This window comes from Talpa europaea (assembly GCF_964194135.1).
Source record: "Talpa europaea genome assembly, chromosome: 15".
In the NCBI taxonomy this organism is placed as follows: Eukaryota; Metazoa; Chordata; class Mammalia; order Eulipotyphla; family Talpidae; genus Talpa; species Talpa europaea.
In genome coordinates this window covers 76,469,553-76,538,735 of record NC_140083.1, presented here as the reverse complement: position 1 = coordinate 76,538,735, position 69,183 = coordinate 76,469,553, and the positions used below count along the sequence as shown (strand labels likewise).

At 50.0% G+C, this 69,183-nt stretch overlaps 5 protein-coding genes across 12 annotated transcripts in view; 3 read left to right on the top strand and 2 right to left on the bottom strand.

Moving 5' to 3' along the window:
• Positions 1-2,243: 2,243 nt before the first annotated feature.
• FKBP11 (FKBP prolyl isomerase 11) lies at positions 2,244-5,523 on the top strand (the record flags this gene model as incomplete). Its single annotated transcript, XM_084254847.1, has 6 exons — positions 2,244-2,372; positions 2,544-2,609; positions 2,993-3,080; positions 3,323-3,356; positions 3,718-3,788; positions 5,008-5,523. 6 exons carry the CDS (start codon positions 2,244-2,246, stop codon positions 5,223-5,225), a joined length of 606 nt encoding a protein of 201 aa, XP_084110973.1. The 3' UTR covers positions 5,226-5,523.
• A 176-nt stretch (positions 5,524-5,699) lies between these two features.
• On the bottom strand, positions 5,700-13,735 carry DRC2 (dynein regulatory complex subunit 2; the record flags this gene model as incomplete). Its single annotated transcript, XM_084256521.1, has 8 exons — positions 5,700-6,011; positions 6,114-6,266; positions 6,920-7,138; positions 7,621-7,818; positions 8,579-8,717; positions 9,830-9,999; positions 13,007-13,174; positions 13,604-13,735. The coding sequence occupies 8 exons, from the start codon at positions 13,733-13,735 to the stop codon at positions 5,700-5,702; spliced, it is 1,491 nt and encodes a 496-aa protein (XP_084112647.1).
• A 21,639-nt stretch (positions 13,736-35,374) lies between these two features.
• RND1 (Rho family GTPase 1) lies at positions 35,375-41,053 on the top strand (the record flags this gene model as incomplete). The annotated part of the gene is made up of 5 exons (XM_084256532.1): positions 35,375-35,494; positions 36,298-36,385; positions 38,978-39,087; positions 39,955-40,089; positions 40,808-41,053. 5 exons carry the CDS (start codon positions 35,375-35,377, stop codon positions 41,051-41,053), a joined length of 699 nt encoding a protein of 232 aa, XP_084112658.1.
• Positions 41,054-50,177: 9,124 nt separating this feature from the next.
• DDX23 (DEAD-box helicase 23) lies at positions 50,178-59,093 on the top strand (the record flags this gene model as incomplete). The annotated part of the gene is made up of 16 exons (XM_084256520.1): positions 50,178-50,386; positions 51,276-51,380; positions 52,272-52,365; positions 52,462-52,527; positions 53,044-53,182; positions 53,436-53,569; positions 53,682-53,794; positions 54,049-54,192; positions 54,295-54,520; positions 54,816-54,961; positions 55,318-55,495; positions 56,202-56,444; positions 56,823-56,974; positions 57,182-57,290; positions 58,290-58,464; positions 58,870-59,093. The coding sequence occupies 16 exons, from the start codon at positions 50,178-50,180 to the stop codon at positions 59,091-59,093; spliced, it is 2,457 nt and encodes an 818-aa protein (XP_084112646.1).
• A 2,539-nt stretch (positions 59,094-61,632) lies between these two features.
• The window catches only part of CACNB3 (calcium voltage-gated channel auxiliary subunit beta 3), a gene marked incomplete at both ends in the record, with an annotated part of 10,861 nt that continues 3,310 nt past the window's right edge, over positions 61,633-69,183 (bottom strand). For 2 of the 8 annotated variants that reach the window (XM_084256525.1, XM_084256524.1), the window contains 12 exons: positions 61,633-61,947; positions 62,401-62,550; positions 62,681-62,776; positions 63,006-63,157; positions 63,446-63,555; positions 63,709-63,767; positions 63,962-64,042; positions 64,240-64,259; positions 64,470-64,534; positions 64,804-64,919; positions 65,399-65,521; positions 65,731-65,853. In XM_084256525.1, the coding sequence (XP_084112651.1) occupies positions 61,633-61,947; positions 62,401-62,550; positions 62,681-62,776; positions 63,006-63,157; positions 63,446-63,555; positions 63,709-63,767; positions 63,962-64,042; positions 64,240-64,259; positions 64,470-64,534; positions 64,804-64,919; positions 65,399-65,521; positions 65,731-65,853 (1,410 nt within the window). Of the gene's footprint in view, positions 61,966-62,400; positions 62,551-62,680; positions 62,777-63,005; positions 63,158-63,445; positions 63,556-63,708; positions 63,768-63,961; positions 64,043-64,239; positions 64,260-64,469; positions 64,535-64,803; positions 64,920-65,398; positions 65,522-65,730; positions 65,854-69,183 lie in introns of all 8 variants that reach the window. The other 6 variants (XM_084256527.1, XM_084256526.1, XM_084256522.1 and 3 more) reach the window with 5 other exon arrangements.

The following is a 69,183-nucleotide window of genomic DNA, read 5'->3' as shown; positions in this document are numbered from 1 at the left end:
TCAAGGACGTAGGCTTCTGTCTTTCATTTTACCATCCTACCACATGCCTTCCTCCAGCCTACCACATGCCTTCCATCTTCTTGGCCACCTCATGGCCAGAGCTTAATTCATCTCATCTGCATTCCAGGCAACGAGGAAGGAAATTATGGGGAGGAGCACACAATGATACACCTCTTAGCTAAATCAACTGCCTTTAGGAGTATTTCTGGAAGTCTAGGACAATATTTACAACAATTCTGTTTCTGTCTTATTGGCCAGAACTTAGTTATATGATTGTATCTAGCTTTACGGGAGATCTGAAAATGTAGTTTTCTGTTTAAAAAATGTCTTATTTTAGAAAGTTTGATACTTAATTTTCATGCCGTGCCATACACAGATCAGAAGAATACCGTTTAATTAGTTCTGACAAATGCATAGACCCATGTAACCTATATCCCCATCAAGATACGTTGAGCATTCCATCACTCCCAGAAATTCTCTCCTGTTGAGTGACCTTTTTTCCCCCCAAAGATTTACCTATGCATAGAAGAACTGGGGGGTAGGTCAGAGGGGGTAAGTAACTGGGGGTAAGAGGACTCACCAGAAACAGAGTGGGAATCAGAACAGGCAGCTCTATGAAGCACACTGCTGAGGGGAGCAGTGGGGGAGAGGAGAGGTCTGTTCTGCCACATGCAGATTAGCTCCCTGGTGGGGATGGAACTCAGGCTGTAGCGGTGACAGCTCTGACACTTAGCCCCTAGGCCACCAGGGAGGCCTCCCTTTTTTTTAAACAACCCAAAAGATGAGGGCTTACTAGGGTGGTAGCCATGGGAAGAGAAAGAAAACAAGTAGCTGTAGAGGGAGAATTCAAAAGACTAGACCTAGGAGATGAGAGAAGCATCAGAGAATGCTGACAGCAGATTCACAGGCAAAATCAGGAGATTGGAGGGACATCTAGATTGCTGCCGATGGGACGGAAGGAGAAAGAAATGAGCACAGAATTGGGTATATTGAATTTGAGGTGCTGGCTGAACATCCAGGGGTCTATACCCCACAGGCAGTTGTCTAGAGCTTAGGAGGGCAGTCAAGAGCTCAGTGGTGTCAAATACCAGAGAGATTCTAAACAGCACAAAGGACCAAGAAATGACTCAAGATTTAGGTGACTAAGCTCCCCAGTGACTTGACAGCGGAACCCAGAAGCCAAGACCTACGTGGGCAGTGAGGACTTAAAAACCCGAGTCCTTGCACAAGCATGAAAGGGTTACCCAGGTAGCTGCTGTTTTGAGGAATTTTTTTTAAATATTTATTTATGCATACAAGAGCTGGGGTACAGGCCAGAGGTGTGTGGGGTGTGTGTGTGTCCTGCGTGCGCGGGAGAGAGAGAGGATTCGCCAGAGACAGAGTGGGGAACAGAACAGGCGGATCTACCAAAACACACTGCTGAGGGGCGCAGCGGGCGAGACAGGAGAGGTCTGCTGTGCCATGTGGGTAGCTCCCTGGCCTGCTGGGGCTCGAGGCTGCGGATTGCTTCATAGTGCGGTGCTTCACCTCTTGCGCCACCTGGGAGGCCTGTTTTGAGGAGTTTGTTGAAAGGAAGTAGTGTCAGAAGAAAAGTGTCAAAAGAAAAGAATGGGGATTCACCGCATTCTTCAGGAAGAAGCCCCTTGCTCTTTTCAGTTAGTTTCGTCAGGTGGGCGCCCGGCAGCTCGCTCTCCTCTTTGCTCCGTGGACCTCCAGGAAAAGAAACTGCAGGGGCGGGGTGGGCTGGCTCGCGAGCCAGGGCGGGGCTAGGGGCGAGGACCCCCGTCCTCAGGGAGGGAAAAAGGCCGACCCTGGAGTCACCCCGTCGTGGGTTTGAAACCTGGCGAGCTCGGGCGAGTCACTTAGCCTGCGCCTCCAGTTGCGCATCTGTAAAATGGAAGCAATCAGGCCGCCCTCTCAGGGTGCCCGTGAGGATCACAGGCGCGTGCCCGGCGCCCATGGGTAACCGTCCCGGGGGCTGGCATGCGGCCCCTTCCCTGGCTACGGGAGAGGACAAGTCGGCGTCTGCGACCCCCTGATCCTCGAGGATTCGGCGGGCTCCCCGCGCCTCCCCCCTCCGGAAGGCGGGGACGGGGGGGGGAGGAGGGGCGCGGGGGAGGAGCCGCCGCCGGGCCCCGCCCCCCCGCCCCGTCCAGTCGGGCCCGGGCGCCAGGGGACGGCCGAGCGCCCGCCGCCAGCGCAGCCTGCCCGGGAGAGCCCGCGCCTGCCCGCCGCGTCCAGTCATGCCCCCGGGCGCCTCGCCTCTCGCGCCGCGCCTGCTGCTGCTGCTGCTGCTCGCCAGGGCGGTGCGCGGGGCTGAGGCCGGGTCCGAAACGGAAAGTCCCGTCCGGACCCTCCAAGTGGAGACGCTGGTGAGGAGACGGGCTGGGCGCCGGGGCCCCGCGGCCGGGCCTGCGGGGGGCCTGGGGGAGCCGCTGCGGGGCGGGGAGGCGAGGCGAGGGCGGGCGGCGCCGAGCGGGGTGCGGGGTCTGCAGCGCGAGCAGCCCCGGCGGGACTCCGTGACTTGTGGAGTTCGCTCGTAGGTGGAGCCCCCCGAGCCCTGCGCGGAGGCCGCCGCTCTCGGAGACACGCTGCACATCCACTACACGGTGAGGGGCCGCGCGGGGGGCAGGGCGGAGCCGGGAGGGGGCGGCTCCCCGCTGGAACACGTCAGCGCTGCCCTGGACACGTGGCAGGCGGTGCGGGAGGAGCTCGGCCTCTGGGGTCCTCCAGCACGTGGCGCGGAGGGGGAGGGGCGCCCCCTCTCCCGGCTGCCTCCCCTTCCTGCCTCCCCGCCAGCTTCTTCCCTGGGGCGCGCAGGGTGGCGAGCGCCCCGAGGAGAGCAGCCCTTGGGCTTCCTGTTCCTCTCTGCCCCGAGGCGCCCTGGGGCTGTGGCAGCCACGGGGATGCCGCCGCCCAGCGGCCCAGGTGTGTGTGGCCGGGCTGCCCGCGGGAGGTGACCCGAGCTGCTCTCGGTGCTCTCTCCCCCCAGGGCAGCTTGATAGATGGGCGCATTATTGACACCTCCCTGACCAGAGATCCTCTGGTTATAGAGCTTGGCCAAAGGCAGGTGATCCCAGGTATGTGACCTGCACCTCTCACTCACTTCAGCCTCCACACCACCCTGGGAATGCCCCCTAGAATGAGTTGAGACCCCAGGGCTCCATTGGCCGCCTCCTGAGGCTCAAACCCCACCTCCTGTACTGCTCTTGCTCCATCCCCCACTGAAAACCAGGGAGAGAAGTGGGGAGTCTTCCATGCTGGCTCCTGGGATTTGGGGGTGGTAGGTAGCTTCGCATTCAGTTGTGTTTTCTTCCTCAAGGTTTGGAGCAGAGCCTTCTAGACATGTGTGTGGGGTGAGTATCTGGGCAGGGGTGGAGTTGGGTTTCCCTTTTGTGTGGCTAGAGGCTTTCTCTGCCATCCCTGCTCCTGGAGGAGGCAGGAGAATGCTGGGTAAAGGGTCCTGGCTTCACCCAGAGTAGGTGAGCTTGTTGGGACTCTGAAAGCATCCACAGCCTCTCTGGCTGTGGGTTTTGTTGGACTTGAGGCATATGGGGGATGAGCATCTTTGCTCGTCAACCCATTTGGTGCTCAGGTGGGAAAGTTCATGTTTTGGGTGTAAACATCCAGAAGACTTTGCAGGTGGGGCTTCCGATGCACTGAGATTGTGGGCCCACCTAGTCCCTCCTCTGTCTGTGACTCACATTCCTTCCCCAGAGAGAAGCGAAGGGCAATCATTCCTTCTCACCTGGCCTATGGAAAAAGGGGATTCCCACCATCTATCCCAGGTAATCTTTCGAGGCCTCTCTTAGGCCACCACAATATCCGGTCCCCGTGAACTACCAGGAGCTTCATACTCTGTTTCTAGTTTGAAGTCTTGTTCCAGTTCGCTGGAAGGCTCAGGAGTGACTGGGAGCTTTTTGAAAAGAGTCGCTCTTCCCCTCCAGTTGTCAACAGGGATTCGAGATCTATAACCTGTTTAGGGCACCTGGCTTGCCTTCTGGCAGCCAGTGACGTTTTAGGGAGGAGACACTTGCTTGAGTCACATGGGTCTGCCCCCTATGCCACTGCTGCCAGAACTGCGCACTTCTATCCTGCCAGAATTCTAGTCTTTCCTGTAACCCAAACTGTGCCATTTGTACAGTTATAGCTTCTCCCTACTCTTTTACCCCACCCCTCAGCCTCCACCTGGGAAGAGGTACCAAAAATGATCATAGTTAAGTAATTCAAAATGCAATGAAACAAAAATCTTTTAAAATCCAAGCCCACGCCATAACTTTAAAAGCCTTCACAGGCCTGGGACTAGACAGATTTCCCAAAATGCATCTCTTTTGCTTTGGGTTGTAACAGTGTTCTGTTAGCCAAAATGTGCTATACTTCAGGATATAGGGATAACTGCTCTTTTTCTAGTTTCCCCTGGAGGGTCACCCACAACGAGGTGTAGGGGGACAAAAGACAAACTCTTTTACCCAAAGGTCTGTTCCCATTTCCAATGCTGCTTTGGTTTTTATTTCCCCTCCAACTCACTTCTGTTCCTTCCCCAACCCCTTGCATCTTAACCCTCCGTCTCGCCAACTCTTATGTTCAAACTTCTGTCGATTCTGATAATCACAGTGAGTGTGCTTATTGTTGGTTGGTGGCATTTAAAAAAAAATCTAGTTTAAATCCAACTAATTTCAGCCCTGCAAGATTCTATCCATGTGGCTGTTCGGAAGTGCAGTACAGTTAGTACTCAACTTTTAAATGTAGAATAGCCTGTATGTTTTAGATTCACAGGAAGTTTCCATGCACTGAGACTTGTCACTGAATATAAATCACATTAATCTACTGGAGACCAGCTTGTCACTAGTCTCTTAACCCTTTTCTGACTTTGTCTAAGGGAACGCAACTCCACATTTAAATCTTGCATCGCAGTTGTTGCTTTGGTGTGGCCTTCCTCCCTGTTGTCATTCAGAATCTAAGCATTTTGCACAGAGATTCTAACCCTCACCTCCTCTCTGCCTCCAGCGGATGCAGTGCTGAAGTTTGACGTGGAGCTGATTGCACTGATCCGAGCCAACTACTGGCAAAAGCTGATGAAGGACGTTTTGCCTCTGGTAGGCATGGCCATGGTACCAGCCCTCCTGGGCCTCATTGGGTATCATCTATACAAAAAGGCCAGCAGACCCAAGGTCTCCAAAAAGAAGCTCAAGGAAGAGAAACGAAACAAGAGCAAAAAGAAATAATAAATAATATAATTAAAAAAAAAAAAACTCCCTTGCATTCTTCACCTAATAACTTCTGAGGCTACTTTTGCAAGTGGGGCTGAGATAAAGGGCTGGGAAGAAGGCATTCTGAGTTGGGTCTTGCCTAGAGTGGAGGTGATTGGTGGCTGGTGGCTTTGGATCACCTCTTCCCCTGGCCACCTCCTCCTGTCTTACCTTAACCCAACGTCCTAGTCTGGACTCTTCCCATAGGACCTCTAGGTCCTGAAAGTGTGGGTTTGGAATCCCACGGTGGCTTGACTCTTAAGGCTCCCGGAAGGTGCTAGCTATTTTCTCCCCTCCCTGGACCTGCAGTATCCTAGTGTCTTCAAAGTAGAGGCTCTGTCCTATAAGGCAAAGATACAAGGAGTTCATAAATTCCATGGAAATTTTTAATAGTTGAGTCCTAAGGTCTCAAAAAATTCTGTGGGGGTTGAAAAGATATTTTTTTTTGTATCACAAGATGTGGGAGATCACATGGGCTGCTTCAATGACATTGTGAGTGGTTGGTTTTTCAGCAGGCTGGATGGTAGGTGTGGGTATGGGCTGGGGTAAGTTGCTTCGATGGTTGACGATGAAGAGTGGGTTGAGCTGGTTCAGCACTTCATCGCTCACTGAGATGCCATCCAAATACTGCTTGAGCATCTCCCGTAGTTTCCTGTTGATTTCTAATAACTGGCCACGTCTGTGTTGCAGGCTTAGTTGCTCCAGTCTCACTTTATTGTACCTTTTCCAGAAATTTTCCATCCCACTGTAGTCCACTATCACCTGCGAGTTGAGTTAAAGGAAGAAGGTCTGTGTTGGGGCCCACTAGCAGTGCCCTGTCGTCCCCAATCTTGAGCAATGGCACCCCAGCCCTGGGAACTTTACCTTTGCAAGCTCCTCAGTCAGCTCTTCTGGGTTAATTTCCTCCAGCGACATCTGCTCCTCAGGAGTCAATATAGACGAATAGAAAGGCAGCACTTTTTCTTCCTCTGTTTCAAATTTCCTACATATTTCAGCAAGCTTAAGGATCTTTTCACCCTATTAGAAGTAGGAAAAGACATTCTATTAGGGGGCTGGAGGTTGATACCCCTGCTTGAACCCAGGGAAGTTACTCATCCAAATGGGAGGCAAGAGTAATAAATACATCTAACCCAGACTGCTTCTAAGATGCTAATCACTATCCCAAGTATTTTCTATTCTTATAAAATTCATTCATTCAGTATTCATTTAATGTGAGAGGGGAGGGCCTCCTTGGTGGCCTAGGGGTTAAGTCTCAGCTCTATCACCACTATGGCCTGAGTTTGATCCCTGGCCAGGGAGCTGACCCACATGGCGCAGCAGACCTCTCCTGTCTTGCCCACTGCTCCCCTCAGCAGTGTATTTCACTCCATTCGCCTGTTCTGTTCCCCACTCTGTCTCTGGTGAATCCTCTTGCCCCCTGCACCTCTGGCCTACACCCTGGCTCTTCTATACCAAAAAAAAAAAAAAGTAAACTAGGATGGGCTTTGGTGGAACTCCACTTAAAAAAATAATAGTAATGTGAGGGAGGAGGGCACAAGAAGGTATGGTATTTCAAGTCCTATTCAGGCAGGAAGTAAGAGGGATTCCTCTTCTACTTTTCCTGAACATCTTTTACCTTGCAAGGGACCAGATCCCTTGGTTTTGGTCAACTGCCCTATCCCCATCATTACCTTATTAACAATCTTTTTCAGGGCCTTAAGAGTAGCGTTACTTTCCATGGTGAGCTTCACTAAGTTTTCCTGCGATATTCCCCGGATCTGAGTCCTTTGGGCCTTAAGTTTTCGCAGTTGTACAAGGACCACTTCCTTGTCATTACGAATGTACTGATTCTGATCTTCACTCTCATGGCTGTGCATCATGATTTTGCTCTTTAAAGTGAATATGGAGTCCTGGAGGAACAGAGCAGATGAGAGAAAACACTTGTCTAGCTGAGGATCTTCAGTGAAACAAATAAAAGGACTGTCTGGGAAAGAAGTCAAATTATGTCATCTTTTCAACCAGTTAATGAGGCCCAGTAGAAACTGGGGGAAGATTAAAGGGGAGCAGATGGGCCTCCCTGGTGGCGCAAGGGATTAAGCACCGCACTATGGAGCAATCCACAGCCTCTGCAGCACAAGTTCTATCCCCAGCCTGCCAGGGAGCTACCCACATGGCGCAGCAGACCTCTTCTGACTCGCCCGCTTCTCCCCTCAGCAGTGTACTTCAGTCAATCCGCCTGTTCTTCTCCCCACTCTGTCTCTGGTGGATCCTCTCACCTCCCGCATCTCTGGCCTGTACCCAGCTCTTGTATGCATAAATAAATAAACCTTTAAAAAAATTTAAAAAATGAAGGGGAGCAGATAAAGCAGTATTTCTGGTTGGCTGCACTAACCTGTAGTTTCTGTATTTTTTTCATCTGTGCCTCAATCTCTTTGGAACTCTTTTCATCCTTCACCTTCAGGGCCTCAAAGGCCACCTTGCGGTCCTCGGTGGCATCGGTGTAATTCTTGAGTGCTTCCTGGAACCTTCTCCACAGATCTTCTACTGTATTCTCCAGCTGCAGTCTTAGAAAGTGCTTCTCTTCTAAATTCTAGGAAGTGACCCCAAGATAGCCAGGGCGTAGAGTTACCCTATTTGTGCCCTTTCACCCCTTCCAGCAACCCCACCCTCTCACATTTTCTGTAGAATAATACAGTGCAGGGGTCACCCATGAACAGGGTCAGGCAGATGATACAAATAAGTAGTGTGGCCAGAGGGGCCTACAGTGAGCCAGAAGGGAAATGCTCCAGGTGGTGGGGCACAGTGCTTGGCTCCACAGGAAGGTTCCCACTTGGAAATGTGGCTGAGTGTTACCAGACCCTTACATTTTTCAAGGGGAGCTGAAAATTTATATATCTCTTGATTTTTAAATATAGGGAACTTATTAGACGGTTTTATAAAATACTGTGATGCAAAATAAAAACAGAGAGCCCCATGCCCCGTCTTGCAGGCTGGCTAAGTCTGCTAGCTCCGGGATGGTGGAAAGCATTTTGGGCCAAGGGCCAGATGACCTGGATTCTCTTCCTGGCTCTATAGCAAATGAGTAGCGTGACTTTGGCAGGTCATTTTACTTCTTTGGGATGAAGCCAGCTGATTTTCTTAGTGTGTTTTAGTTCTAAAATACATTTCCTAGACATTCGAGAATGGCCCCCCACTTCTGAGCAATTTTTGCAAAGTTACAAAAGCAGTAGGGTACCTGCTGAGATGTTTTACTGACTGTGTTGGTTAAGGGATCACATCTAGCTCTAGAAGCCATAAGCATTTTTCTCTCTCTCATCTCCCAGCTCTTGCCCACTCTTCCCCTTCTGTACCTTGTTTTTGAGATCATCCCACATGCTCTGGAACTCCAGCTTGCTTTCATACTCGGAATCGATATAGTTCTGTTCCATGGCCATGAAGACATCTTGTAGGTAGTGAATCTCTTTTTCATGTTGGTCAATTATTGTCTTCCTGTAAGATATAAGATATTGTCCCTGCTGAGGGGAAAGCATATGGACTAATAATGACAACTCAAAGCAGTATGTAATAAAACTATATAGAATGTTACAAACTTAGGAACTGAAGGAGCACAGAAGGAGGGAGGCTTTATCGATTTTTTTTTTAAAGATTTATTTATTTATTTATACAAGCACTGGGTATAATCAGAAGTGCAGGAGGGTGAGAGAATTCACCAGAGCCAGAGCGGGGAGCAGAGCAGGCAGAAGGACCGAAGTACACTGCTGAGGGGAGCAGCGGGCGGCAGGAGAGGTCTGCGCGCCATGTGGGACCCTCCTCCGGTGGCCGGGGAGCAGCCGGGGATCGAACCGGCGCTGCAGAGGCTGCGGGCAGCTTCGCAACCCAGCGCTCAACCGCTGCGCCACCGGGGAGGCCCTTTATTGATTTTTTTAAAAGAATATGAAATGAAAGAATGAAAGAATAAATAAGATTATTTCATTTTGATTTTTGCATAATATAATGACATGATAATACATATGAAATAAAAATACAACAGGTAAGAAGTCTTCCTCCCTATCCCCTGCCCCCTGCCAGAAGGGTAGGATTTTTTTGGTGTTTATTATTTATTTGTTTATTTTGCATAAAAGAACTGTGGTACAGGCCAGAGGTGCAGGGGGGGCAGGTGAGAGGATTCACCAGAGACAGTGGGGAGCAAAACAGGTGGATCTACTGAAATACGCTGTTAAGCGTAGCAGCGGGCGAGACAGGAGAGGTCTGCTGTGCTATATGTGGGTCAGCTCCCTGGCCGGGGATCGAACTCAGGTCATAGAGGTGATAGCGCTGAGACTTGACCCCTAGGCCACCAGGGAGGCCCAGAAGGGTAGGTTTCTGATTGCTGATAATGGATGATAAGGACATCATAGATATAGGGATCTGACATGGGCAAAAGAGGCTAAGGCCAAAAGCTTAAATCCAAGTTAGACTTGGGATCTTCTCTGCTGGGAGTTATGCCATCAAGGGGGATGCTGCAGAGTACTGGCCACCTACTACATGAGCTCCTTGACACAGGCTCTGGATTCTTCACCGCACTCAAACTCAAGCCCCCATCTTCTGGTAGGTCTCCGTACCTTTCTGTCTCAAACTCTTTGGTTAGGGCCTCCAGCTCCATGTTGTAACTTTCTTCGAGGAGGCTGAGTCGGCCCCTCTGCAGGGCCAAGAGCTGGTCAACATTGTGCAGGTGGCTGCGCAGAGCATGGGCATACTGCTCCTCGGCTTCAGACAGGTCCTTGGCTAAAGACTGAGTAGGAAATTGAGAGTTACCATTTTGCTTAGTGGAATCTGTGTAAGAAAATTTAAATGTATTCAGCTGGCTAGAGGGATAACACGAATGACATTTCCCAAGTTTCTAATGGCAGTTATTAGGCTCTAGGAGTGCTGATGCTTCCTCTCTGAAATTTGGGTAATATCAGGGAACCCCATGGAGCCAGCCAGTGTCTTAATAACACGTTGAGTGATGGGGCTTCTACTAAAAGGAACCAGAGATTGGAGAAATGGCAGCTTCAGGTCTGGGGCAGAAAAAAATAAGTTGAACCTAGGGTAGCTTGTAAAAGTTAGCAAAGAAGCTAGCAAAGGCCAATAGAATCATGCCAAAAGGACTCAGGAATCAACTAAAAATGGATCACTAGAGCAGACTTATGATAATATGATAATATATATGAAATAAAAATATAACAGGTGAGATGTCTTCTTCCCTATCCCCTGCCCCCTGCCAGAAGGGTAGGATTTTTTTTATGTTCACTTAATTTATTTTCCATGAAAGAACTGTGGTACAGGCCAGAGGTGTAGGGGGGCAGGTGAGAGGATTGTGCCCATCCAAAGATGGGCACAAGCATCTTTTCATCTGCAATGTAACTTTGCCACTCCTCAGGGAGGTAGTGTCTCCCTCCATCTCCTTGAATTTGGGCAGACCTATGACCACCTGGGCCATTAAAATATGGTGGAAGTGACACTTGCCCTTCCAGGTACGGCTCTATCTGACCTGGCAGCTTCTGTTGTCCCTTGCAATGCATGTCCTGGGGCGGGGGGGGTGCTCCCTCCATTAATCCAGCCATCATGTTTTGAGAAACCAGTGCACAAGGAGGAGCCACTAAAAGCATGCCAGTCAACAGCCCAACTGAGTTCCCTGCCAACAGTCAGAATTGCTACCAGCCATCTCAGACACTCAGCCCAGCCAAGCCTTCAGATGATGGCAGTCCCAAATGGCTTCTGACTGAAAGCTGGATGAGAGATCCCAAGCAAGAATCACCCTGCTGAGGTCCTCCCTGTGGCCCAAGGGGTTAAGCACAGCACTATGAAGCTATCTGTAGCTACTGCTGCACAAGTTCGATCCCCGGCCAGGGAGCTACCCACATGGTGCAGCAGACCTCTTCTGTCTCGCCCACTGCTCCCCTCAGCAGTGTATTTCTGTCAATCTGCCTGTTCTGTTCCCCACTCTGCCTCTGGTGAATCTTCTCACCCCCCCCCCACATTCTGGACTGTACCCCAGTTCTTCTATGCATAAATAAATATTTTTTAAAGATTTGTTTTATTTATGCATACAAGAACTGGGGTACAAGCCAGAGGTGTGGGGGGTGAGTGGATTCACCGGAGGCAGAGCGGGGAACAGAACAGGCAGACTGACGAAATACACTGCTGCGGGGAACAGCGGGCGAGTCAGGAGAGGTCTGCTGCACCATGTGGGTAGCTCCCTGGTCAGGAATCGAACTCATGCTGCAGTGGCTGCAGATAGTGTCATAGTGCTGTGCTTAACCCCTTGTGCAACCAGGGAGGCCATGCATAAATAAATATTTTTTTAAAAAAGAAAATTTCAGGCTAGTGTTATAGTCCTGTAAGTCATCAATATGTAAATGACATTTAAAGCTGGGATAATAAGATTGTCTAGGTGTCAGTCACCTGCGGAAAGGGTGAGATGGCCAGACCCAGAAGCCAGGGAAATGTTTATAAGTTTAAAGAATGGAGAAAGGAAGAGGAACTCCCAAAGGAGACTGGATATCCATATCCCAGAGGCAGGAGAAAAGCCAGAAAAGAAAGGTGTCATGAAAACCAAAGGGAAATTTCAGTAAGTGACCAGGAGTAACAGTGCCATGGAGGAGTCAGGTTAAATGAAGACGAATGATGAAAAGCAGCATGACTCAGAACTGGTGGTATTTACAAAAACAGTTTCATAAAGAAGGGCAGGAATCAGATGTGTGATGCAGAATAAATGGGAAGTGAAGGCATGAAGATAGCAGGTGGGATCACTAACGTTTGCACATTTAATGGTAGTTTCACCTTATCAGGAATGATGCTGAAGGTGCTTAATATAAGCAATGTGTGATTTACCTAAGGCAGGGACTGTAAGCTACAAAGCCATTGAATAGTAAGAAGCTAATTGGCTTGGGGGCCTCTCTGGTGGCACAAGGGGGTAAGTCTCAGCACTATGAAGCTATCACCAGCCACTGGGCATGAATTCCATCCCCGGCCAGGGAGCTGACCCACATATGGCGCAGCAGACCTCTCCTGTCTCGCCCACTGCTCCCCTCCAGAAGATCCACCTGTTCTGCTCCCCACTCTGGTGAATCCTCTCACCCCCTGCACCTCTGGCCTGTACCCCAGCTCTTGTGTGCATAAATAAATAAATCTTTAAAAAAAAATAGGATGAAAGAAGGGATACAGCAAAACCCCTTAGGAAAAAAGATGGTACAGACTCAACTCAAGAACTCCCAAGAGCATAGGGGTGTCTGACTGGGTTGCTTAGAGATCCAGAACTGCTCTTACTCACGGAAATCTTTTCAGCCTCATCCAGGGCTACTGAGGTTGACGCAAAGAAGCCAAACAAAATTTGGTTGACTGAGGCACTGAAATGGCACTGAAATGAAAGCCATGCTCCAGTCTCACTGACAGCTGTGTCAGTAGGCAAACAGGTCTCCCTCAGGATCTGAGCCTCTTCACATTGAACTGAAGGTATGGGACGAAGTTAAGTGATCGGGTGATGCCTCCTGGGCCTTGGCTACTCTCATTTGTTTGGTACTGGCTGGGGGCAGCAGTGACCACGGAGAGTGGCTCCTCTCGGTGATGGACGGGAATGACAGCCCCATATTCTACTTTTCATTTTAGAGAAAGCTCTGATTACCAATAGCCTGGCTTTGTCATAGCCTACATCTTGAGAGGGCTTGAGGACTGCTTTATTGATTCGCTAGATTCTTTCTGTTAAAAGGTAAAATCAAGGCAGTCATACCTAAGTGTTTCCTTGAAAAAGCACCTACCTTGATGACATTATCCTTGCAGTCCACCACTCGCTCGAATGTCTGACTGAGGATCTCGATGTCCTTATGAAGCTCTCTCATCTTGACCTCCCGAAGGACAGTTCTCCACTGTGTGTTAATCTTATTAAGGTTCAGAGCACTGTTTTGTTCCTCCTTGGCCAGCTTGTCCTGTGTGAAGGAACAAATGTCGTGCCCCACAGGTCAAAATCCCTCATACGGTAACACAAACAAGATCAGTTTGTTAACAGACACCTTATCCTTTGTTTTTTTTCTGAGAAACCAAAGCTCCAGGGGGCTAATGCTTAGAGTTCCTGTTCTTGTTCTGGGAGGATCTGAAGTAAGCCAGGAATGGTCCCAGTGGCATTCTAGGGTGTGGAGACATCAGAGCAGGATGCTGCCTGTAATAACCCATCTCCAGGGGGATTACCAGAATTTCAGGAGGCTCATATAGTTGATGGCACCTACAGCGATGTGCCACATAAGGACCTTCCAGTCAACAAAAGACCAGCATGACAATGAGGCTGCCACAATTAAGGTGACAGGGTCAGTGCAGGGAGTGGGTGGGGCAGGGGACAGAGCAAGAAAGCAAGCCATCACCTTCAAGAACTGGCTCAAAAGCCTCTCTTTCTTCTTGGCCATCTCCTCCTCTGCCAGCAACTTCTGCTGAAACAGAAGCAGCTGCTCCTCGTCAGACAGGGGTACCTTGGCTTTCTTCCCTTTCTTAGACATCGCTGCCTAGGAGACTAGATCTGGCCAAGGATCCTGGCTCAGTCTCAGCCAGCATTAGAGGAGGTACACTCTATGAGGAAAACGCCCCCGAAAAGGTCTTCTGGAACACCTGCTGGACGGGAAACCTTAGATCTCTGACCGCAGGGCAAGCGAGCCCGGCAGAGGGTGAGGCTGAGCTCCCCGGACGCATTTGCGTCTCCTAGCAACAGGGATCTCGCTAAGATGGCGCGGAGAAGCGAGGAGAAGAGGCCCTGGCTTGGACCGCCCTCTGCAGGCTGGAAGACCTCTGCTGCTCGGAGTTTCAGATTTCCAGATGTCCCTTTTGCCTATCAAAAGTCCTAGCTGTCATGGAATCTTTAAAAAAAAAAAAAAAATGTTTTTTTTACTTGCTTTTCCTGTTAAGAAATACAGATAACACATCTTGGAGACGATATGGACAAGCCCGAGCCCTCATACTTTGCTGGCGAGATTGTAAAATGGTGCACTTTGGAAAACAGTTTAAGCAATGACTTAGAATGCTAAAAACAAATTTACCATGTGATACAACAGTTTCACTCTTTGATATCAATGTAAGAGAAATGAAACCTATCCACACAAAGTCTTGGCCAGGAATGTTCTTCGCATTACTCTCATGAAAGCCCGTTTGGAAGTAGCCTAAATGGCCATCAACGTGTAGAATGCGTAGACCAAGTATGTACTTTCCATACAATGGAACATTAACAATAAAAAGGAACACATTATGAGTGCATGTCACTATAGGAATGAACCTCAAAAAACATGCTCAAGGAAAAGAAACCAGACACAAGTCTTCCTGGTAGTGCAAGAGGTTAAGCAATTCACAGCCTCTGCAGCATGAGTTCGATCCCCGGCTGGCCAGGGAGAAATCCACATGGTGCAGCAGACCTCTCCTGTCTCCCCGCTGCTCCCCTCAGCAGTGTATTTCGTCAGTCTGCCTGTTCTGTTCCCCACTCTGTCTCTGGTGAATCCTCTCACCCCCAAGAGACTATATATTGTAAGGTTCTGTTGTTATGAAGTGTTCAGAAAAGACAATTATAAAGACAGAATAAAGTAGACTTGTGATTGGTTGGAGGACAGGGTGGGAGATTAATATTAAGAATGCATGATTTTATGTTCAATGACCTGATGAATTGGGTTTAAAAATCATTGAATTGTACACTTGAGAAGAGTTATTATCTAATATGAAAAATGTGCATCAATAAGTTTGTTTGGGGGCATAGGGATTGGGTTTTATTTGGAAGGGGCAACTATGAGGGTCTCATAAGTGCAAGGCCTGCCATTTGTCCAGGGGACCACGGCTCAGGATGAATTTAACCCCATAGACATCTTGAACGAGCCATTTTTCAGCTTCCATAGGTTCAAATTCATCTGCATTAAAGTTGAAGTCCCATTTCTTGGAGATAGGGATTTTGTGGTGGCCAGGAAACTTGAACTTGGTACTGCCTAGTGCCTCAATCACACGCTCCTTGTTCTGCAACTTGGTGCAGATTGGCACAATAATCTGGCCAATGTGGGCTCTGGCCACGGTGCCCTGGGCTTTCCAAAGGCGACCCACATGTCTGGAGCCAAGTAACCCCAGCATAGCACAACACCTGGCTGATGTGGGTGATGTGGAAAGGGTAGAGCCGCACTGAGATGTGAAAGCATGTTTCCCCCGCTTTTCACCCTGTTCTTGCTGTCACAAACATGAGCAGATTCCAGGGCTTCAGAAAGGGCCTGCTCATATTCACCTGATACCATGTGGACTCAGTGGCGGGAACTCATCCACCTTTGCCACCTTCTGCCCCATGTCAAAGCATAAAAGCGCTTTGAAAATTGTGAAGTATTGGGCCTCCCTGGTGGCGCAGCGGTTGAGCGCTGGGTTGCGAAGCTGCCCGTAGCTGCCTGTCAGCCTCTGTAGCGCCGGTTCGGTCCCCAGCTGTTCCCCGGCCACCAGAGGAGGGCCGCCTGCTGCTCCCCTCAGCGGTGTACTTCGGTCCTTCTGCCTGCTCTGCTCCCCGCTCTGGCTCTGGTGAATTCTCTCACCCTCCCTCGCTTCTGACTGTACCCAGTGCTTGCATAAATAAATAAATAAATCTTTAAAAAAAATTGTAAAGTATTATGAAGATATTATTATTGAAGGGTTGGCAATTTTGCCAAGGAGAGAGAAATAATAAATACAGATACATAAGCATGTAACATTGAAACAGGGACCCCGCTGTTAGGGTGGTGGGGCACAGCAGTTTTGTTGGGGCCACCCTGCCCTACATGCTGCCTCAGCACTCCCATGACGGCTGCGGTTGCCTCAGTCCACAGCCCTAGCATGAGCTGCCCCGCTGGGGCTCCTGCAGCTAGGCTTGGCAGGTGGCCCCAGCACACACGGCCTGCAAGGCAGAGTCCCGACAGCATCAGGTGGTGTGCTTCCTCTTCTCCCCCCACACACATCCCAGAGCAAGCTCTCCCCAGGGCTGTGGCAGTGAGGTCTACCCTGGCCTGGCCTGAGCGCTGGGAGGGAGGCCAAAGGGCTCTGTTCTGGGCCAAAAGCACAGGTTCCAAGCAGCAGCAGCCACTTGGACCAGCCCTGCAGCCACTTGGGCCCGTGATCCAACCCTGCCGCGGGGCCCCTGCATTGCTACACCTGGCAGGCTGAAGCATGTGGGGAACAGGAACCCTCAAGCCCCACTGAGGCTGGCTCTGGGGATGGCTCCCCTGAGCCCTCTGACGTGACCTCAGTGCAGGCCAAGTGTGGAGGAGGTCGCTGGGGTTTCCCTTTGGATTGTGACACCAGAGTCGTGAACGGATCAATGAGGTTCAAGCTCTCCATTTCCATTCAAGATTTTGAGTTCACCGAGGAATTGAAAATGGAGCAACCTGATTGGTTCCTAACTGGCACCAATCAGACAACTAGGATTGAAAAATGGTCCAATCAGGCTTGAAAGGCAGGGACCCTGAAGAGGATTTGAGCAGGGCAGCAGCCAGCTTGATTCATTCAGGAGATGGCTTCAGAGGAAGATTCAGCAGACCCAAGCCCCCCTGCAGACTTCCACACCCCGGTGCACCTTTGCAGAGGCCTGGCCACTGCGCCTGCCTGCTTCTGGCACCGCTTGAAAAGAGCGCTGTCGGCAAGGGCGTGTGTCTCTTAAAAAAGAACCGTTTGCTCTTAGTTTCTGTCAGCAGCTCACAAAGAGCTGTAACAGTGATGTCTCTGGCATTGCATCCTGGTGACTGGTAGTGACCAGTATGACTGACCAATATTGACCAGCACTGCTAGCTGGTGACCAGTACTGCTGACCTGTGTCAAGTCATCTCTGAGCTCTGTCTACTGCTGTTATTGACTCCAGTGCTGTCCAGCCAGCAGCGCCACCCGTGATGTCCTCCATCTGCCTCTCTGAGTTGGATCCTTACCCACTGCTTACTTGTGTGCCACCAGCCCAGGCTCTCATTGAAGGGACACCACTATCTTGCACGAGCAGCCTTTGATCTGAAATACTGGACACTGGGGACACTATCTGGGTTGAGGTTGCCAATCACTCATGACCTTAGAAACTCTTTCCTTTTTTCCCAATTTCCCTTTATTAATAAACCCCAGTGTTGTTGCACTCTGAGCCTGAGTGTCTTGCGATTGTGAGTGCATGAGTGAGAACCCGCAGGGACCTGTCCCCAACCTTGCACTGTTTTACAATAACTGCATTTTGGAGTGCTCACTATGCTAAGTACTAAGCTGAGCACTTTATTAAGTGCTCCGTATGCATTACCTCGTTGAATTCTTACCATAACCCCTGAAGTAAGTGCTGCTGTTATTTTTATTTCACAGATGGGAAAAACAATGCTTAGAGGGCTTTAGTGCCCTCTCAAGGCAACAGAGTTACAAAGAACAGCCTGCGGGCAAGGGTTGGTCATTTTGGACTGGCCAGTCGCCCATGAGAGGTCTGCATTTATGGTCTGTCAAGGAAGCTGCTTCTTTTCACTGGGGACAAGTTATTCCAATAAGCTTTATAAAGCAATCCCTTCCACACCCTGCTCTGTCTCCTCCCCTCTCATCTTCCTTTATTCCTCTCTTCCCTCCTCTCTTTTTTCTCTCCATAATTTTTCTGAACCCTTTAGCTTTTATCCTTCTTAGGCACTGCCACCCTGAAATCCACAATTTTCCCGTAGCTTCAAAATCAGCTCTGGGATGGATGCAGAGGCTCCTGTTTCCATGGTGATGTGGGGAGGCTGGTGCACCCTGAGCCAAGTGTAGGCGATGCAGAGAATGGTCTCAGGATCCAAAGGTGTCAACAGTAGCCAGGTTTTAGGAAGAGAAAGCCAAGTCTGAGCGACTGGACTTATCTTAAGCTCCAGAAGTATCTCCACCCCCACCATGCTCCCTGTTCTCCGTAAACTCCTAATTTGGAGTAGACGATAGAACCCTGGGGAGGGAAGCGGTGGGGGCTCAGAAGCAGAAGCTAGCAGCCTTGACCTGTTTGAAGACAAAGCTTAATTTGATGGCAAAGACTGCCACCCCCTCCCCTGGTCTCTCTGACTTGCTTGCCTCTTCCCTGGTCTGACCTCATTTTTGAAGTCAGCTGACTCTGCAGGGCACTGAAGGGGAGCCTCGCAGCCAGCAGGGGGCTCCCATATTCAAAGTTTCTGTGGACCTCCATCCTCTGCTCTGACTACCGCCTGCTCTCACAGGATTATTTGCCGCTGACAGGCTGCAAAGCTGCAGTAGATGGGCGCAGGACAGGAGCTGGGCTCTGGCAAGGGCCATGAGCCTCTCAGCTTGGTCTTAAGCTGTGGGTATTTAACTTTTACAGGCAAAGGGGTATTCAACTTTTACAGGCAAAGGTTTCTTCTGAGGTTTTTCTTTTTTTAAAGATGTATTTATGCATACAAGAGCTGGGGTACAGGCCAATGGTGTGGATGGTGAGAGGATTCAGATTGACCGAAGTACACTGCTGAGGGGAGCAGCGGGCAAGACAGGAGAGGTCTGCTGCACCATGTGGGTTGCTCCCTGGCCAGCCCAGGATCGAACTCGTGCTGTAGAGGCTGCGGATTGCTTCATACTGCGGTGCTTAACCTCTTGCGCCACCAGGGAGGCCCCTTCCGAGGTTTTTCAATGCATGTTTCCAGTGATGTGGTGGTGGGAGATTTATGGGGATTACACTAGAGGGGAGAAATCAAATGCTCTACAAAAATGAACAACGATGAAGGAAAAAAAAACATTAAAAATGTTTAACTCTGAGGAGGCTTATTCATCTGTTCAGTAACTGTTTATTGAGTATCATCAATCCCTGGGTAGATGCATCCAATAAAAAAACAAGCATTTACAGAAACTACAAGGTGGTTCTCAGCCTTTTTTGAGGGAAAGGATATTATATATCCTTTGAAGTCATGATAAAAAAAATTCTCTCCCAGGAAAAAGTATTGCAAATCTACAATCATTTTCATATGACTTGGGGAACCTCATTCCTGGAAGCTCATCCATGGGCCCCAGGTCATGAACTCCTGGTCTATTGTGGACTCTGCATTGGCCATTGAGGACATGAGAACAAATTAGACAAACGTGATCGCTGTGCTGCCTGAGCTTAGCAAATTAGTAGGAGACACAGAGAAGTTAAGAGAAGCTTAAAAGAGAGTGGAGAAATTCAGGTGCCCGCCTAGCCTAGAGGCCTTCCAGGAGGCTTCCTGGCTTCTTAAGCTGAAACTAAAGAATAAATAGATGCTGGCCAGGCAAAAACCAGAGGAAGCACACTTCAGGCAGAAAAAAGCACATGAAAAGTTCCTGAAGAGAGAGAACAGCAAGTCTGAGAAACTGACAACTGGCCTGTGGACTGGCTCAGAGACACCCGGAGAGGGAGGGTGAAAAATGAGATTGGAGGGGGCTCAGTGCCATATGTGGGCCCTGGCATGCAACAAAGAGCAGGGAGTAACTGCTGTCCTCAAGGACACAGACGAGAAAGCAGGCGGTTATGCTGTAGAATGTAAGTGGCATTGGGCATGTGCATAGGGTAACATGGAAGCTTCTGGGAGTAGCTTTAAACTCAATCTTGGAGCTCAGGCCCAGGGTCCAGGAGAAAGTGTTCAGTGGGGCTTCCCTAGTGGCACAAGTGGTTGAGCACAGCGCTGTGAGGCTGTCCACAGCCTCTGCAGTGCCAGGAGGTTGCCTGCAGCGTCTGCAGTGCCAGTTCAATCCCCGCTGGCCGCGGAGATACCCACATGGCGTGGCAGACCTCTCCTGTCTTGCCCGCTGCTCCCCTCAGCAGGGTATTTTGGTTGGTCTGCCTGTTCTGTTCCCTGCTCTGTCTCTGGTGAGTCCTCTCACCCTCCCACACATCTGACCTGTACCCCGGTTCTTGCATAAATAAATCTTAAAAAAAGAGAAAGGGTTCAGTGATAGTCAGTGTATCTAGGACTACCCTAGCCCCTGAAAACCACAGAAGGAAAAAAATCACAGAAGGAAGGGAGCGAATCACCTGTGCACCTTGACAACCTCAGGCCATGATTAGGAACTTCTTTTATTCTGAGGGTGAGGAGGACTCACAAGAAGTGAACTCAGCTCTGCCTAATTTTTTTTTAAAGATTTATTTATTTGGGTCTTCTCTGGTGGTGCAGGGGGTTAAGGGGCAACCTATGAAGCTATTCGCAGCCACTGCGGCATGAATTCAATCCCCGGCCAGGGAGCTACTCACATAGCACAGCAGACTTCTTAAAAAAAAAAAAGAAAGAGGGCCTCCCCGGTGGCGCAGCGGTTGAGCGCTGGGTTGCAAAGCTGCCCGCGGCCTCTGCGGCGCCGGTTCCATCCCCGGCTGCTCCCCGGCCACCGGAGGAGGGTCCCGCATGGCGCGCAGACCTCTCCTGCCGCCCCCTGCTCCCCTCAGCAGTGTACTTCGGTCCTTCTGCCTGCTCTGCTCCCCGCTCTGGCTCTGGTGAATTCTCTCACCCTCCCACGCTTCTGACTGTACCCAGTGCTTGTATAAACAAACAAATAACTAATACATGCCTCTTTTAAAAAAAAGATTATTTATGCATACAAGAGTTGGGTGCAGCTAGAGGTGCGGGGAGTGAGAGGATTCACCAGAGACAGAGTGGGGAACAGAACAGGCAGACTGACTGAAATACACTGCTGAAGGGAGCAGCGGGTGAGCCAGGAGAGGTCTGCTGCGCCATGTGGGTAGCTCCCTGGCCAAATTGTGCTGCAGAGATTGCGAATAGCTTCACAGTGCTGCACTTAATCCCATGCGCCACCAGGAAGGCCCTTTTCCTAATTTTTTTAAGAGCCAGAATTTTGGTCAGAAAAAGCTTTGACTAGAAAAGCAAGTAAGGGGAGAGAGGCCTTGGCCCCCATGGCCCCTCGTTCCCGCTAGAGGCCCAAAGATGGAACTGGGACAGCCTGGCAGGAGACAGAAAAGTATTAGATGTTGCAATGATTTAATGCCAGTTTATTTCAATTTATTTACTTAACACACACCACATAGTACTAGTACTGACTATGTGCCAGGCCCTGTCCTAAACTCTTAAATACTAACTTATAATGTCATCCCTATTTTATACAGGCAGAAACTGAGGCACAGGGCAGTTAGGTAACTTGGTGAGGTCAACAGCAAGGAATTGACAGGAACTCACTTCCCCCATATGAACCCAGGAAGTCTGAGTCTAGTCTGTGCTGTTTGCCTCTAAACCGTACTACCTCTTGGGAAGAAAGGCAATGGTTCAGAATTAAACATGTAGGGTAAGTGAAAATTATCAGGCTTTTCCGCCCTCCCATCATTAGCATTAATGATGGACCCCTGCAGTCCTACACGCATGCCCGATGGCAGACACCTGGAGCAGGGTGTGGGCATGCATAGGTGGGCGCACCTGGGTTGAGACTGGGCTTATAAGGGCAGCCTCATGTGGCCGCCAGCCGTGGAAGAGAATAGCAGAAGGACAGCAGAACCAGCAGAGCAGCAAAGGAGAAGCAGAGACCACGAGAGAATGCCAGAGAGCCCAGAAAGGGTGAAGATTCGCCGCGGGTCAGCCTCCCGGCCCCCCACCCCGGCACCCCTGCCTGCCGTCTACCTGGTAAAAGCTCAACAAAAGCCTGAAAAGCCACCGAGGGGCTCCAGGACTCTCCTTTACCTGCCTGCCTGGATCACAGAGATCCTGCTCTGTGCCTTCCTGCCACTACAGGTGGGTAGCAGGGGCAGCTAGTTAAGAGGTAAGGGCACGGAACTGGGTAAAATGGAAATTCCTACCATGGCTTATGAGCTCTAGCTCTTTCCTCCTTTGTTAATGTCACCTTACTCACAATTTTCTCATCACACTGTTCTTTCTGGTCTTTCTTACTTGCTGTTCCCTCTGCCCTGAACAGTCCCCCACCCCAACACTCTCTCTCTCTCTCTCTCTCTCTCCCTGCCTCCCTCCACCCATCCCCAGGCTGACTCTCATTCATTCTTTTCTTTTTTTTTTTTAAGATTTATTTAATTTAATTTATTTATACAGGCACTGGGTACAGTCAGAAGCGCGGGAGGGTGAGAGAATTCACCAGAGCCAGAGCAAGGAGCAGAGCAGGCAGAAGGACCGAAGTACACTGCTGAGGGGAGCAGGGGGCGGCAGGAGAGGTCTGCGTGCCATGTGGGATCCTCCTCCGGTGGCCGGGGAGCAGCCGGGGATCAAACCGGCGCCGCAGAGGCCGCGGGCAGCTTCGCAACCCAGCGCTCAACTGCTGCACCACCGGGGAGGCCCTCCTCATTCATTCTTCCAATCATAGCTTCATTGTGGGAACTTCAGAAAGGCCTTCTTGGATCCATTCTTCAAATTAAATTCCTTTGATTATTTGCTTGTAGTTGTACCTTATTATTTTTCTTTATAACTTAAATCATAATTCAAAATTATATACTTAGTTGTGTTTTTTTATTAAATGCCTGACTCTTGCATTAGATAATAAGCTCCCTAAATCAAGGACACCTTATTCTCTCCTGTAGACTGCATTCCTGGCATAGTGCTAGGAACGGGTAGATACTCCGTAACATTTTGCTAAATGAGTATATTAATTTAGAGGGATCACAAATGTTTACTGGTCCCGGGCCTCCTTGGTGGCACAGGGGTTAAAGACAGCGCTGTCAAGCTATTGCCAGCCACTGCAGCACAAGTTCAATCCCCAGCTGGCCAGGGAGCTACCCACATGGTGCAGCAGACCTCTCTCTTGCCCGCTGCTCCCCTCAGCAGTGCATTTCAGTAGAGCTGCCTGTTCTGCTCCTCACTCTCTCTGGTGAATCCTCTCACCCCCCACACCTCTGGCTTATACCCCAGTTCTTTTTTTTTTTCAAGATTTATTTATGCATACAAGAACTGGGGTATAGCCTAGAGGTGCTGGGGGTGAGAGGATTCACCAGAGACAGAGTGGGGAGCAGAACAGGCAGACTGACCGAAATATACTGTTGAGGGGAGCAGCAGGCGAGTCAGGGGAGGTCTGCTGCACCATGTGGGTCACCTCCCTGGCTGGGGATCAAACTTGTGCTTCAGTGGCTATGGATAGCTTCATAGGTTGCATCTTAACCCCTTGCGCCACCAGGGAGGCCCCACACCCCAGTTCTTGCATGCATAAATAAATAACTCTTTAAAAAAAAATGTTTACTGGTCCAGTGTTTCTTCCCCTCCACCATGTGTCCAATCTGCAGTCACCCGCCTTCTTGTATCCTCCCAGTGGTAGAGAACACACAATTTCACCAAGAGGCCCGTTTCATTTTGAAAAGGTTAACAGAACGGTCATCCTTATTGAATTAAAATAGGAGTCCCTATTATTTCTTGGTTTCAGTTTGGTCTCTGGAGCTACATGCAGTCAAGACAGTCCTTTAAGCAGTCGCAGCCAGCATGCTCGCCCCCGCAGCCTCAAGCTCTCTGTGTCACCTAAACGCGTCTTTCAACTTTGAAAGGTTTGGTTTCTTAAACCTTCTTTACTCTGGTCCCCTTTCTCAAGAAATACCCCCTTGGGTCAGTGCCCAGAATGTAGCTGATTTATGAATGATTATCATCCCCCCAAGTATTCCCCCAATTAGAATACATGTCCAGCAGGATGAGGGAGGGTAGGGGTGAAAAAATTTCTTGGCCCTCCCTGGTGGCACAGTGGGTTGAGCACAGCGCTGTGAGCCTGTCCCGCAGCCTCTGCAGTGCCAGTTTGATTCCTGGATTCCTGGCTGGCCAGAGAGATTCCCACATAACGTAGCAGACCTCTCCTGTTGCGCCTGCTACTCCCTTCAGCAGTGTATTTCAGTACTTCTGCCTGTTCTGCTCCCTGCTCTGTCTCTGGTGAATTCTCTCACCCTCCTGTGCCTCTGGCTTGTACCCCAGTTCTTGTATAAATAAATAAATCTTAAAAAAAAAAAAAAAGATTTCTTGCTCACCAACCTAACTGGGGATGAACTTCTCCAGGAAACACATCCTACTGGTGGCAGAGGCCCCAGGCTAGCCCCGAACTAGACGAACCCCTGTCAGCTACATTCTGGGTGAAGTGACTTTTCTGGATCCATTTAATATCTTTTCTCTGGGAAAAAAGTGTTTGGATTCCAAAGAACCAAGTTATATATAAACCCTTTAGATAACCAGCTTACAAACTGGGAACAACTTCTCTGGAAGTATTTAGGTAACATCGAGTGGGAGAGTGAAGGAATGAGAACAGAGTGGGCTTGTTCAGAAAAGTTTCCAAGAGGCATTTCACTCAAAGCACACGGCTTTACAGTCAGGCCAAAGCTGAGCTCAAGCCCCAGCTCTACCATTCTGTGAGCTGCGGGCTTCACCTAGTTCCCCTCAGATTCCCCTCCCAAGGGAAGGAAGACATTCCCACCTGGCAGGGGGCATGAAGAGTGATTGTATTGCCTTCCACAGAGGGCCTGGCTTATAAATGTTGATGAATGGTAGCTATTGTGATGTTTTCAACATGTGGTCTTTCTCCTCAGAATGAGGTAACAGAATCCATGAGCTGCTGAAGTCCCTGCATCCGTCACGTAGCTCTGGAAATACAGGCCCTGAGCTGATTACACAGAGGACAGTCTTCTGCCTTCCCTAAAGAGACACCCCAAAGGATGGAGATGAAAAGGGACCCACAGAGGGGAGTTAGAGAGACAAAGGAGTTGGGGGTCTGAATGTCCACAGAGACTAGGCCTTCACTGTACACTATCTGTGCAGACGTGGCTATCTGTGTGGGTCCTGTGTGGCCAGAGTCTGTGTCCGATGACATTGCGGGAAAATGTGGGGTCTGCCAGTGTAACTTGGGAGATCCCCTCCTTCTCCCAGGCTCCATTATTCAGCTCTTTTTCCAGCCCCAGGCCTTATCACTTAGCTGTCTGCCCTCTGGCCTCTTCCCTTTGTTTACCAACTTGGCTGGCTTTCACCCCTGGGAACAAAGAAGGTGTTCAGTTCTGGGCAATGTCTGGCTCCAGCCACTCTAGCACCACCCCCTCCCCCTTTTCAGGAGTGTTGCGGGGTCTCTGGCAGACCCTTTGCTTTCAAGAGGCCCCTGCACACAGTTCCAGGGAGTGGGGAGGCTGAGCTCCTTAGTTGGTACCTCTTTCTCTCACTCTCTGGCCCCCATTCCTGCCCCCAAGGAGGCCCCAGAAGCCTCACTTGTCTAGGCTGAAGACAGCTCCTCTCCCCATTGTCTGGCTAGGATTTGGAAGCTCTGGTTTCCATAGCAACCCCTGGGCATTTAATTAAGGGAGGAGACCTTCATCTTTTCTAGTCTGGGCAGTTCCAAATCTCTACCAGAAAAGGATACCCTGAGGGAGTGAGGGAAAAACATTGCCCTCCAATATAACACAATTCTGGCTTCTCCAAGGTGCCCATTATAGCTCCCCCAGCTCACTCCCTCCCACCGGTCACCCTAGCCCCACCTCACACAGAGCAGGCAGGGGAAAACCCCAGTCCTAGGCTAACAGAGGGTGGCAGGCAATTGTAAGTCCCTCTCCCCATACACCCTGTTGCTGTGCTTGCAGAGCTGTGGGGTCAGGGGTGAGGTGGGAGATAATGAACTGATTCTGCTCTCCAATTGCTTTACCATGGGGTGGGGGCAGAGTCTCTGAAAGTCCTGAGATGGAATGTAAAATGTATTGAAGTTCATTATCTGCCCTTTCCAGGGCAATGGGTCCACAGCCTCCTTCAAATCCACAAAAGGAATCTGTGATCTTGTTATAGGGCAGCCCCGATATTGAACGGGTTCCTGGCTGTGGGTCCTCACCCGCACACTTAAAAGGGACTTATGAATACTCCACTACAGACATATACAAAAGGTTAATAAAAGGTTTATTTACAAGGGAAAAGGAAATAAGGAAAATGTACAACTCAGGGAGAAAATAGGGAAATAAAGTCTTTAATGCGTCCTACCTGATCCGCCGACCTGGAAACCCAAAGTCACTCTCTGAGCTGGCTGCGAGCTGGCGGAGAGCCAAAATGGGGGATCCCCCCAAAGCCCACGTGTCTGTCTTTATACTCACTTGGCTGCTGAACCCCACCCTCAGGTCCCAGCCACCTTCCCTTTGGTGGTGATGGGATTTGGAGTTCCCAGTGTCGTTGGCTTTGGCCTGGGGTGGGGGTGGAGTCCACAAAGCCTGTATGGAATTAGCTTTAGGACAGCCTTTTCCCCCTAACAATCTCAGAAAGGTCCCTAGCTCTGCTTTTTGCCAACTGGGCGACTTCCACCTAACTCCTCAAGCTCTGTGTGCCTCCGAGTCCTCATCTGTGAAGTGGGGATAATACACTTTCTTCACCAGAGTGCTGGTGTCTGGTGAGCACTTTGTAAGGGTTTTTTACTGGGATAGTTATAGGTAGGGGAGAGGGCTAAGTGGAGGACCCCCTATTTTATCTATTTCGCCTCCCCCCCTCAAGGTGACAGGCCTGCCCTATTAGTGGCAAGAAGTCACTTCCTCTCTACCCCTCTTCCCTCTCAGCCTCACCCCACCCTGCCGGGAAGTATCCTGGCTTTGATGGGAAGCCTAAAGCTGGCAGCGATCAAGAGTCTAGTCATGGAAAGTCTAGTCATAGAAATTCCAAACTCAGGTGGCTGGGTTATCGTAGTTCCTGAAATTCCCGGCTGATTTCTCAGCTGCTGCTGTAGGAATACTTTTCCCCATTCCTGGTTAGGTTAATTCATGTGTGTGTGAGTGTGTGTTTCCTTTGCACTGTTATTTTTAGACTTTGGAAAAAATGGACACAATTCATACACTAGCACCTTCCTGTGCTTTCAGTCTTCATAGGCATAGGGGTGGGGACACGTCTTTCCCCTGCCCTGGGGGGAAGCGGGGGTGGGGGCTCCTTCGAGTTCTGCATTCTTACTTTCCGTTGAAAATTCCCAGATTGCCACCACCCACCGCTCACGCTCACGCTGCCTTTCCCGTCCTTCAGCGCGTGCATGCAGGGTGTGCCACAGCTCAGAACTGCTGTATATCTCTGTCCTTTTTATATTTTTGTTTCCCTTCTGGAAACTTCCCCCACTGTGACAATTTTTTTCCTTCTCATCAGAAGAGGCAAGTCTGTTCCTGCAGTTCCTGGTTTGTGGTGTGGCTATAGCACCCGAGTCAGAGGGAAACCTAGGACTGAAGTCTATCAACTATATTGAGACTTTATCAGTAAAATAGTGTTAAGAAAATAAATGTATTAAGTAAATAAAATAGTAGTTTTGTTAAATACTATTATGTTATTTATAATAAAAAATAAATTATAACAAAATAAAATAAAAATAATAAATGGGTGTTAGGTAAATACTAGTATTTAAATAAATTAGTAAATAAATAGGTAAGTAATAAATAGGTAAATAAACTAGTATTTACCCAACAGACTTGAAGAGGTTTAGGTGAAACAAGAATTGCTCTGCATACAGGCAAGAAAGGCATCAGTGATGGAGCTAATATTCCTGGACCTGAGGGTCCTCCCAGACAGAGTTATTTCTCAGCCTTCTTTTATTTAACTCCCAATGCACCCCCAAACAGAGTTACTGTGGAGCCTGGATGTGGTGCTGTGGGTTTCAGATGACACTGGTGGTCAAGGGAGGCCGCAAGGGAGAGCCATGGGGAAGGCTGAGGGTTTCCATTGTGAGGACCAGAGAAAGAGGCTTGGATTGGATTACACTTACAAAGTGCTCACCGGACACCAGCACTCTGGTGAAGAAAGTATATTATCCCCACTTTACAGATGAGGACTCAGAGGCACACAGAGCTTGAGTAGTTAGGCTGAAGTCTCTCAGATGGCAAAAGGCAAGAGCTAGGGACCTTTTTGAGATCACAGATTCCTTTTGTGGATTTGATGGAGGCTGTGTACCCATTCCCCTGGAAAGCCAGGAGAAAAATAGAAAAGGAAAGGCCTCAGTAATAGGGCTCTCTGAGATAATTCTGTTTTCTCTCAAGGAAGAAGTATTGGCTCAGAGAGAATGAGGCTGAAGAAGAATGTTGTAGCTATGGCCTGACTCAGGAAATCCAAAGTCCTCGTTGAAGTAACCGGGGTTCACAGAATTACCGGTTTATCAAAGTCACAAGTTAATAAGTGTTGGGCCCTGGATTCAGACCTGCTGAATGCAGAGTCAAGGTTTCTGCTGCCTGCTCTGCCCTAGAGGCCAGGAGCTCCAGGGAGTGAAGTTGAGGGCAGGCCAAGTGGAAATTCTCAGTTCCCAGGAAGTGCTAGAAAGAACATGATGACGCAACTAGTGCCATCCCCATTTGAGACATAAGAAAGTTCATTGAGTTCTCAGGTAAAAAGTGCCCCCACCCTGGAGGGATTGGATTGTGTCTTCAGTCCTTGGGCATATTTAGTGTTTTCCTGCAGCCACGTTCTTACCTCACCAAATTTGCATTACAATTGAGGATCACCCTCTTTCATAAGCTGTCCACATTGCCTCACCAGATCTGACTGTCCCTCCTCAGCGCTCCTACTGCACTTTAACTACCAGTTGTTAACTCCCCAAAGGGGGGTACCGAGTCTTAAAAACATGGTTAGCACTGTAGTGACTGCCCCAGCTAAAATGTCCAGTGAAAAGATCAGGTGTTCCCAAGTGCCAGGGACTGGAGACCGCTGAGATCATGAGAAGTTATATCTTAGGGGCCAGGGGTTCAGCACCTAAGTCATATGAAGGGAGGAGGAGGAGGCATGAGGTGATAGGGTGCCTGGGAGTTCTTTGTAAGAATCCCTAGGGAGAGAAAGTACTGGGCCTGTGGACTCTGCTAAGAGTCAGAGAGAATCTGAATTTGCTATCACCTTTTGTCTTTTACGTCACTGTCCTAGATAAGGAACTTATCAGAGTAATCAGAACTAAAAAGATAGGGTACTTCTGAGCTTTGAACATGTGGTACACACACACACACACACACACAAACACACACACTCTAAGCTAGTGATATTTAAAATGTGTTCCCTGGGGTATGTTCTTTTGGAAGTATCCCAGGAGGGGCGGGGAGGCTGAGCGAGCCCTGTTCCAAGACCATCAATTTTATTCAACCAGAGCAATTTTGTTTTCCACCTCTTTTGTGTTTTAGGATTCGATGTAAGATTTCATTTGTAGAGTTTACTGCATGTAATCAACACTATGGAGATGCAGTCAGTAAAACCCAGAAAGTGGAAGAACACTGTAGAATTAACAACTTGTTTTTATTTTTTATTTTTCAAATAAATAGCAAGAAAAATTAAAGGGAGCCATCCAGTAAGGTGGAAGCAGGGTGAGGCTGTTGGGTTCCCCTCCTCCAGGTACAAGATTGCAGTAAAATGAGGCCAACTCCCCCCCCCCCGTGCCCCCCTCAAGGGAATTCTGTTCAGAGTGATAAGAGGACAGCACAACCCACCAGCAGGGCAACTGCCCTGCGAGCCCCTGTAGCTGTTGACGGCACCGTCCAATGTTGGACTCCTGAGACTCAGCACAGCACTGGACCAAGGGGCGCGTAGGTCTGCAGGCAGGATGGAGGGTGCCTTGCTGGAGAGCTATAGGATGGGGACCCCAGAGCGGGGATTTACTGACTTGAGCCTGGAGCTCTCAATATAGAACAGCTGGAGCCTGAGTCAGTGGGAGAAACAGCCTCTCAGAGACGAGGCTGCTGCTTGGAACTGAAGTGAATAACCCAGCACAAGGCCCTGTACTGGAAAAGGGAATAACTCCCCTCTGTGAGCCCACATCAACTACAATCTGTGCCAAGCACTGCACCTAGTGCTTAAAAAATCCTAGATTGGAAGTAGAACAAGACTGTAAGAGACACTTAGACTGAGGACCTAGCCTTGAGGAGGGGCCCGGAGCTGGTCCTCAGACTTAAACAGGTGCAAACACGACAGTCTGAAAATCTATTCCTACCGCAACCCATAAAAAATTAAAAATGAGGACACAGAAGAATACAACACAAATGCCAGAACAAAAACCCCTGCAGGAAACCCAATGCAGCACAACTACAGAACGTGACAGAAGAGGTGTTAAAGGTAATAGCTTATGGACCTCAAAAAACAAAAACAAACAAAAATGGCAGATTTAAAACAACAGAATAGGGCCTTCCTGGTGGCGCAGTGGGTTGAGCGTAGCACTATGAAGCTGTCTGCAGCCTCTGCAGTGCGGGTTTGATTCCCAGCTGGCCAGGGAGATACCCACATGGCATGGCAGACCTCTCTTGTCTTGCCCGCTGCTCCCCTCAGCAGTGTATTTCGGTCCTTCTGCCTGTTCTTCTCCTTGCTCTGTCTCTGTTGAATTCTCTCACCCTCCCGCGCCTCTGGCCTGTACCCCAGTGCTTGTATAAATAAATCTTTAAAAAAAATAAAACAGACAAACAAAAAAAAAAAAAACAACAGAATAAACATAAAGAAAATATGAGGCCATTATAATTAGAAATAACAGCTAAGAAACAAAGCTCTCCTTACTATGAGGGAGAAATAAGGACCTTCTCAGACAAATAATCTTTAAGAATTTGCAACCATAAACCTTCCCCTCTAAGAAATATTAAGAAGAAGCTTCAAGATTTGAACCAAAGAGAAAGATGAACACAAAGAACTGAACAAGGAACCACAAAAATGAACAAAAGATAATAAAAATTCCCACATATCAACAATTACTCTAAGCATCCATGGACTGAACTCCCCAATAAAATACAGAATATCACGTTGGATTAGGAAATAGAATACAACTTTCTGCTGCCTCCAAGAAACTCACCTAAGTTTCAAAGACAAACAGACTGAAAGTAAAGGTCAATGAAGACACATCCTTCCAGATTGTATGGGACACAGCAAAAGCAGCAGTGAGAGGAAGTAGAGAGCAATACAGGCCCACATCCACAAACAAGAAAAAAGCCAAAGAAACAACCTAATCTCTCATTTTGAGGAACTAGAAAAAGAACAACAAAAAAAACACCAAAAGCAAATAGGAGGGAAATTATTAAAATTAAAGCAGAAATAAATGAAATACAATCAAAAAGGCAGTCCAAAAGATTAATGAAACTTAAAGCTGGTTCTCTGAAAAAATAGATAAAACAGATAAACTCCTAGCAAGACTCACAAAGAAAAAGAGGAGAAAACTCAAATAAATAGGATTATTGATGAAGGAGGGAATCCAGAGGATAATAAGAGCTTGCTATGAACATGTATTTATATGCAAACAAGTTCAACAATCTACATGAGATGGAAAAATTCTTAGAGTTATACAATCACCCAAGTCTGAATAAGAAAGAAATAGGAAAGTTAAATAAACCAAGTTATAAGCAAGGAAATTGAAACATGCCAAACCTACAGCTAACATCATTCTCAGTGCAAAAAAAATGAAAGCCTTCCCACTAGGATTTGGTACAAGACAAGAATGTCCACTCTAATTACTTCAACACATATACTGGAAGTCCTAGCTAAAGCAATTAGACAAGAGAAAGACTTAAAAGGAATCCAAATTGGGAAAGAAGAAGTAAAGTTATTGTTATTTGCAGATGATATGATAATATATGTAGAGAACCCAAAAAAATCCATGGAAAAATTTAAACAATGAACCAGGGCCTCCCTGGTGGCACAGAGGGTTAAGCACAGCACTATGAAGCTATCCACAGCCTCTGCAGCAACGTGCCAGCCAGGGAGATACCCACATGGCTCAGCAGACCTCTCCTGTCTCACCCGCTGCTCCCCCCAGCAATGTATTTCAGTCAGTCTTCCTGTTCTGTTCCCCACTCTGTCTCTGGTGCATCCTCTCACCCCCGCCCTGCACCTCTGGCCTGTATTGTACCCCAGTTCTTGTATATATAAATAAATAAATCTTTAAAAAAAAAACCCACAATAAACTGGTTGAAGACAAACATCCCTGCCCCAATAAACCAACTGAGTAAAATAGTAGGTTACAAACTCAGTACACAAAAATTATTTGCTTTCCTATATGCAAACAATCAGTCTGAAGAGGAAGAAATTAAGAAAACCATCCCATTTACAATTGTACCCCCCAAAATTAAATACCTGGGAATAAACCTAACAAAGGCAGTGAAGGAAATTTTTTTTTAAAGATTTATTTATTTTTACAAGCACTGGGTACAGTCAGAAGCGAGGGAGGGTGAGAGAATTCACCAGAGCCAGAGAGGGAACAGAACAGGCAGAAGGACCGAAGTACACTGCTGAGGGGAGCAGCGGGCAGCAGGAGAGGTCTGCGCGCCATGTGGGACCCTCACCCAGCAGCCGGGGATTGAACCAGTGCTGCAGAGGCTGCGGGCAGCCTTGCAACCCAGTGCTCAACCTCTGCGCCACCGGGGAGACCCAAGGAAATTTATAAAACATTGTAAAAAGAAATAGATGACAAAATGAAAAGAGAGAAATAGATGACACAAAGAAATGGAAAGCTATTTTCTGCTCGTGGATTGGAAGATTCAACATTATCAAAATGACCATCCTACCCAAAGCAATTTACAAATTTACTGCAATTTCCAATAAAAATCTCAATGGCATTCTTCAAAGAAATGGAACAAATGTTGTTGAAATTCATATGGAATCGCATAAGATTCTGAATTACCAGTGCTCTTCTGACTAAAAAGGGGAAGAATAGGAGTATTACACGTCAAGACTTCAAACTATACTACAAAGCCATAATAATTAAAACAGCATAGTACTGGAACAGAAACAGACACACAGACCAATGGAATTGAATTGAAAGTCCAGAAATAAAACTACACATATATGGTCAACTACTCTTTGACAAAGGAGCAAAGAATGTACACTGGAACAAGGAAAGTCTCTTCAAAAAATGGTGCTGGGAAAACTGGATTGCCACATGCAAAAGAATGAGAGCAGACTACTTTCTCACACCACGCACATATATTAACTCAAAATGTATAAAAGACTTGAAAACTTGTCTCTAGAAGCAAGGAAAACAAAGGAGAATATAAATAGCTGGGAGCATATCAAACTAAAAAACTTCTATATACCAAAAGAGATAGTAACCAAGCAAAGAGACACCCCACTGAATGGGAGAAAATGTGTGTACACCGTACATCTGATAGGGGAGAGGCTGGTAGAGAACAGGGACAAAGCCTTTGGGACCTCCACTGGAGGGGACCCAGTTAAGGGTTAAGAGGCTGGATGAGAAGCCTCCTGAAGCCTCTAGAACTGAATCTAATAAGCCTGAGGATGGAGAACAAAAGGGAAAGTTAAAGCTGAGGAAAAGGTCTCCATGTTGAGGTAATTTATGATCTTACAGGTGTTCCTGGAATAAATGCTCCAAAACTACATTAGTGGGTTTGTGAGGTTGTCAGGTTGCTAGAGAAGGGTAAGAAGAGGACAAACCCTGTAGAGAGAATACTATTTGAGGGCTGAGGATGAGGCCTGGGGAAAGGCAGGGAGTAAAATCCCTAGCACCGGAAGGGGAGGGTAACCAGCCAATAATGGCACCTGGATAACTGTCCTTCTAGCCTGGTGGTTGCCTTAGGTGATTCCAGATCCCTGAGGATCAGTTTTAGGTGAGTAGAGGACAGTACAGCTACAGAATCCTCAGTGAAGCAACTTAGACTTGGATGCCACAAGATTTAACAGGCGGCACACTGGCAAGACTACATTTTCAAAATATCCTCCATTTTCCTCTCTGCTAGTGGGCGCTGGAAATCTCACCATTAGCAATCTATCCCTTTGAGTCTGGGGAAGGCTTTTAAAATTAAATATCCTTTATAACATGGAAAATATCCCTGGATGGGGCAGCAACACCAGCTAATCAGAGTAAAGCTCAGATAGAACAAGACCAAGGGCATACTCCAAAGGCACTGGGCTTGACGAGGTGAAGATAAACTCCGAAGAAAAACTAATTTTTGCTCAAGTTCAGTCTCACTTTGGTCCCTGACCCCCCCAGGAGGACTTATTTGGACAGTTGTGGTTCCTGAATAGGCAGAGGACGGTTCAAGCTGTGTGTGTCCCCTGGAAAGTTTCCTTAAGATGCAACGGCTGCGGGCCTCCCCCGGTGGCGCAGCAGTTGAGCGCTGGGCTGCGAAGCTGCCCGCAGCCTCTGCAGCACCGGTTCGATCCCCGGCTGCGGGGCGAGGGTCCCACATGGCATGCAGACCTCTCCTGCCATGCCCGCTGCTCCCCTCAGTAGTGTATTTCATCAGTTTGCCTGCTCTGTTCCCTGCTCTGGCTCTGGTGAATTCTCTCACCCTCCTGTGCTTCTGACTGTACCCAGTGCTTGTATAAATAAATCTTTAAAAAAAAAAAAAAGATGCAACGGCTGCAAGGGCAGTTGCCTCCAGCTTTATAATCCCAAAGTCCCATTTTACAGTCTGGATTTAGCCCGGTAACACAAGTAGTGTGTAGGCATCAGCGTGAGTAGGTGTCAACCTGGAAGTGGACTTGTGCCTGATTCATGCAGGAAGCAGGGCCGGGGCAGCAGAGCAAACACTCCCAAGCAGCTCCTGCCAGGCATGAGGTGAGAGGTTGTTTGGCCCAACAGACAGCAACTTTGTTTGCTTTGTTCTCCACCACTTTCCCATCCCCACTTGCCAGATTCCCTCATTCCTTTTTCTCTGCTCATCTTGGGTCAGGAGTTTTGTGGGGATTTTCCAGGGGATCCAAGAAGGTTTTACCACATTATTTTTGGTTGTTGATAAAGGTGATTCCTAAGGAAGAGCCATGGGCATTAAAAGGGGGGTACAGTAGGAACTGATGAAGGGGTACCACAGGAGCTCTACTGGTTTGGGTGGGGATTAGATGGAACAAGATGGTCTGAGATCTGTGGGGTCACCGCCCCCCACCTGTCATAGTTTAGCCAGGTGCTGCTCTGCTCTTGGAACAACTCCATCTTGACCTCGCTCTCTGCATTCATGGCTGGTTTACGGTTTGTAAAACTAACTGGTGCTCACTCGTGACCATTTAATTTGGTTCGTGGCACCTCCCTTCCCTCATTCCTTAATACAGACGCAAATCATCGTGGGAATTCCCTTTCAAAGGAAGAAACGGTGCCCCTTTAAGAGAAAGGGAGGGGAGGAAGAGCGCACTGACTCATATCCTGCTACCATTGGCTACTGGAGGGGATCCCACCTCAGCGATTGGCCGTCACAGAACCCGCCTCCTCTTGTGATTGGTTCCGCCGAGGAGATATAAAGCGGCTGTACCGGCCTCCTTTTCAGTTGGAGGGAGGCAGGGAGCCCGGAGCAGGTGGCGCGCGGAGACTCACCTGGCGCAGCCCTCGCTCCTCTGAATCCGAATTGAAGTTCCGCGGAGGCCGTAACCATGAAGGAGAGACGGGCCCCCCAGCCAGTTGTAGCCAGATGTAAGCTGGTTCTGGTGGGGGACGTGCAGTGTGGGAAGACAGCGATGTTACAGGTGTTAGCGAAAGACTGCTACCCCGAGGTGAGCTCCGCCCTCGCGGCCAGCGCTTCCCCCTTGTCTGCCCACCTGGGGGTGATGCCCACCTGCACGGGAGCGCAGACGCTCCCCCCTCCCTACCACACCCCTCTCACCCACTTCTTTCTCGGCCGCCCTCTGGCTGGGGCATCGCCCTGCCTTAGCCTCCCCTGAGACGCGTCCCACTTCTGCCGCCCTGGTGGCTCCTCCTCACCTCTTCACCCATAGGCCCCCGGATCGAATCCCCTCCTACCTCTCTTCTTCTGGGAGTGTGCTGTCAGAGGAGCTGGGGACGCGGGAGAGTGGGGGTACCTCTGGACACAATACCTGCTGGTCCCCTCACCCCTTCTGAGAGGTTCTGTGGGCATGCCCCAGGCAGGCCTCTGATGGCACCAGGAGATTGTGGGGAGAAGAGAAACGGGAGACTCTGCCTGTAGCTCCGAAGTTGGGAGACTGACAGACAGACTGACAGATGGGGATGAAAGGAGAGAGAGAAAGAGAGAATGAATGAATGAATGAATGAATGAATATGAAACTGTCTCCCGAGCATCTAGGACATGAGGGGCTCCTCCTGTTTGGAAGTCATATTCACGTTTCTGATTTTGATGGAGCAAAGTGCCTGCACCTCTGCCCTCCCTGCCCTCCTGTCCCATGTGGTCCTACCCCAGGCATCCCCTCCTTTGGCTTCTGACTCTCCTGTCACCTCTGTGCCCCATCAGGATGAGCGGCTTCTTGTGTCGTCAGTACTAACTACGGGAGGTGAGGCGGGTAGGGGTGCCCAGGATGCGATAGTTGCTCTCTCCCCACAGACATATGTGCCCACGGTGTTCGAGAACTACACGGCTTGCTTGGAGACGGAGGAGCAGAGAGTGGAGCTCAGTCTCTGGGACACCTCAGGTAAGAATGTGTGTCCCCCGCGCCCCCTTCCCACCTCCGCTGGTCTGCTGGGGCTGCGGTCTTTTAGAAATTGTTTCCTTTTCTGACGGGGAGAAGTATGGTGCTTGCCAGGAATGTGAAAGAAGGGGACCTGAACTTTCCTTGATTTTGGGGGGGGTGGTCTTGGTTCCCTCGGTTGAGTGGTCCAGAGCTGCAAACTAGAATCGCTTCTCAGGGTCTAGCTCCAGCCTTTTGAAGGCTGGAATGGTCAGGTGAGCCCATGATACTATGGGGGACAGTCAGACAGCACTCTCCAGCCCCGCTCCCCGCCGCCTCACACGCACGCACACATGTGCACACATGCACACACAGCTGCTGCTGCCCCAGCGTAAAATAAGAGGCAGCAGGCATTGCTGCTGGAGTCAGTGGCGGAGGAGGCAGGGAGACGAGCCTGCTTTGGGGCAGTGTTGTTCCTGATTCAATTTTCTCTCCTGCATTCCAGCTCGGGCCGCTGCTGTCTGCCTGCCGCAGCTCAGCTCCGCTGTGCTTGTCATACCGCTGCGGCTCGGGATGAAGTGATGCATCATCCTTTGGGGGTGGGGGAGATGGCTTAATATAGGGCACAGTCACATAGAGGATAGTGGTGTGGGGGGGATGTTGATTCCAACCATCACTCCCCCCACCTCTCTCCCCACCTCTGGCTGAGGCAGAAGATGCCCTGTCTTTCTGAAATGTAGAAAGCGGTATTTTTCCAACCTCCCAGTCTGTCCCTTTCTTTGACTGGAGCTCCATCCCACCTTCCCTTTACCCCAATTCTTTATCAGTAGAGTGGGCTCAGAGTTATAATCAAGGACTAAATGCTGAGAAAATAACATCTACTTCTCCCCAAAAATGCATATTCAGGCTGACTTTAAAGAGGAACTATAAATCACTAGGGGTTTCCTGTTACATATAATAAACATGCCATCCTGTTCCTCCAAAGAGCCCTTGTTCCCATGATCTGATTTTGAGGTCTGTAAAGATTGGGGCTAGGGGATGGGTAAACAGAAAATGATACCTCCCTTGCTTTCTCTCCCCAAGACAAAACAAAAATTCCTCAACCGTGCATGCCCTCCTCTGTGGCCATGCCAGGGGCTGGAAGGCAGGTTAGTTACCCCGGACTCTGCCATGCCGGCTGGATCTGTCTGGAATGCAGTTTGGCCGCATGATATATGCCTTTCCGTCTGCTGTACACTGTCCACCTTTTAATCTTTGCAGAATCTTACTGTAGCTTACTGTAGTCATCTCCCTGTCTACTCTTGCCCTCCCCAAGTGCTGGCTGCCCTGCTGCTTCCCCCTCCTCCCGCAGTCAGAATGCAGCCCTTGAATTCCAATCCAGATAATGGAAAATCAGCAAGGGTGGTCTCTATTCCCTGTGTCGCATCTCTGCCCTGCCCCCGCCCCCCCCATGAAAGGATGCAAGCTGTCAGTTATCTGCAAACTCCCTCTTTATAATTGGGTGCCCGCGCAGAGGAGGAAGTGGCAGGGGTGTGTGGGATGGGGCTTCCCAACACTGGGGCCAGAGTCAAACCTGTTCCCATTATTCATTTGCTGTTCTGAGGGGATTCATTTGGTCCAAGGATTGCTTGGAGCCAGAGTGGATGCCTCCTCCCTCCCCCTCTGCCAGTCCTGCAGTGCTCCCTGTGCTCACTGCTGCAGTGGGTGCTGAGACCCCACCTCAGGGAGGGGATGGGGGCGGATTGCTGAAGGAGCGGGCAGCTATCCCAACTCCCCTGTACTCCATTTTTTTCTTTCAACCCAGCCCCCCAACTTGGATTCCCCCAGTTTCCATGGAGATTGTGATGCAGGGAGAGGGGCTGCTTGCTATTCTGAGCACGGATTGTCTGGGTTCCAAATCTGCTACTGCTCCTTCTCTAGGGTGGAGGGAGCAGGCTCAGCCCCTAGCATTCTCTCATATTGGACCACCTGGGTTGGCACCAACTCTTCGCCTCCTCCTAGTAAACCTCTAAATCCCCAGGCGTATTTGAGACTGCCTCTCTGAGATCTTAGGGGGTTGGGGGCAACAGCTTCCCTTTGGCCCTTTCAGTGTAATCCAGTTTGGTGGGAGGACCCTAAATCCTTGATGCTCTCCCTCCCCTACCAGGCGCCTCGAGTTCTGACTCTATAGCAAAGAAGCAGGGCAACCAGTTATGTAACAGGCAAGTTTGTTTCTTCATTGGGAAGACCCTGGAGCAGCAGGAAGTGGCAGTGTGGGCAGCAGAGGAACCTTTAAATAGGCCCTAATCTCTCTTCAGGGCTGGGGGCATCCTCCTCTGGGACTCAGGAAACAAGTCCTTAAATGAAGCCCACTTGTAGGAGACCCAGACAGGGTCAAAGTATACGCTAACCTCTCCCCCTCTGTCTATTTTGCCTCCTTTCCTTTTTACAGGACTACCTCTGGCAGGTGGTCAGGACCCAAGCTTCCGGGCTACAGCACATTGGTTAGTTGGGTGGGACCAGCTAACCTAAGGGACCAAGAATGCTATCCTGGGGCCACAGGAGTGCTGAGGGTTGAGGTCTCTAGGGTAGGGAGAATGCTGTGGCTCACCATCAGGTCTTTCTGCCCTACACCAGGTTCTCCCTACTATGACAATGTCCGTCCACTCTGCTACAGCGACTCGGACGCAGTATTACTATGCTTTGATATCAGCCGTCCGGAGACAGTGGACAGTGCCCTCAAGAAGGTAAGGCTGGATGAAATCTACAATCTTTGGCGCAGCCCAAGAATAAAAAGAAATATTGGGGACCTTGTTATCTAATCCCCTCTTGCAAAATAGGAAAAACTGAAGTCAAGGAGGAAAGATACTTGCCTGCAACCGCACCATTCACCTAGCTCTGGCATTAGACCCCAGATCTCTTGCCCTCTCTGCCTCTTGCCCTTGCCACTACCCTGTGCTCTGCCAGAGGCCCAGCAATGGAGGATAGTATCAAATACACAGGAAGAAAAGGCCTGAAAATCAGAGGGCCCTTTGGTGATACAATTTGAGGGTCAGTGGTGGGCCTTTTGGAGACAATTCTATAGACCTTGATCCCAGGAGCACTGGGCAAGCCAGGCAAGTCTGAGCTCAAGTTCTGTTAGGAAATTCCTTGGTCTGAGTGGCGAGGTCTGCCTATAATGAGAATTCAAAGCATACCTCGTAGAACTTGCCTAGTTTTCTAGAAGTCTCTGGGATTATTTCCTTCCCTCGGAAAGAGACAGGTTGACTTTCTTCTGGCATTTCGCACTTGCAGGACCTTTGACTGTGTTGAGGGAGTCGCCCCATGCCTGTATCCGTGGCAGACAGTGGGAGAATACTTGCCCCTCTGTTGTCTCTGGCACCTGGGTTGTTGAATGAGGGGCAGGCTCTTGGGACAGCACTCCTGTGGCCTCAAAGCCCCATGGGCAGGAAGATGATGTAATTAGTGCAGTGGTAATGCTGTGACTCAGAGGGTAGGCTGGCTGGTGATAAGCTGGATGGTGTGTGTGATGCTGCCAACCAGGTTTCTCCCCATCTCTGCCGCTCACTGACTCTCTTTCCTTCCTCTTTCCCCCTTCTTGTGTGGCCCTTTAGTGGAGGACAGAAATCTTGGATTATTGTCCCAGTACCCGTGTTTTGCTTATTGGCTGTAAGACCGACCTGAGAACAGACCTGAGCACTCTGATGGAGCTGTCCCACCAGAAGCAGGCGCCCATCTCCTATGAGCAGGTAGGGATGTGGGGTGTGTGTGTGTGTATATATATGTGTGTATTGAGGATGGGGAAGGCTACAGGCTGACTTGAAATATGGCCCTTGTTCAAACTCACTCACTATGGTGAAACAGAATTGGTGTTCTGGGGTGCGAGTTGTCATCAGCAAGCTGGTGGTCGAGTACCTGTCTATCTAAATAGAGGTGGGGGGTACCTGTCTACCTGATTTATGCTATAGGTGGGCCATTGGCTGGTGAGCCATTCATGCATGTGCCCGTGCTTCTCATAGTTTTCTGTAGACCACCTGCTTAGGAATACAAGCAGTAGAAGAGCTGCTTAGGGTTCCTGGCTCCAAACCTATAGTCAGTCAGAGTAAGACATGGGAATTGTATGTTTCTTATGTACATCAGAGTATGTGGATCAGTTCTTTTAAACCAGCAATTCACATTAGAATCATCTGGGGAGCTCTTAAAACTATGAATGCCTAGACCCTACTGCCAGAAATTCTGACTTACTTGATCTGGCCTCAGTATGGTTTTAAAAGTATTCCAGGTGATTCTAAGGTGCAGTTAGGCATCACTTTCAGAAAATAATCAGCAGAGGGTGGTGGTGGAAGGCTGGCTGTTGGATCCCATTCAGAGTAGGCCCGGGGAGGGTCGCTCACCATAGATAGGCAGTGTTTCCAAGCCATCGTGGAACACAACTTTGATTATCTCACCCCACCCCACCACTCACAGGGCTGTGCAATAGCCAAGCAGCTGGGTGCAGAAATCTACCTGGAAGGCTCCGCTTTCACCTCAGAGAAGAGTATCCACAGCATCTTCCGGACGGCGTCCATCGTGTGTCTGAACAAGCCCAACCCAGTGCCCCCCAAGAGCCCTGTTCGAAGCCTTTCCAAGCGACTGCTCCATCTTCCTAGTCGTTCTGAACTCATCTCTTCTACTTTCAAGAAGGAAAAGGCCAGAAGCTGTTCCATTATGTGAAGGGGGATTTGGAGAGGGGAGACAGCCTCCCGTCTCCTCCCTTGGGAGCAGAGGCACAGGGACAGGGAGGATGAGACTATTTAAGACACCGGACATGAGTTTTTCAGATGGCCACAGTGAGGGCTTGGAAGGAGACAGGACGGGATAAGGAAAGAGCCAGGCCCGGCTTGAGGACCTGACACTAAGAAAGAGCCATCACACCCCAAGCCAGGCACTAGGTTGTGGAGGGGGCAGCTGCCCCAGTGCCCCCAACTCCAGAGGAAGGAAAGGTGTGGGGGTTGGGGGCATGCTGGCCTCACGGCTCGGGAGCCTACAGGAGCCTCACCTGCAGCATCACGCCTCTTCCACACAGCGTTTCCATGCAGGCCAGGGGATCGGAGGGGTCCCTGAGCCCTTCCCTTCCCCTCTGAGGAGTGGAGGGTGGAGAAGCCAAGAGGCAGCTCCCTGGGGAGTTGGGCCCAGGTGCTTCAAAACTGAAGTCAGCATGGCAGGAGCTGGTCAGGGTCAAAGAGAAAGCAAGCTCATCTTTGCATAGCCCATGCCTCCTGGAGAGGTGACATCATACATTCACATGCTTCTCACCTAAGTCCCCAGGGTCCGAGGGAGAAGCCACAGACCCCCCTTTTCTTGCGGTGTGGGGGTGGTGGTGCTATAGGGGGCAGGGCTGGGCGAGGGTCACCAGACTTTTTCTGCCCTTAGGGCAGCACAGCTGGCATTTGTTTTATAGACTTGTCTTTGGAAAGGGTGGGGGAGGGGCGAGGGCGGGAGTGTTTCAATCTGTTCTATGTTCTGTGTTTAAAGAAGAAAACCTATTTATTAATGAAAAATATAACACATATAAAGAAATTCATTCCGTTTCCGTAGTCTCTTTCTCTATTTCATTTGGTCATTGATATGAGGAAAACTGTCCTAGGGTCCTTACGCTGGGTTGCAGAGTGACTGTATCCTCTGCTCTCTCCTCCCTCCACCCCCACCCCTGCCTCCTCCCCAGCTCCACCCAAGACCTACTAAGCCAGTCAGCTCCTCAGTAGAGCAGGGCTTCTCAACCTTGGAACTAATGACATTCTGGCCTAGAGGATGCTTTGTTGAATGGGGTTGTCCTGTGCACTAGGAAGTATATATAGCAGCATCCCTGGCCGCTGCCTGCTGATGTCATTACTGCCCCACCCCCCCAACACATACACATACACCAGTTGTCATAACCAAAATGTCTCCAGATGTGGCTAAATGTCCCCTGGGAAAAACTGGTCCTGATTAAGAGCCTTTGTCCTAGTGGTCTGGAGGAAAGAGACAAGGCTCTGTGGACTCATCAGTAAATGATCCAAGCTGCCGAGATCCCACCCCTCACAGAAGATGGACAGATTGGAGCCAAGACTCAAGGGCGGTGAGATTCTGGCCTCCGAGAAGTGAAATCTGCTTTCTTTTTCTTTCTTTTTTTTTTTTTATTTTATAGGATTTTATTTATGCATACAAGAACTGGGGTACAGGCCAAAGGTGTGGGGGATGAGAGGATTCACCAGAAACAGTGGGAAACAAACAGGCAGACTGACTGAAATACACTGCTGAGGGAGCAGCAGGTGAGACAGCAGAGGTCTGCGCGCCATGTGGGTTGCTCCCTGACTGGCCAGGGATCAAACTCATGCTGCAGAGGCTGCGGATTGCTTCACAGTGTGGTGCTTAACCCCTTGTGCCACCAGGGAGGCCCGAAATCTGCTTTCTTGACCTTAATTCCATTGCCTGCTGATGGCAGCTCAAGGACCTTAACATCCCTTCTCTTTAGTGATTTACAACTCTCTTCCCCATCCCCAAGTTTCAGAGTGTGCTGGGAATGCACATTACTATGTATTGAATTGTTACAATGTGCTCAGCATGACTGAGAACTTCTCAGACAAAGTCATTTAACCTCATAAATGATAACTAACACTTGTTAAATGTTTACTATGGGTCAGGGGTGCTTATTAGTTATGTTATTTATTCCCGTTATAACCCCTCTGGAGTACCTCATTTTCCAACAGACCAACAGGTTCAGGGCCTCCCTGGTGGCCAAGGGGTTAAGTCTCAGCACTGTCACTGTTACAACCTGAATTCAATCCCTGGCCAGGGAGCTAACCCATATATGGTGTAGCAGACCTCTCCTGTCTCACCCGCTGCTCCCCTCAGCAGTGTATTTCAGTCAGTCTGCCTGTTCTGCTCCCCACTCTGTCTCGGGTGAATCCTCTCATCTCCCCTCCCCCCCCCCGCCCCACATCTCTGGCCTACACCTCAGTTCTATGCAAAAAACCCCACAAACACCAGGTTCAGAGAGATTTGTTAGTGTGCCTAAGATCACACAGAAAGTGATAGAACCTGGCTACCAACCCTGGCAACCTTGCCCCAGATGTGTAGTTTTCACTGCTCTGCTAGACTAGCCAGTGAGGAAAGTGGCAGTATTATCCCTAAAGGAGAAAACAAAAGCTAGAGATGCTATGTAACTTTCCCTAGATCATGCTGCTAGTAAGTAAAGGAGAAAGGATTCAAGTTGGATCTCTATGTTAACTATAATCCCATGGGTCCCTTACTTGCTAGCTGTATTTTTGCCAAATGGGAGACTCTAGATCCCTAATAGAAAGCTGTGTCTTTGTCTCCATCACCAAAGATGCATGTTTGTGAAATAACTAGCAGAGTAAGACACACAACATGAGTATTTTTTTTAAATATTTTTTATTTATGCACACAAGAAGTGGGGTATAGGCCAAAGGTGCAGGAGGTGAGAAGATTCACCAGATAGAGTGGGGAGCAGAACAGGTGGATCAACTGAAATATACTGCGCCATGTGGGTTAGCTCCCTGGCTGGGGATTAAATTCCTGCTGCAGTGGCTACCGGTTTTTTTTTTTTTTTTTTTTTTTTTTTTTTGGCTGTGTCTTTAACCCCTGCACCACCAGGGAGGCCCAACAATGAGTATTCTTTTAGCTCAATGTCTTACATGTGTCCAATGGGAATTCTGCCACTATGAACTTGGACAACCTTCATCACCTTTCTGGCTCTCTATTAACTCATCTTTTTTTTTTTAAAGATGTATTTATTTATACAAGCACTGGGTATAGTCAGAAGCGCGGGGAGGGTGAGAGAATTCACCAGAGCCAGAGCAGGGAGCAGAACAGGCAGAGGGATCAAGGTACACTGCTGAGGGGAGCAGCGGGCAGCAGGAGGGGTCTGCGCGCCATGAGGGACCCCCTCTGGTGGCCACCGGGGAGGCCCTCTATTAACTCATCTTTAAAGATGGTGAAGAATGGTAACCTGGAAATAGAGAAAGAGCATGGACTCTGAGTTAAATAACCTGTTGTTGAATCCTGGCTCCTTTCTTTTCACTGTGTGACCTTTGAAGGCATAATTAATCTTTTTTAGGCACAATCTCCTTATCAGTAACAAGGAGATAATAGCCACTTCATACTTATATGAGAACTAAGTAAAGTAAGTAACCTAAGTTGTGTTCAGCCTAGAGTTGGGTACTTAGAAGATTCTCAGGAACTGTTCTTTTTTTGTTTTGTTTTGTTTTTTTAGGATTTATTCATTTATGCATACAAGATCTGGGGTATAGGCCAGAGGTGCAGGGGGTGAGAAGATTCACCAGAGACAGAGAGGGGAGCAGAACCGGTGGGCTGACTGAAATACACTGGTGAGTGGAGCAGTGGGCAAGACAGTTGAGGTCTGCTGCGCCATGTGGGTCACCTCCCTAGCTGGGAATCGAACTCTTGCTGCAGTAGCTGTGGATTGCTTCATAGTGCAGCGTCTTAACTCCCTGTGCCACCAGGGAAGCGCCTCAGAAGCTGTTCTTAAAGGTTCCAGCCTACATCTTTGGTCTGGCTTAGCTGGGGTTCCATTCTGTGAATGGAGAGTCCTCCAGCGTTCACTGAGTGAATTACACCACCCTCCTTTGGTTCTCTCTCTGGGGTACACAGAGCAGGTCAAAGGCTTCAGGGTTCTAAGAGCAGAAGTGAGTCTTCCAAGGTTACTTTGGGCTTTGTGCCTGATGCTCAGGGCTTTAGGATTACTTGGATCTACCATGAAGTTCTGTTTGGGAAGAACTGAACACATTCAGCGAGCTATGCCAAACACACAGCCATGTGGGACTGAAACTAAAAAGCTGACAGTGGGAAAATGGGAAGAAGGTTTAGCTTCTTGTACATCTTCAATATATCCCTAGAAATTGCAAGAGTTTTTTTTTTTTTTTCTGCGAAGGGAATTATGAACCCTAAGACCAAAGAGAAACAAAGTGAGCATACAATTTGAAATAAAGTCCTCCTGTGTGGAGGACTGAAGAAAGAAGCAAAAATACAAAGAAAACCTAACAACTGGTAAGATTCCATAGGGCAAGAAGACTAATCCACTAATCCTACTGGAATGTTGAGAAAACAGGTGCCACAGCTCAGGCGACACCACACTTCCAGGAGCGTTGTGGAATTCACCAGGTGGGCTCACTTTGAGTTGTCACAAAAACTGTGGGAATGTTACCAACATTTACACTGCTGTGGTACCAAGGTTACTAAAAGGTCCACCTAACTCTGAGTCCCGCACAAGGAAGAACTGTCCCACCCTTAGTATGAATACTAGGCTACTCCTGGCCTTCAGTTTGCCCACCTGTAAAATGAGGCTAACAACCTATCTCAAAATCTTACACTTTTCCACAAAGTATTTGTTACTGCAGTTGTTATGTGTTACCGCCAGCTAAAGAAGCACTTAAGCTCCTCGGTCGTAAGCACAGGCCATGATAGTCGTTATCCTCAGTTTCTAGCATGACCAGCTTACTCCTGGAAGACTACGCTGCTGGACAACCTTCTGCAAGAAGCCGGTCCACAGAAAACTCTTACTTCAGCCGACCAAATGCCTGGCGAACCACATTGCCCAGCAGACACCGCGGCCAAGGACCGGCGCTCGCGCTATGCTTTCTGGGATTGGTAGTTTTCTGGCCCGCCCCGTTGGCCTGCGCCACCGGGACCAGAAACTCGCCTTCCCAGCTTGCCGCGCGGCTGGAGGGGCAGCTCGGCGACCAGGAAACGGGGAAGATGGCGACTGTTCCGCGACGTTGAGGCCGCGTTAGGCGGTTCAGACTTAAGAGTGGTGAGTCCCGCGCGTCGGAAGTGGTCCCCACGAGCTTGCTGAGAGGGCGAGAGTAGGGGCAAGGCGGTGGCCCCTGCCTCCAGTACAAGGCGAGGAAGAAAACCTCAGGGAAGGGGCATGAGCCCGGCAAACTCGGTCGGGCGGGAGCGAAGGGGTGCGGGCCCCAGGGGGGAGTGCTGGCTTCTGGGGGCACAGGCCAGGTCTCTGGCCGATGCTAGGGGCCAGACTTCTGCTCATGGGCACGCCCTCAGTGATACCCCCATTCTGACCCATATCTTCATGTTTCTAGTAGCCCTTGCTGCAGCCAAACTGGATCTATGGCTTTTCTTCCAGAATCAGTCATGCTTTCCCGCCTCTGTGTTATTTCTCTTGCCGGCAATAACTTCTTATCTGCATCCTCAGTTACACATCCTTAAATTCTACTTATACGTAAAAGATCAAGACCTATTTCCTCTCCAGATCCCCTTTTACAAGTGAAACGAAACTTCTCCCTTGAATTCCTATAATTTATACTTGTTCTGAGCCTTCACCTTGGCACATGTCTCTGTAGGGTATGTGTTTTGTTCTATAAGCTGCCTCTGGTCAGGATCTTCCTGCTTTCCTTTCGTGACCCACACAGCTGCATAGCACTGTACCTTGCATATAGTGGATGCTGGCTAAATACCTCGTTGTAGGACAGCAGACCCCACAAGAACTGAGGAACTCAAATATATATATCTAGAGATTTGTGAGGAAGATTGCTGGGAAGAAATGTTTAGAGTCACAGGGTTATCTGGCTGTTGTGATAAGTATTGATAAAACTATAATAAAAGTTGCTTTTCCTTACTGTCTTTATTCTTCTCATTTTCTTCTAAACTCATGCCACTCAGGCTTCTGTTTCCACCATGCCCTCAGAACAGCTCTTGTGAAGGTCACCAATCATCTCCATTTACCCAAAGGCAAGGGTCACTTCTCTATCCCCTCATCTTTGTCCATTTGAAACAGTTTACCATTCCCGGATGAAAACGTGTTTTTTGGCTTCTGTGGTGCCATTCTTTATTTTTTCCCCTCCTCGCTCACTGCTGCTGCTTCTCTCCAGTCTTTTTTAACTGGCTTCTTTAACTGACCTCTAAATATTAAAGTGTTCCAAAGTTCAGACCTGGGACCTTTTCTGTTTTATTCTTTACAGTAGCAAGGGGCCACATATGTAACAATGATCCCAATAGGTGATACTATATAACCTAGGTTTGTAGTAGACTCCTGTCTAGGTCTGTGCAATTAGACTGACATTTGTGCAATGGTGAAATCTCCTAATGATGATTTCTCAGAATGTATCCCCATCAGGTTAAGTAATGCATGACTGTATACTGCCCATGTAAGTAATATCATTTAGGTGCATGGCTTAAAAAGCCTTCTTTATATTTATGACTCAAATTTTTGTCCCCTCTGAGTTCCAGAACTGCATTTTCAACTGCCTTTCTGTAATATCCTCTTGGTTTTCTTACATCTCACACTCAACATAACCAAATGGAACTTTTTATTTCCTCCTAAAATTGTTTCATTCCTGGTTACTAATGACTCCTTAAGTCATTAGTTGGCTCAAACCATAAATTTAGGAGTTATCTTTGTGTCCCCTTTCTCCCTTCCGTAGTAAGTCCTGTCAACTCTGTCTCCAAAATACATCCAGAAACTGTCTACTTCTTTCTATCCAGTTGCCATTTTCCTAGACCAAGCTACTGTTATCTCGTGCCCAGGCTATTATAATAGCATCTTCAGTGGTTTCCACTCTTCTCTACCATGTATTTTCATGCAAGTCACCAAAGTAATCCTTTAAATATCATTTAAATTAAAAAGTGTAAAATTAGATCACATCACTTCCTGTTTAATACCTGTTCCCATTGCAGTTAAAGTAAAATCCAAGTTCCATTACCCTAGTCTAAATAAAACACATTTGCATGATCTGGCTGCTACCTTTCTCTGAACTCATTTTTTTTTTTTTTAAGGTTTATATATTTATGCATACAAGAACGGGGGTTTAGACCAGAGATGTGGGGGGTGAGAGGATTCACCAGAGACAGTGGGGAACAGAACAGGCAGATGTTCTGACACACACTGCTGAGGGGAGCGGCGGAAGAGACAGGAGAGGTCTGCTGTGCCATGTGGGTTGCTTCGTGATAGGCCGGGGATCTGACTCGTGCTGCAGTGGCTGCAGGTAGCTTCATAGTGTTGTGTCTTTAACTCCTGCACCACCAGAGAGGCCCTGAACTCATTTTTAATTAGTCTTCCCCCCGGGGGTGACTGCTGCTCAGTGTTTAATCAGCAACCATGCTAAGGTAGTTCCTGCCCCAGCGTCTTTGTTCTTTCTGTCCTTTCCACCCAATAAGTTCCCTCCCTTCCTTCTTTGCAGGCTCTCTCTTTCCCATCATTCAAGTCTCAGTTAGTATGTCATCTAAAAAAATTCTTTCTTGAGCCCTCTGTTTCTTGTTCATACCCCTCCCCATCATATCACCCTGTTTTAGTCTCCTCTTTAGCTCTCATTACCATTCTCTTATCTGTTTAATTACTGTCTGCTTCACTGGAGTTTAAGTGTTATGAGATCAGAGACTGTTTTGTTTACTGCCATATCTCCAGTTTCTGGCATCTTCTAGGAGCTCAGTGAATATTTGGTGTAAGAATGAGTGATATCCAGAATGCTCTGTAAAGGAGATAGCCTTTCTTCTGAATCGTTCTGTTTGGGCTATAAGTGGAAGAGACAAAAGTATAATTTCCGTGTGATATGAATGATGTACTGACAGAACATCCAGTCATTTCTCCAGTGAATGTGAAATAAATTATTCTTTTCTCTACACAGTCTTCCTTCTTAGAGATATATGGAATGAGAAAGGGAAATTGTAAGCTTAAAACTTATAAAATAAGTTCTGAGAACTTATCCCAAGTATTAGGGATGATGATGATTTAGGCGTAGCTGTCACTGTAGCTGTAGAGGCAGATTCAGACTTGCTGTCATGTTAATTCCCAGCTGATGTAGATGTTGTAGTCTGAAGGCTGGTGCCACCACCAGACAGGAGGGGAACAAAATAAATTCCTTCTCACACCTTTCATAGGACTAGGTAATGATCAAGGTATGAAAATCTAAGTAGGGACTATCAATCAATGTCTGTGAGCTCTAGTTTTTTTGAAATAATTATAGGTTCACCAGAAGGGTACCCTTCACTAAGTTTTTCCCTTCTCACAACGAAAAAGTACATTGCCTTTAAGCTGCATGAAAGTGAGCTTGTCTCTCCATTTAAATTTAAATTTTCCTTGGTGTGCTGATTATAATCCCATATCTTCAGTTAAACATTTCTCCCCCTTTATTGAGCTTTCTTTGGATATATGTGTGTTGACCCGTCCTGGTAGACTGGCAGACCTAGTAACCTCCTAAGATAAGCAATGCAGGATGTTTCCAGAGACAGCTAGTACACTATTTATTCTCTTGCAGTTGTACTATAAAAATAGGTATATTTGGGGCCTGGGCTCAGCACTGTGAAGCTTTCCGCAGTCTCTGCAGCACAAGTTCGATCCCCGGCCAGGGAGGTGACCCACATGGCACAGCAGACCTCTCCTGCCTCGCCCACTTCTCCCTTCAGTAGTGCATTTCAGTCACTCCACCTGTTCTGCTCCCCACTCTCACCCCCTGCACCTCTGGCCTGTGCCCCAGTTCTTGTATGCATAAATAAATAAATCTTTAAAAAAAAATTAAAATAGGTATATTCATTGTCTACTTTGAGAAATGAATATAGACAAAAAGGAATCACGGAAAGGTAGTATAGTGTAATGAATACTATTGGGCCTCCGGAGCCAGACTGCTTGAAACTGTGCCACTTACTGCTTGTGTGTTCTTAGGCAAGTTATTTTATAAGATTGTGCTTCAGTTTCCTCATCTATAAGCAAGCCCGGATATCTGCTTCATAGGCTTGTTTTGAGGTTAAGTTACATATACACACACGTGTAGGGGTGCGGTTTTAGTAGTACTTCGTGCATAGTAAGTATTCTTACTCATGCTAGATGGCAGGAGAGCTGGCTGACAAGAAGGACCGTGATGCCTCACCTTCCAAAGAGGAAAGGAAGCGATCTCGGACTCCTGACAGAGAGCGGGACCGAGACCGGGACCGGAAGTCTTCTCCGTCTAAAGACAGGAAGCGGCATCGGTCGAGGGATAGACGTCGAGGAGGCAGCCGTTCTCGCTCCCGTTCCCGTTCCAAATCTACGGAGAGGTAAAGGGACTTTATATGTCTGTTCCATGGGAGAGGAGAGTGCATCTCACACTTATTTCTTGCGTTCTCTAGTGCCTCAGGTATTAGGACTTTAGTCTTTAATACATTTCTCCACACTAGTGAACCAGCAGATATTAAGCCTTAGGAGGGAACTGGTAAGGTGAAGGTCTGGGTGATCAAGAGTTTATGTGCTCAGATAGTCCATGATCTGTCGTTACTATTGATACTTTGCAGTATAACTCTGATGGATAAGACCTTCTTAAAATTCTTTCGTAATTTTCCCAGGAAACACATTCCCCAATTTGCAAAATATTGCTTTGGGGAGAAAAGAATCTTTTTAGGGCTTCAGTGTAGCAGATTACTTGAGAAATATCAAGTAACTTCCTTTAAAAAAAAAGATTTTTTATTTTTCCATAGAAGAACTGGTGGGGGGGGGAAGGAGGGGCTGGGAAAGGAAGGACTAGAGTCAAAACGGTGGGCGGGGTGTGTGTGTGTGTGCAATTGTATGGGGAATATAACCAAAATGAAAATGCATACATTGTGCAAAGATGAAAAAAGATGTAAGAATTATATAAAATAAAATATTTAAATTAAAAAAAATAATAAATCACAGGAAAAAAAAAGAACTGGAGTGTAGGCCAGAGGTGCAGGGGGTGAGAGGATTCTCCAGAGACAGAGTGGGGAGCAGAACAGGTGGATCCACTGAAATACACTGCTGAGGGGAGCAGCGGGCGAGACAGGAGAGGTCTGCTGCACCATGTGGGTAGCTCCTTGGCCAGGGATGAACTCAGGCTGCAGTGGTGATAGCATGAGAGCGCTGAGACTTAACCCCTAGGCCACCAGGGAGGCCCCTATATATCAAGTAACTTCTTAACTGTGCTGTTTTCAGAGATCGACGACACAGAGAACGAGATAAAGAGCGGGAGCGGAATAAGAAGGACCGAGACCGGGATAAGGATGGGCACAGACGGGATAAGGACCGCAAACGCTCCAGGTACAGCACCCGAGGAGTGAGAGCGGGTGGGTCTTAGGTGAATGCGCTTAACTTGTCCTCTCTGCAGCTGAGCTCATTCAGCTTCTGCAGAGCTGTCTTTTTTAGAAGGCACCTGTTTTCTGTAGAAAGTATAATTAGTTAATGAAGTCACAACCTTTTAAGGGTTCACTTGTTCTTAGAATTTAGAAATTCATTTGAAAGGATTCCCAGGGTACTAGATAATTCTGTAGCTCTGTTGGACCATTCAGTTTTCTGCTCAAGATATACATCATATTTGTTGGGATAGCTTAATGTCCCAGTATCTTGAGCTCTTTTCTCTGGAAACTTTTCAATGCAAAGTTTTTATTAGACCCTAAAAATAGGTTAGCATTCAGGGCAGAGGACAATTCTCATAACAACCATAAGACAGGCTGTTTGAGATCTCTTTAATCTTCATAAACTGATAGCAGGTGTGGAAAAAGGGTTGCTGGGACTGGTAGGAAGGGAAAATGAGGAGGAGACATATATAGCAGTGTCTGGGAATGGTGTCTGTGGGCGGCAATATAGGCTAAATTCACTGTATATTACAAAGTTAAGTAGGATTCTTTTTTCAATGTGCAACTGCTATTTGAAGAATATCTTTTTGCATTAGTAAGTGTAGACCCATTTTTCAGAAGAGGTCAGTTTCAGAAAAGTAGACTGAGGTTGAATATGGCCAAAATGGGGCTCTTATAAAGTTTTAGAGCAGGCAAAGTTACCATGGCTACCAGGGAGAGCTTCAGGACATGATGGGTGAGCAGTCTTGTTGAGTCATGAGAAAACATCCATCCTCTTCTTGGGGCTCAGCTTGATCCTTATCCAGGGACTGGGGTAAGACAGTGATTGGACCTTTCCTGTTCTTTTTCCTTAAAGTTTATCTCCTGGCCGAGGAAAAGATTTTAAATCTCGGAAAGACAGAGACTCTAAAAGGGATGATGAGGATGAACATGGTGATAAGAAGCCTAAGGTAAAAGAGATGAAGGATTTCTCATCTTCCTGTTCACCTCAAGCTCTTCAACAGGAGAGAGCGTTTGTGGACTGAAGCCCTTTGTCTTACTTTCAGGCCCAGCCATTATCCCTGGAGGAACTTCTGGCTAAGAAGAAGGCTGAGGAAGAAGCTGAGGCTAAGGTAAGACTGTGTCTTTCATTAGTTGGCTAGGGTTGCCACAGCAAAACACCACAGGCTGAGTGGCTTAAACAACAGAAATTCTGAAAGCTAGAATTCTGAGATCAAGTATCGGTACAGTTGTTCTGATACAGTTCTTTCCTTGTGTTGTAGGTGGCTGTCTTTCTGTTTCCATATGGTCTTCCCTCTGTGCAAGCCCTTTGTGTGTCTCTTGTGTGTTCAGATGTTTCCTTATAAGGAGACCAGTTGGGGGCCCTCCTCAGAGTTTCATTTTAGTCTTATCAAGTCTTTAAGGGTTCATTCTCCAGATGCAGTCACATTCTGAAATACTATTAAAGGCTTCAACACATAAATTTTGAGGAGGGCACAATTTAACCTATACTAGGATTCTAGGCCTGTTTGTGTTTTCCTTAATAAGGTTAATGCCTGAGCCGGTATTTTCAGACTATTTGCTCTCTTTGCATTGGCCATGTGATCTCACTCACAGAGCCTTGCTTATAGCTCCAATCTATTTTGTAGCCCAAGTTCCTCTCCAAAGCAGAGCGAGAGGCTGAAGCCCTAAAGCGACGGCAGCAGGAGGTGGAAGAGCGGCAGAAGATGCTCGAAGAAGAGAGGAAGAAGAGGAAACAGTTCCAAGACTTGGGCAGGAAAATGTTGGGTTCGTTGTCCTGTGCTGTGCAGTCCCCAGACGGGGTGGGCAAGACAGGGGCGGGCTCATAAGGTTATGCGGAAGAGCTGGGGACTTGTTTGCTCTGGAGTTTGGCAGTGGGAGGGGTCAGGGAAGTTTATGAGAAGAATATCTTTCTTCCATTTCCCTCGTCTCATGAATCTTCCCATTTGTCTCTCCTTTGGAGTCTGGATCCCTTTCTTCCACTGAGCTCTTCTGCAACTTTGCTTTCTTTGATCTGCAGAAGACCCTCAGGAACGGGAACGTCGGGAACGCAGGGAGCGGATGGAGCGGGAGACCAATGGAAATGAGGATGAGGAAGGGCGGCAGAAAATTCGGGAAGAGAAGGATAAGAGCAAGGAACTACATGCCATTAAGGTACAGGCGTTGACTGTCATCATGTCTCTTTCCTACCCAAAAATGAGGTCTGGTTATTTGAATTTGAGATTTGGGCCTCAAGCTTGATGGGCTTTGTGTTCTGTATGGGCAGGAGCGTTACTTGGGTGGCATCAAGAAGCGACGCCGCACGAGGCATCTCAACGACCGCAAGTTTGTTTTTGAGTGGGATGCATCTGAGGACACATCCATTGACTACAACCCCCTGTGAGTGACTTCAGACCAAAAGTAGATCTTTTAAACCAGGCAGTTCCAAAGAGAACTGGTGACTTCTGAGATGGGAGTAAGATAGGATGGCATGGGATGGGGTGGGAAAATTGGTAAACTAGCAGCCAGCCATGCTGCCTTGTGGGTGAAGGAAGACCCGGCCAGGAAGGGGAACTGGTACATATTGGTAGTCTGCCATTGCTTTCTGTTGCTGTAACAGCCTCTTCTGTTTTCTTCCTCTGTCTCAACTGCAGATACAAAGAAAGGCACCAAGTCCAGCTGTTGGGGCGAGGCTTCATTGCAGGCATTGACCTGAAGCAGCAGAAACGAGAGCAGTCACGTTTCTATGGAGACCTAATGGAGAAGAGGCGGACATTGGAAGAAAAGGAGCAGGAGGAGTGAGTGGTCAGGGCTAGGGCTGGTTGTGCAGTGCCCAGAGTCTAGGCCAGGCCAGGTCATGAAGGAATTTGATTCCACGTATGTCTCACGTCCTGCTTCAGGGCAAGACTGCGCAAACTTCGTAAGAAGGAGGCCAAGCAGCGGTGGGATGATCGGCATTGGTCCCAGAAGAAGTTAGATGAGATGACGGACAGGGACTGGCGGATCTTCCGTGAGGACTACAGCATCACCACCAAAGGTGGCAAGATCCCCAACCCCATCCGATCCTGGAAAGACTCCTCTCTGCCGCCACACATCTTGGAGGTCATTGATAAGTGTGGCTACAAGGTAAGGAGAGGCAGATTGGTAACCTGACATGTTCCTACATTCTAGGGGGTACAATCTTCATTAGGATCAGAGAATTTTGTTCCTTGGCAGTTCATGCCTTCCTCTGCCAGTGGGCCAAGGTGACCTTGTCTGTCACTTTCTGGTGGAAGTATTGACCTTTGCTTGTTTTTTTTTGGGTTCCCATTCCTATGGATGTGCTTGGAACCCTGTTATATTAACACATGTGCCCCCTCTTTCTGCGGTAACCCAGGTGGTATAATTCTGACCGTCCCCATTACTCTTTGGGTCACTGCAGGAACCAACACCTATCCAGCGTCAGGCAATTCCCATTGGGCTACAGAATCGTGACATCATTGGTGTGGCTGAGACTGGCAGTGGCAAGACAGCAGCTTTTCTCATTCCATTGCTGGTCTGGATCACCACTCTCCCCAAAATTGACAGGTGGGTCAGCTGACACCGGTTGGGGGGGTTTGACTGGTCAGGAAAGGTGAAAGTGGCAAATGAGTGTTTGTTTTCTTTTTACATCGATAAGTAGATTCCCTTCTAGTCCGGGTTAGATATTAAGGAGTAATTGGATTATGATCTCAAAGAAGCATATGATTTTATTATTGGCAAGCACTATTCCCTGGAGACTTTGGCTCTCCTGGTGTCTGATTTTTGAGGGTGACCATAGCATCCTCTTCCCACCGCCCTCCCCATTCCCATACCTGTCCTTAAGAATGACTTTGTCTTGCTCTGGGGTATGATTGGATGAGAACCAAAACTGTGGAAATTGCGGAATTCCTCATTTACCACAGGATCGAAGAGTCAGACCAGGGCCCTTATGCCATCATCCTGGCTCCTACCCGTGAGTTGGCTCAGCAGATCGAAGAAGAGACCATCAAGTTTGGGAAGCCACTAGGCATCCGCACTGTGGCTGTCATTGGCGGCATCTCCAGAGAAGACCAGGGCTTCAGACTGCGCATGGGTTGTGAGGTTTGTTCTAGGCAGTGGCCGACCTGCCTGTTGGGCAAGCTCTGATTTCAGGCTCTTATTTCTGAGTCTGATGTACATGTTTCATACATATTATTGTCGGGAGCTTAGGTGGTGGGGATTGCACTGTACATCACTTTCACAAGCATATGAGAGTAGATAGTGATACCTCCATTTTACAGATGAAGCTGAGGCTCAGGTCTCTAACCTGCCCACTTTTACACACAGATGGCAATGGGCAGAGATGAGATTCACATCGAAAACCTGTGCTTTTAATCAGTCTGCCGGGCCATGTCACTGACTTTGTGTGTTGCCTTCTCAGGACAGGGAAGGAGCGCTTCTTAAAAGTTTGCTGTAGGAAGTGAAACTTGTGTTGACTTTTTAAGTGTTATCCCTTTTTATGCAACCCCTTCATTTCTCTTCATTTAAGCAGCCTCCTTTGATTTTGCTTCCTCTAACCCTTGGACCTTACTCAGACTGTATTCATCCTGAAAACAGTCCGTCCAAAGAAGCAACAAGTGATTTCAAACCAGTTCTCAGGAACTCTCACTGCCAAACAACTGGAGGTTGGGACGCAAGTTCCTTAGCATTGGAATTGCAGAGGAACCCTAGTTTGTTGCTCCATCTTTTGCTCAAGTGGGTGGATAGTTAATAGGTGGCAGAAGAAAGGGATACCCGCTGAGGCTCTGTGTTTCCGCTGTACCCCCAGATTGTGATCGCTACCCCAGGACGTCTGATTGATGTGTTGGAGAACCGCTACCTGGTGCTAAGCCGCTGCACCTATGTGGTTCTGGATGAGGCAGATAGGATGATTGATATGGGCTTTGAACCAGACGTCCAGAAGATCCTGGAGCACATGCCTGTCAGCAACCAGAAGCCTGACACAGATGAGGCTGAGGATCCTGAGAAGATGTTGGCCAACTTTGAGTCAGGAAAACATAAGTATCGCCAGGTAAGGCTGCTTCCCCGGGTTGGGAAAAATAGGGCAAATTACCATACCAAACCTACCCAAGGCTCTTCTTGGGCCTAGCTAGGCCCAGAGAGCATGTTTCCAAAATGGTGCAGCATGTCTAGTACATCCCTAACACAATCCCGATTAGTGCAGCCATTTAATTGTGGACAAATGATTGCAAAGGGTCATGCCGCTACCCACCATATGTGCTGCAGAAGCCTCAGCCCCCCTCCCAGGCTAGTGTGAGGCACTGACAAGGGTGATACCTGCCAAGGCTCTCTCACATCATCGCTCAGCTTAGAGTCTGAAACCTGGGCTTTCCTGCCTGGGGGGATGGTGGGGTATGTGATGGAAGTACTGAGCCTCCTGTTTTCACAGACAGTCATGTTCACGGCTACCATGCCCCCGGCGGTGGAGCGTCTGGCCCGGAGCTATCTTCGGCGACCTGCTGTGGTGTACATTGGTTCTGCAGGCAAACCCCATGAACGTGTGGAACAGAAGGTCTTCCTCATGTCAGAGTCAGAAAAGAGGTATGGGAGACAGCTGGGCCAAGACAGAGAAGGGGCAAATGGTGGCTGGAGGTTGATTGTTCTGCTTGGTTGAAGAGATTTTGTCTTCTTATTCGGGAAGCAGTGAAGATCCTGGGAATTGGTGTGTGTAGATCAGCGTTGGGCTGATTGATCCTGGAGTGGGAGGTGGTACGCATCTCATTTTTGTCTTCTTTCACTTCCCCCCAGGAAAAAGCTGCTGGCAATCTTGGAGCAAGGCTTTGATCCACCCATCATCATTTTTGTCAACCAGAAAAAAGGCTGTGATGTTTTGGCCAAGTCCTTGGAGAAGATGGGGGTGTGTCTGGCAGGGGAGAGTGAAGTCTGGTCTCTGTGGTGCTGCTTTCAAAAACTCGTGGGCTCCCCCGGGCTCCAGCTTTCAGCGCTCAGCTTTTATCTGTCTAGTGTTCAACAAGTCAGGGCCAGAGGAATAAGGCCGGTATGAATAGGTTCAGGAGAACTGGGTCAGTTGCTGGGACTTCTTGTCCATTCCAGCAGTGCTAGCCAAAACTGGTTTGGGTCTCCTTGAAGTGGGCTGGGGCCAGAAGAGGTTTTGAGGTACCTCCTAGCAGACTGAGGATGTGGAGGAGAGTGGGTCAGAGTGAGTTGTGTTAAACGTGTTTGGTGTAGGTGGACAGTGTGGTCAGGAGGCAGGTGTTGATAGGCAGTGTCCTTCACTCCTGATACTGGTGTTTGAGGGAAAGGGTGTTCCTTTCTTGAATTTTTTTTTTTTTTAAGATTGATTTATTTACGCATACAAGAGCTGGGGCACAGGCCAGAGGTACAGGGGGTGGTGAGAGACAGAGCGGGGAACAAAACAGGCAGATCTACTGAAATACACTGCTGAGGGGAGCAGCGGGCAGGGCAGGAGAGGTCTGCTGTGCCATGTGGCTTAGTTCCCTGGCAGGGGATCGAACTCATGCTGCAGTGGCTGCGGATAGCTTCGTAGCACTGAGATTTAACCCCTTGCACCACCAGGGAGGTCCCTTCTTAAGCTTCTGAAACTTGCTTTTTACCCTAATCTCTTTCCCTCAATCTCTGACTACTTTTCTCATCTGACTCACGTCGTACCCAGTTGCTTTACCTTCGACCTTACCCTGTTGTCCCGGCCACGCCACACATCCTTCTCTCCCAGCCTTTTTTTGAACTCACCTGTTCTCTCCTCACCTCAGTTGTACTCATTCTTTCTCCTCTTTGCTCTTTTCCTACCCTGCTGCTCTGTGGCCCACTCCCTCTTAACTGCTATGTCTTTCCGTGATGCCGTTGCTCTTCCTTCACCTCACTGTTCTTCCCACAGTACAATGCCTGTACACTGCATGGTGGAAAAGGCCAGGAGCAGCGAGAGTTTGCACTGTCCAACCTCAAGGCTGGGGCCAAGGATATTTTGGTGGCTACAGATGTGGCAGGTCGTGGTATTGACATCCAAGATGTGTCTATGGTTGTCAACTATGATATGGCCAAGAACATTGAAGGTGAGTGCCGGGGAAAGCAGCTGCAGTCTGAGGTAAAGGGAGGCTTTTTGTCTTTTCCCCTTGGAAGTCAGGACTCTGCCACCTGTCACAGCTGTAGCCCGGACTGCCCATCCCAGTAAGAACGGCCCTTCACCTCATGTGGACTTGTACCTCCAGCACCTGGGATAACACTAGCTTCAGGCCGTGTGGAAGCAGGGAGCTGGGCAGTCCTTGTCTTCGTTTGGGAGGATGACCACTGTCAGAAGTGGCACTGGGGAGACAGGCACCCATGGAGAGCGCTGGGGGTACCGCAGCTTCAGTCAGTGCAAGCTGTATTTTTTGCCCTCAGAGGTGTGGAGCCTTCAGACACTGCTTAGCAGGGCATCTGGCCTGGTGCCCCCTGTGATAATTGCTCTTGCTCCCTAGATTATATCCACCGTATCGGCCGCACAGGACGAGCAGGTAAGAGTGGCGTGGCTATCACCTTCCTCACCAAAGAGGACTCTGCTGTGTTCTACGAGCTGAAGCAAGCCATCCTGGAGAGTCCGGTGTCGTCCTGCCCCCCAGAACTAGCCAACCACCCAGATGCCCAGCACAAGCCAGGCACCATCCTTACCAAGAAGCGCCGGGAAGAGACCATCTTTGCCTGACAGCACTCCTCCCTTGAACTTAAGGGCATGTGCTGAGCCTGTTCTTCAGGACCCTCATGTCCGTCTGTCCAGGTCCTCGCTCTGGGTTCTGGTGGTTTGCTTTGGAAGTAATCAGGCTCCCTGGCCTAAAGGCCTGAGTTTGAGGCTGCAAGTGGAGAGGAGCTGTAGGAAGCATAGAAAAAATTGCCATAGAATTGGCCCAGCTCTGCCCCTCTGACGAGCTTTGGGATTGCATTAGGCTTTTGCCAGTTACGGAGGCAAGCAGTTGGCAATGCTTTGCAGACTGAAGGAAAAACTGGCTGCTGGGTGGACTTCTTCGGCACAGACGTGACTGCATCAGCTTCAGCAACGTCATTGCCCTAGATGACCCAGGGGATCTGGCGTTGTGGGATTATGGACCTTGGACTCTTGTCATTGTGACAGCTGTTTGCCCATCTGGATTATAAAACAAGTCAAGAGCCTTGTTTCGCGCTGTGCACAGCCCCTGTGCCACGGGGTGCTGTGCACTCTAGGCACCCCTCACCCCGGGAATTTTTTAGTAGATGTGGGGACAGGTTGAGCCGGCTGTGTCCATCTTTAAGTCACTGAGTGAAATTCCTGTTTTCTATTCTCTGAGAAGATGTTTGTATGTTCTGAGAATAAACACATGACTATTAAGGCTGCGTCTAGTTCCATCTAAAGTCACCTTCCAAGTCCCCCCTGGCGTCACTGGAGGACGGCACTGGGCATGGTGGGTTGACTTGGAACATGAAAGAAAATCCTCCATAGAGAAGAGCCGAGGGTCTGAGCCTATTGTCTGTCTATAGGGCGCACTTGGAGATGGAGAGGTCACCGGCAGCAGGATCCTAGCACATTTTCTCTGACTTTCTCTAACCTCAGGTAACTCACAGCTTTGGCCTGGACACCCTCAGGGAGCTCGGCGCAAGGGTCAGCGTGTGAGTGTGAGCTCCTAGACTGCATGAGAGTGAGCAGTTGTGAAACTGTGGCAGGCGAGGCACACTTGGAACTCTTCTCCCACCCTGTTCCTGTGTGCCTGACACCCAGTCCTCAGACCCCTGCTGTGGCTCCCTAATTGCTGAGCCTGCTGCGCGTGGGAGGGGGGCGGAGGTGGGCACCAGAGGCATCAAGGAGTGACGAGCTGGGTTAGGATCTGGTGAGAGGATTGTAGGGCTTATTCAAGTAGTTTTCCCTTCCCCTCAACTGAGTAAGCGCATGGAGTTCAAGTGCCAATGACAGAGCCTGAGGCAGGGAGCCTGTGAAGTCAGGAAGAAGCCTCTTCCCCAGCTCCCACCACCTGGGCATGAGCGTGTCTGTGCGTGCTTTGCCTGAGAGCTTGGTACCTCTCCTAGCTGTCCTCCCTTCCACTCGGCGCGTCCTTGGTGAAAAAGGAGGTCTGAGTACTACTTCACCTCCTCCACACGCGGCCCGCACAGTGAGGAGCCTGACCACCCGAGCGCACACAGAACAGGAGCCTGGCGGACGGTGCATGGTGTTTATTAGTGATGACGGTGAGGCGTGGCAGGGTCTTCTGGAGCATGCTCTGTAGGTCACACACTAGAGCCATGAGGCAAGGATCGCCGGGTAGACAGGTCTCGGGGCTGTCAGCTGTGTCCCATAGCCCCACCTAACCCGAACTTAACAAGCAATGGCTGAGTGAGTGAGGAATAAAGTGTGGGGCCCATGTCCCCCCAAAGGCATGGGGCCCTAAACAGAAATGACAGGATGCAAATGCAAAAGAATGAGGGGGGCAAGGAGACCCCTGAAGCTGTTCCATACGTTCCCTGCTCCGCATACCCCCTCCCTTCCCAAACTCCCAATCCGGGTTGGCCCCCGACCCCTGCCATCTGGCTTGATCTGGCTTCCGGTCCTTGGTCTTGTCAGATGTTAAGCAGCTTCCTGGTGGGGTGAGGAGAGCCTTTCCCTTCAAGAGCTTCAGCTGTGAGGCCTTTGACCCCATCGGAGCCTGCCTACTGCTCCAGCCTTGTGTGTGGATGCCCCACCCCAGTTGATGGATGGGAGTGCCACCCCGTTGGGCTTTGATTGTCTCATCTGTGATGTGTGGCAGTGAGGTGAGTGGAGGCCCCTGACTCTGAAGCACAACCCCTGGGTCCCTTGACTGTTAGGACTTGTGCCTGCTCAGGGGCTTGCTTCTTCCTCATGCCCTGCTGCCCACATCCCCACCCTCTTGTCACTTTGAGGGGGCATCCCTTCCCTGAGTCTGGTAGGAAGGCTCCTGCCTAGGGGATTCTGGCCTGAGGGCACTGCCCAGGGGGGCAGCTTCTTGAGCAGGAGGAGGGAGATGCCAGGGGTGCAGCACACACAGCTAGTACCTAGAGTGGGAGCCTAGGGGAGGTCGCTGCCCAGGAGGTGAGGGGGACCCTCTCTTCTCCCAGAACCTTCGGACCACAGCTGGGGCTGGGCAGGGGGTTGTGGGCCTGAGTCTAGTGCCAGCCTAATGCCAGCCTAACCCCACCTCGCCTGGAGAGGGCACCCCAGCCAGCTGCGCCTGTGCCTACCAGCATAGGGCAGCAGGAGGCTGTCAGTAGCTATCCTTGGGCCAGGGCCGATTGCGCTGCCAGTTCCGGTCATTGTGGTTGTGCTCCGAGTCCTGGGCTAGGAGTCGGTCTTCAGGGTCATGCCCATTAGCACTAGGCAGCCCCGAGGTGTGTTGGCGGTGAGGCTGGTACAGGTCCTGGTAGTTGTCTGCATAGTCCTCTTCCAGGTGGCGGGAGCTACGCTGTGAAGATCCCGTCCAGGCTTGGCGGGAGCTCTCGCTGGCCTCATCTGAGGGCATCAGGCTGTCCCGCTCCAGGGGCGAGTGCTCCTCGCCACGCTCCCCCAGCAGCTGCTGGTTCTGTGGCCAATACAACAGCTCAGGTGAGGCACCGCAGGCCTTGCCTTGGCCTCCCTCCCACCTCTAGTACACTCCAGTTCCTGGGTATAGGTAACAGCGCAAGGAACGCGCATGCCGGGGCATTCTCCCGCTTCAGATCAAGAAACTGGACCTTCTGACCCCACAAACTGCAGGCTCTGCCTCCAAGACAGACTAGGGGAAGGGTTTGGAGACGGTATCTCTTGAGCCCTGGAAAAGCAACCTACGATTAGCCACCTCAGTGACATTTCCTCTTCCAGTCATTCCCTTCGCCTCTGCACTAGCTCTGTAGAGCGCAGCTGGCTGCCCTGGTCCTTTGGCCTTCAAAGTAGCAGCCCAAGGAGGGTCCTTGGCCCGGGGGCGGGGGGGGGGGCGGAGGAGGGCAGTGCTTTGACTGGCTTAGTCTGAACATCTGTACCTTCTGGACATGGTTACCTGAAGTCCAGGGATGGCACTGGGAGGACCCAGAAGGCCAGGGCCGGGCGCGGGGTGGTGGGTGGCTCTCCAGTAAACCTCCAGGTACTCAGCCAGGTGCTCACAGGCATCCTCTAGTTGGTTCTCATCCAGAATCACATCAAAGGACTCCTGGAGAGGGAGGACGAGGGGGGATGCTGGCTTCCCTTTCAGCAGCAACAGTCCCCTCCCCCATGTCCATCACCTCCCCAGCCCGGCAGCAGCAAGAGTGGGCACAGGAGTAGCTGACCCCAGCACTCACCGGTGGGCACTGAACCAGCTTATCATAAGCCATCATCTGTACAGTCAGGTGCTTCATCTGTGACTTCCCCCGGGAACGGATGAGACGCTGGAGAACCTGAGGGGAAGGGGCAGAGCTAGGCCAGGAGTCTCTGGGGGCAGCTGGGCCTAGAAAGAGCTGGGCCAGTCCCCCTCTTGTGATATGGCATCAGTAGCAGGCAAAGAGGACTTTGAATTGTATGAAAGGGCAGCAGAAAAAGGGACTCCAGGAGCCCTTGTGCCAGGACCAAGCCAACTGCCACATCCTAGGAGGGCAGTCCCGTGGGCCTCCACCGCGGCTGACTTACCTTTGGTGAGGACACCTTGACAAACACGATGATGGGGGCCAGGGAGGTCTTGGCCAGCTGTGCTGGGTGATTGATGGTGTCAGCATCCAGTACCACCAGCTGCAGGGATTTCGCCAGCTCGAATATTCGCTCAATCTCACTCTGTACTTCAGCTATCGGGAGAGCAAGTGGGTGGCAATGCTCACCAGCGATTCACCCACCGGGTGGGCTCTAAGGGGTCCCAAACAGTGGAGTAGAAGGGCGTGGAGGAGGAGGAAGTTCATCAAGGCCTGGGCAGGCAGAAGCAGCAGCACTGAAGAGACTGGGGTGGGTTCCTGCTAATCCCGGGGCTGGAGAGGAGGGCTTGGGCAGAGAGCAAAGAGCAGGGGCAGAAAAGGGCAGGAGGGAAGTCCTCGCGAAGGCCTGAGTGAGCAGAGAAGTGGGTGACCGGGGCGCCTCACCGATGCTGGAGCGGGCGGAGGATCGCTCAATGATGGTCCTCTTGCCGGGATTGTTGAGCACAGATCGCTTTGCCAGAGAGAGGTCAGCTGTGACTCGGGTGATGGAGATCCTGGGGTGGGCGTGGAGACTCCCAATGCACCTCTGAATTTAAAGCCCCAGGTCCCTCCCTGCCCAGGTCTGTCACCTTTCCCTTTGGAGACGACCTCGCTGCGCTGCCCGGAGGAGGCAGTGGTCCCCCGGGTCCTCGCGCTCTCCGGCTTACCTGCCATCAAACCTGTGCTTGAGGAAGTCAAACAGAGCCTTCTGCATCATGTCCGTGACCTGGGCGGGAGCAGTGGGAGGAAAGGCACGGGGCTGACTAAAGGGCCTCTTGGAAAAGGGCTCTCGCCTGGAGCCCGCCTCCCGCCTCCTCCACACACAGACCCCGGAGGAAGAGCGTCCCCTCCCACCGCCCCTGTGGCCTTCTTGTAATGGGGCTTGCCAGCAGCCACTCTTGTGAGAGGACATGCTCTTACCTCATAACCTTTCAGAGAGGGTCCCACCAGCACCACAGGCCTCATGGAGGGCACCACATCATAGGGGGGAACATGTTCTGCCTGCAGAACAAACCCGAAGTCAGGCAAAGCCATGGCCCTGCGGCCTGCCCTATGCCTGTCTGCTGCGGGGCAGATTCAGAAGTTCTGGGGTCCCTCCCCTCTCTGCTTCTGCCCCTCCAGCAGTGATTGCCTGGAAACCTGTCCCCACAGTCCTAAGCTATGAGCCCCCCACAGCCCAAGGCCCTTCCTTGACTCACCTGCTTTTGCTTCTGCTTGGCTTTTTGGAAAAGGAAATAAAAGATTAAAGTTGATGAAGGGGTAGAAGGCCCTGAGGACATGGTATTCCCTTCCCCAGGGAGGCACTGGGCCTCTCCCAGCCTTTTCTCCTTCCACCACCCCCTTCCCACACAGGTGACCTGGGGAAGTTCCCTTCTCCCTGTGTCTTAGTTACCCACCTACCAAGACAGGTGGGTGGAGGGGAGGCTACCTAGAGACGGCGGAGGAGAGCGTCGGTTGCCAATGTCACTCAGGCTGGAGGGGTTCCCGGATCTCCTGAGAGCAGAAAGGGAGGTCAGTGTCTTTGCATCTCGTCCTCACGTTCTGTCTAACAGTTATCTACGTTCCTCGTGTCTCACCTAGCGAGGTGGGTGTACGGGTGGCGTGTGTGTTTACCTGTGTGGTGTTAACGTGTGCACTTGGGGTGAGTTTCTACTGGGGGCGATGCACATGCACATGCAGTGACACACGGCACAAGCGGCCGGTGAAGGGCGCGTCTGGGGTGTCTGTCTGCTGAGTCACAGCCCTGCCCTCCGTGCGCTCACCTGGCCTTCTGCTCCTGCTTGAGCCGGATACTCTCCAGGCGCTGCGGGCTGGGGATGAAGGCAATGTCCCCACCCTCCTTCACTAGCCTCCCGATCCACCAGTCGTTGCTGTACTTCTGGGGGTGGCGTGAGCAGGAAGGGGTGGTCAGGAGGCAGCCCAGGCCTCAGTCCTGGCTCTTCAATGTGAAGGAGCCAGGCAGGCCCTGTGGCTGTCTGCAGAGAGCCGGTCTACAGAAAGGGGCGCCGGGAAGTGGGGCAGCAGGAAGTGCCAGAGGAAGGGCGGCTGGGCTGGAGTCACCCAAGGCTTCAGAGGGAGGCATGGCAGCTGTCAGAGGACCTCTGAGGCACCTAATCTACTCGCCTCAGAAACCAGGATATTGAGGCCCAGGCCAGGGCTCAAGAATGAAGACCCTGATTTGGTCTCTGGAGATGATGGGTGGATCCACCGGGCACGCGGATCAGAACTGAGGAGCTTGGGGACTTTTTTTTATAAACAAGGACCGAGGTGGCAAGGGGACTAGGACAAGAGCAGAGTATTCGGCAGCTTCTCATGGGGGGGGGGGTGTGTGTGTGTGTGCGTGTAGTCGTCAGTTACCTCTTTAATGTGCAGAAAATCTTTGGCCTCAAAGTTGACTCCAGAGCCCTGGACTGGGCACTCCTCGTCCAGTACGCCACAGTAGCTGACATTGGTCCTCACGGCAAATGCCACAGGTTTGTGCTGTGGAATTTGATCATTGGTGCAAAGGAGGGGAGCCTCAGAGCACCCCTTCCAGTTCCAGTGCCCCGTCAGCAGGGGGTGGAGGCCCCACCGATCTGCCCATCACACTCACGCGCATCCTACCCACTGACTCCATGGCACTTAGGACCCATCCCAAGTTTCCACCCGGGCTGGCCTGCCCCATCCTGCTCCAGCCGGCAAGGTGATACCTTGGCCCTTTCAAGCTGCTGCTGAGCCTGGTTCTCCACTTCCCGCCGGGCACTCTCCCGGTCCTCCTCCAGGGACACGTCAGAGTCCAGCGATGGGCGGCTGGTATAGGAGTCGGCAGAACCCTGGGATGGGGGGAAGCTGCGTGTGGGCTCGGGTGTGAAGGGCACTTGGAGGTACCCTCCCAGCCCTGCTGTGTTGCCTCCACTAACCCCAGCCTCTCCATGTCCAGGGGGTGGCTTGGCCCCAAAGGTCCCGCCTATCTCCTTGAGAAGGGCCCATGCCTCTGGGGCTGCAGGAAATCCAGCCCGATCGATATGTGCAAAGATCTGGGCCCTCCCCCGAAGCCTATTAATACTGCAGCTTGGAACAGAGCCTTTGCTTCTCTCCTGCCTCCCTCTTCTCCCCTCTCCCCTGTCCTCCGAGGCAGAGGGAAGGGAGGTGTCCCGAAGACAGGCTGAGGTTATTCTGAATCGCAGAGACCCAGCCCTCTTGTTCACATCAGACTGCAAGGCAGCCTGGAAATTTTCCCTTTAAAACGCCTGGCAGTGCAGCCAGCTGGGAACATCAAAAGTTGCCGGTTGGCATGGCACCCACTAGTCCTGAGTGTCAGGACGAAACTATTCATTCCCTTCAGAGCTCATCCCCCACTCCCCCACCGACCCTTCCAGGGCCAAGAGGAGGACACAGAGCTGCCAACTCCTGGAAGTCACTTCCGTTCCGCAGTCCCTGCCCCACGCTTTCTTCACTCTCACACCTGCGAGGGCAGCTGGCCAGGTGTGTGAAGCAAACAAGGCAGACAGAGAAGGCAACACAAAGCTGTCTCCCGGGGCTCTGAGGAGGCCAACAGCCACGCCTACCACCTGGCCTCCTTCTCCGCCCCTTCCCGAAGGGGTGTCAGCCCTGGAGGAAGGCTATGCTGGCGCTTGGCAACCCAGGCAGGATACAGGGCCCTCGGGATAGAAGCAGGGGGACTGGTCTTCGGTAACCTGAAGCAGGAGAGTCCCCCACTCCCGCCCAGAGGAAGGTCTGTGGACGATGAGGGTGCACTTGAGGGGTGCAGAGCTCACCCACAGTCCCCTGAGGGAGCGGAACCTTTGGGCAGGCGGTCTGGATTTCCCCCTCAGTCTAGGGAAGCAGGAAGTTTTTCTTTCTGCCTCAATTTTCCTCTTTATAGATAAAAGACTGAACTGATCATTCTATCAATTTAAGGTGCCGGTGGCAGAGATAAGGCAGCGCCTAACACAAGTTCTGTGTGGGAAGGCAGGCGCGCGCGTGTGTGTAGGGGAGTTTTCAAATGTTCTCAGGCTGAGGAACATTCTCTCAAACCCAAGGTGTAGGAACATCTACAGAAGGCAGAGAGGCCAGACTCAGTGGAGAAGACAAACTCACATCCCCTGCTTTCTACCCCAACCCCACCTGGGGCAAGAGGTTTGGTCACGGTGATACCAGCCTAGGCCCGAGAGTCCGAGCTAAAGACAAAGCCTGTGGTAAAACAAAGGCATGGAGGTAGCGCAACGAGAAAAAGTCATTTTATAGCAGAGTCTGCCGGCTGATCCCCATCTCTTGAGAAGAAAATAAGGCTGGGTTGGCAGCAGGATAGAGAGGCGAAGCCCCAGGAAGACACACTGCACTGTTCACCGAGTAGGGGACCTCCTGCCAGGGGCCTCAGGACACGGGCTGGCTGAACAACAAGGGGGCCGGCAGGCGGGACGACCACTCACTTCGACAAGCAAGCATCAGATGCCGCCTGCATGCCCAGACGGTGGTGGGGACGAGCTGACCTTTACAGTCCGCTCTCTGGGCTCTTGGCCTAATTCGGAATCTTCATGTCCCTGCCTGGGGCCTGCGGGTTACCTGGGCTCTCACCCTAGGGTGGTAATGACAGATCTCTCCCTAAATGCTTAATGAGTCATGCTCAGTATGGAATCCCTTCTCCATTATTCCCAAGTCATCAGAGCTCACCCATCTCACACACTCTAGCAACACTTGGGGGGGGGGGGCAGGGATGTCTTGCAATGTACACTCTGGGGTCTTGTCTCTCCCACCCCCTCCTAGGCCCAAAGACCTAGAGGTTCAGTACTCTGGAGCTGCCAGGAGTTGGCACAGTGCCCTGGTGGTGCCCCCTTGCTTGGTGAGTGTGTGGGCAGGCTGCAGCGCCACTCTTGCCTGGCACGGGGGAAGGAGAGGAGGGAGATGAGCCGGTGGATTTATTTAGAGCCTGATCTCCCTCCTACTGCTTCAGAGGGGGCCTCAGGGAGAGCAAGGAGCCAGGCAAGAAAAAGGGAAGTGGGGGAGGGTGATCTAGGAACCAGAGAGAGGTGGGGAAGGTGCCATGAGCTGGCTGGCTACCCCCACCACTATCACGAGTAAACAGCCCTTCTCACCAGAACCTTCGAGGGCCCTCAGGCCCCAGAGAGAGGCTTGTTCTCAAGCTCACCTTGGCACCCTGGGCCATGCCAGCTGTCCCTTCAACCATTAGAAAGGTGTCCACCAGAGCCTTGAAAAGCATCTGCTCTGGTTGCGATATAATTAGCCCCAGAAACCCAGTGGGGAATTAGGCCCAGCAGGAGCCCAGACTCTGAAAAGGACAGAGTTGCCTGTTCTGACCCCTAAGACTCATCTATTCTGGGAGATGGGAGAGGGCTCGAGCACTGCCTTTTCGGACCCTGGAATGCTCTACCCTGTCCCTCTCCGGGACCTCTTCCAGGCCACCTAGTGGTTCTTTCCTGAGAAGTCCTTCTGGCAGGATGTTTGAGAGAAGGGGCTGAGAACATGCTCCCCATCTCTGCCCCATCTTTCCAGGCACTGTCCCTGCTCGTGGAGCTCCGGGAATCTCTGCCTAATGAGCTGATTCGTCTCAGTGGGTCAGGAGATAAAAGCAAAGAGGAGAATTAAATATTTATCAGTTGCCTGGTTCTCTGAGCAAAGAGCTTCCTCTCCATCCCCAGGCCCTTAGCTTCCCTGGCCTCACCTCCAGGCCCTCCATGCTGAGCAGGGGCGCAGGATGCCCACCACTCTGCAGACGCCTCAGCAGGAGGCATGAAATGAATGGGCTCCGCCAGCTGGCCCACCCATGGGCCCAGTTTTCAGCCTGAGAGCGCAGCTAGCTAGGCTAGGGGCACAGCGCAGCGCCAGGGCAACGCTCGGGCGAGCAGCGGCAGGCAACAATGGAGGTCCTCAAGTTTTATAATCCTGTTGGAAGAGGCTGGTACCCCAATTCTCTCATGTTCTCCTAGCCTCCCTAAACTGTCCTGTGCTTGAGGCATGGATAGTCTGGCTCGTTCTCCCCCCCCCCCCAGGAGTCCCAGTCTCTTCTGTAATTGCTGTGTTCACACCCCGTGATTCTGCTCCCCTCAGAACTCCAGACAGCGTGTGCCCCCCTGAAGTCCCCGTGCCCTCGTCCTGCCCCCCTCCACCCTGTCCAGCCACCTGCTCGAGCCTCCCCCCAACCC